The sequence below is a fragment of the Triticum aestivum genome, chromosome 6B (genome assembly GCF_018294505.1).
Source record: "Triticum aestivum cultivar Chinese Spring chromosome 6B, IWGSC CS RefSeq v2.1, whole genome shotgun sequence".
Lineage (NCBI taxonomy): Eukaryota > Viridiplantae > Streptophyta > Magnoliopsida > Poales > Poaceae > Triticum > Triticum aestivum.
In genome coordinates, this window is record NC_057810.1 from 359,984,692 (window position 1) to 360,056,780 (window position 72,089).

Consider the following 72,089-nt stretch of genomic DNA (forward strand, 5'->3'; position numbering starts at 1 on the left):
CACTCGTGGTAAGTCTTCAGGCGATTTCCAAACCTTCACAGACTTCGGTCACTCGGCGATCCACAATTCCTATTGGATGCTCTAGACCATGACGGCTAACTGTCTCGAAGAAGCACAGTCTTCAAAGGTAACAAGCGTCGGATCCACGCAGAATCAATCTCTTCAGTGATGCTCAATCACTTTGGGTTTGGATTTTCCTCACTCGATGATTTTCGCTCAAAGTCCTCGGAGGATGGGTTGCTCTCAAATGACAAGTGTCAGTTTCTCTCGGAGCAGCCAACCAGCTAGTGGTTGCAGGGGGCGGCTATTTATAGCCTAGGGAGTAGCCCGACATGATAAGACATAAATGCCTTTCAATGATATGATCGTTATGTGGATAAGATATTTTGGGACAGCTAGCGCGTAGCACAGCAACGGTCGGAAATTTGACTCTCAAATTCCTCGGGGCTATCATGTTCCTCACTGTGTAGGCAATCCGCACTGGCAAATTCCTAACTCCTCAGCCAGAACAAATTCCTCAGCGACCAGAGGAACTTCGTCTCTGTCACTGAAGAAATTGACTGAACTGTATGAGATTTCCAATGGCTTCACTCGAAGGGATTGGTAGGTGTAGGATTTTGAGTTGAGCATAACTTGGAAATTTTTCCTTAGTTTTTCCTCGACCCCTTTAACAGTACGGTGTTTCCTATGACTCAAGAAGCAGAAAAACAAAACTATGAAAACGAAAGTCTTCAAGCTTCATATTCCTTGCATGAATATCAAGTCTTCACGAACACACAAATTTCTTCACTTTCAAAGTCTTCATGAAAGTCTTCAGGAATACCAAAATCTTCAGTCGAAGATATTCATTTTTAGGGGTCAACTTTTACTGTAAATATCAAACTCCTCATAGACTTATAGACCTGTGTACACTCATAAACACATTAGTCCCTTAACCTATAAGTCTTCAATACACCAAAATCACTAAGAGGCACTAGATGCACTTAGAATTTCCCCCTTTTTGGTGATTGATGACAATATAGGTTAAGTTTTCAACGGGGATAAACATATGAAGTGTAAGTATTGATATTGAGGAATTTGATTGCAAGATATAGAAGAACTCCCCCTCAAGATGTGCATAGTGAGGAATTTGCTTTTGAAGCAATGCACACTTGAAGAGTTGAATCATGGAGATCTCCCCCTATATCTTGTAATTCATACATGCATTTGACATATAATATGAAGAATTTGAAATGCATGATGAAATATGGTGCCTGAAGAGATTCAGCATGCGTGAAATAATATTAACGAGGAACAATCATGCAGAATCAGAGTACAGTGCATCAAAAGTATCAGAGCACCATCGGGTTTAAGATTACAACTTGATCCAATAAAAGTTTCAGAAGAGCGAGATTTGTAACTTAGCAAAAAAAACGCCCATATAATAGACCCGCTTGAAGACTAACTCAGATTTCTCCCCCTTTGTCATCGAATGACCAAAAGGATCAAAACTGAGGACTAACGCCCCTGAAGAATATCAAGTTGATGGAGGAGCGCCAGTGTTGTCGGGGTTGGTTGTCGTAGTAGGGCCTGCCGCAGTGTCGTCCAAGTCTTTATTTTCATCAGTGTCGCGCGATGAAGAATAGGAGCTGGCCACCAAGGAAGGAACCTTGACCTTCTTGAATTTCTTCGGTGGAGATGCAGACCAGTCAAATTCTTCCTTGAGACCCATGCTCTTCAGATCTTCGGCGTTGTAGATATGAGATAGAACAGTCCAGGTACGGTTGAAGGTTTCATTGAGGTAGTATAGGTTTTTCTTCACAACATTGTGGGTTGAGGTCATGTTGTAAAGAATGGAACCAAACTAACGCTTGACCCATTTATGATTGCGATCAACTTTCTGATGAAGACTGAGGAGTAACTCATGATCAGTTATCACCCTGGGTGCAGTGGCTTGAGGAATTTGCTTGGCAAGGTGTTGGCGGCAGAATCATGTGTGGTGGAGTCATCATTGGTGGAGTAAGATGCAGCCTTGCGAAATTGACCATCCAATGGACGAATGCCTTCATCTATCACAGTAGTTGCCTTGCCTTTGTCATCAGCTGAGGAAAATGTCCGTCTGAGGACTTCAATTGGAGGCAAGAAACTGCCATGGTTCAGAGTATCAGCCTTGTAGTTGAGTGAAGACCTTGTCCTAATGAATTTCATAATCCATGGTGCATAAGGCTTCAGCTCAAATGGTGACACAGCAATATTTGCCAGAGTCCTCATGAAGAAATCATGGAAGTTGACGGGAACGCCATGAATGATATTGAAAAGCATATTCTTCATGATGCCAATGACTTCTTCATCATTTGAGTCATGGCCTTTGATAGGACTCATTGTCTTCGTCAGAATGCGATAGACAGTCCGAGGCACATACAGTAATTCCTTGACAAGGAATTTGGTTCGTGGGGCCTGCCCTGGCTTCAAAGGCTTCATCAACACTTGCATGTAATGATTTGTAAGCTCAGGTTCATTGTAGATGCAACGAGCACCATCAAGGGGAGGACTGAGTGGAAGGGCACGAAGCAATTCAGTTGCTGGTGCCTTGTAGTGAGTATTTTCTGACATCCAGTCCAGCACCCAAGTGTTCACATCTTTAGAATTTCCTGTGATGTGCAGCATCGCATATAATTGAAGAATGAGTTCTTCATTCCAATCACAGATGTCAGTGCAGAAATTTAGTAATCCAGCATCGTGAAGAACACTGAGAACTGGCTCGAAGCACGACAGAGACTCCATGTCCACGTGAGGAATGTGTGCATGATCGAAGACTTTGTCTTTGTCAAATAGCACAGAGGAATAGAAATTTGCTTGACTAACAGTCCAGAAACGCCTCTTCCTTAAGCGAGCAGAATCATAGGGATTATAGTCAGTGAAGAACACATGCTCGTTGAAGAGATCAGCAGCCTTGAACTTTTGCTTCTTTGAGAATGGATCCTTTGGCTTGGGCACAGGAGTGTCAGTGAGTTGCATCACAACCTCAGGAATCACAATCTCAGGTTCTTCAGGCTGAGGAATTTCTGGTTCCTCTTTAGTGACAGTCTGCATGTTCAAGGTATCAGCAGCAGCAGTTTCTTCAGCACTAGTGGCTGGAATTTCTTCATTCACAGACGAGGTGGGATGAGTTTCTTCAGAGCCCATTTGAACAGTTGGTGCAGAGGACTGAGGTATTTGCTGTAAAGGGGTGAAGTGTGGAGAATTGGGATGCTCACTTTCCCAAAAGTCATCATTCATCACAGGCGTGGTGCATCCAATATCCACGTCTTCATCTTCAAGTTCTTCAATGCCAGCCTCTTCAGCTGTGAACTGAGGCATGGGCGAGGAAGCAACATGTGTTGAAGGGATCGCATCCACTTCAATTTCTTCATCAATCTGCTCTGATGAAGCAGCAGAATGATTTTCTTCATCAGATCCGCTAGGGATCACATATTCTTCACCATAAGGAACAAGCTCCTTTCATGGCATGGTGGAAATCGGAACAGCATCAATTGGATTCTCAAGTGAGCTGGTCATAGTCTTCATTTTCTTCGGAGCTGAAGAATCTGAAGCAGATGATGCTTTCCTTTTCTTCACGGCAGCTTTCTCTGCAGCCTTGGTCTTCCTCACATCTGATGCAGATGGAAGGATAGGAGTTGGGGTAGGCGCAGGAGGAGCTGAGGAATCTGTTTGTATTTCCTCAGGCGCAACTGATGCAGTTGCCCTGACTTCTTCATTTTCTTCAGGCGCACCACTACTGGATGCCCTGGCGGTTTCTTCAGCAGCTAGAATGGAGTCATCAGCCCTGAAACTAGCATTTTCTTTAGCAGGCTGAAAATATCAGCGGTGCTGGCATGATCTTCTGTTTGCTGAACAGAGGCTTCAACTTGAGGAATTTCTTGCTATGATGGGGCTGCAACATTGGTGAACTTCTCAGTTAGTTTAACGAAGCTGACTTTGGCTCCTTGCCAATCAGCATAATAAGAATTGAAATTATCGCTGAGGGTTTTGATTTCAGACTGGATCTTGAGGAGTTCATCAGCTGTCATTTTGACAACGTTGTTCCTTAGGAACTTCTCTTTCCTGAACTGAGCCTTCTTGATTTGCCTGACCTTCTCAAATTTCCATTTTTCTTCATTGATGAAACGGGCAGCACATGACTTTGGCCAGGAGTCAAATTAAAATCAGGCATAGGAGTGTTTGAGTCCTTGTGCCAGAGATCAATGTAGTCGAGGATCACCTTTGGATCCAAAAGCAGTGGCACATTTGTGCCTTTGGCTCTAGTGGCCCTTTCTTGCCTGTCTCTGATGATTTCTGCAAGTTCATCATCATCAGCTTCATCGTCAGATGGCACATGGAAGGCAACTTGTTTCTTCTTCGGACTAGGCCGAGGACCTCATCCAGCAGTGGCCTTGGTCTTCAGCAGAGTGGGGCCTGATGAAGAATTTGGCGCAGCTGAGGAACTTGCTGAGACACCAGAGGCAATTGAGATGCCTGCAGTCCTTTGGCAGGTGGCCAGATGTACAGGTGTTGAGGACTTTGCCGGAGCAACTAAGGACTTTGGAGGAGCAGGAGCAGCGTGAGGAATTTGCCGTGAGGGCTTTGAAGAAATTGGCCGTGAGGGCTTTGAAGATTCTGGCCGTGAGGGCATTGCTGAGGAACTTGGCCATGAGGGCACAATTAATGAAGCACTTGGCTTGTGAGCGGGCTTCTTTGCCATTGATTATCTAGGCTTGTCAGAGGCCTTTGTGGCAGCAGTAGTAGCAGAGTCTTCATTAAATTTCCTCACTGCTTCTTTGAATTGTCTAGCCAACTTGGCTTGGTGCTTGGCCCATTCTTCAGGAAAATCCTCACCACGCTTGATGCTGGTGGGGTCAGCTTCTTGACCAGGTGCCAATGGAGCTCTTGGGCATGGAGGATTTAGAGCGAATTTCTTCATATACTTTGGAGTTACATATCTGTACTCCCTCCATTCTCTTGCCCATCTCCTTTCAATCCTCTATATGCGCACCTTGCGCTGATTTTTGTTCTCCTTTCCGAACTTGGCCTCATCAGGTGTGCAATAGTCCTTATAAATGTCATCAGGGATCTCAAAAGCAGTCATGATCTCAGGCTTCTTTCCTCCTTTCTGTGGTTTCTTACCTTCTGCCATATTCTTCAGATGAGGAATTTGAACAATCGAATTCTCTGAAGAAGTATGCAACTTTTCTTCAAGGAACGCTACAAATGAGTTAAGTTGATGAGAACCTAGTGATTCAGCAGCGGACATGAGTACCTGTGAACAGAGTATAGTTGCGAGGAATTTGAAGAGGTCATATGCGTTCTCAGAAGGTTTTCAAAATGAACAAATTTGAGGAATTTGACCAGATGAGTCTTGAAGAATTTCACTAAGCGTACTTTGTCTTAGGTTCCAGAGTTGTATAGATCGACGATCCACATAACTGAGGAATCTTGAAGAAAAATGATGCTTAGGGAAACAAATCAAGAAAAGATGACTTGTGAGGTGTTTCGTGTGTGAGGATTTGAAGAATAAAACACCTTTGAAGATTTTGTGGAGAAAATTTGAATCAAAGAGGGCAGTAAAAGTAACTTTTAATTACCCTGGTTGAAGAACACGACGAACTGAGAAGAGTAGATTTGAAGCTCGTCAGTTTAGATCTTCCACGCCCTAACTTGGCGGAGGAAGACAGCTACAGCGGCGGCGGAGTGAAGATTTCTGCGGCCGACGCGAGTACGACGGCGACGAGGTCGAGGCAGTGAAGCTCTTCCTCACCGGCGACGATGGAGTAGCGGCGGCGCTAGGGTTTGAGAAGCTCGAGCGAGAGAGAGAGAGAGCAGTCGAGCGGAGTAAAGGAATTGAGGAAGGGTGAGGGGGGTATTTATAGTCGCAGTGAAAAACTGTTCGCCCGAAGATTTAGGACGAACGTGCCCCTGGCCCTTCTCATTCGCTTGACATGTGTCACCCACGTACTGAAAAGTGGAGATCGTGTTAGACCGTGGGTGAATAGAGAAGTCCATCGTGGGATACGGGACGGTTTGAGCGGCAAAACCGAAAATTTGGATAAGATTAGTTTTAAAGTTCCATTCGCAATTTCTTCAGCTGACAGGACACAGTGAAGATTTTGAACGAGTTTCAAATGGAACGCACATGAAGAATTTGTGAATAGATTGGGTTGAGTATAGCATAGAGGGGGAAGGGTCCGATCACATTCACTTAGCAGAAAATGCAACTTGAAGAAATAGCCATAAGTGAATGTTGTAGAGGACATAAACCCATATATATATAGCTAATGAAGAAAAACGATGGAAATAGTGAAGATTTTGCAAAGTTGAAGAATTTGAAAAGCCGAAGAATTTCAAAACTGAGGAAAAACTCAAATTGAAGATTTTCAACTTTGGTGGTGGCGACCCACTGTATAAGAATGATGATTACAGACACCGCGTACAATTGTCATAGGGTTCTGAGAATCAAATTCTTCATTAATTTCTTCACACTTAGAGTGTTATTTTTCATTGATTTGAAGAAAAACGTTTCTTCATGTGTTGCACATCTAAGTCATCAATTTTGCATAAGTGTTAGGATGTGTGTCCTTTTCAAAGAACATTCGAAGACTCTAAGATATTTAGCTCACACCGCAACTTGCTAAATTTCTTCTCATCCAAGGGCTTTGTGAAGATATCGGCTAGCTGTTCTTCAGTCTTCACATGTTCAATAGAAATGTCGCCATTCAACACATGATCACGAAGAAAATGATGACAAATCTGAATGTGCTTTGTCTTCGAGTGCTGAACTGGGTTGTGAGCAATCTTGATGGCACTCTCATTGTCACAGTAGAGAGGCACATTCTTCATGTTGATGCCGTAGTCCTTGAGAGTTTGCTTCATCCTCAGCAATTGAGCACAGCAAGAACCAGCAGCAATATACTCAGCTTCAGCAGTAGACAGTGATACGCAGTTCTGTTTCTTCGAGGACCAACAGTCCAAAGATCGTCCAAGGAAATGACAAGTATCAGATGTTGACTTGCGATCCACACGATCACCAGCATAGTCAGAGTCAGAATATCCAATGAGATCAAAGGTAGAGCCCTTGGGGTACCATAGTCCTAGTGTTGGTGTGTGAGCTAGATATCGAAGAATATGCTTCACAGCCTTATGGTGTGATTCCTTCGGTGTAGCTTGAAATCGGGCACACATGCAAACACTAAGCATTATATCTGGCCTAGATGCACATAAGTACAATAAAGAACCAATCATGGAGCGGTATACCTTGTGATTGAAGTCAATACCATTTTCATCAGTGCATAGATGGCCATTTGTGGGCATAGGAATTTTGACTCCTTTGCAATCTTGCATGCCGAATTTCCTCAGAACATCCTTGAGGTATTTCTCCTGAGATATGAATATGCCATTGTGCTGTTGACGAATTTGAAGACCTAAGAAGAATTTCAACTCTCCCATCATAGCCATTTGATATTCTTCACTCATCATATAGGCAAATTCATCACTATAACATTGGTCAATACAGCCAAAGATAATATCATCAACTTATATTTGACACACAAACAGTTCACCATCATAAGATTTAGTAAAGAGAGTAGGGTCGAGTGAACCGGGTGTGAAGCCATTCTTCACGAAGAATTCCTTCAAAGTATCATACCACGCCCGAGGGGCCTGCTTGAGGCCATAGAGGGCCTTGTTGAGTCTGAAGACTTTGTCAGGATTCTTTGGATCTTCAAAACCTGGGGGTTGAGCAACATATACTTCTTCCTCAAGCTTACTATTGAGGAATGCAATTTTCACATCCATTTGATATAAAGTGATATTATGATGGTTAGCATAAGCAAGTAATATGCGAATAGCCTCAAGTCTAGCAACAGGTGCAAAAGTTTCATCGAAATCAATTCCTTCAACCTGTGTGTAGCCTTGAGCTACAAGTCGTGTGCCTTATTCCTCACCACAAGGCCATTTTCATCTTGCTTGTTGTGGTAGATCCACTTTGTGCCAATGATATTATGCTTGCGAGGATCTGGACGTTTGACCAGTTCCCAGACATTGTTGAGCTCGAACTGATATAATTCTTCTTGCATGGCCTGAATCCACTCAGGCTCCAGAAATGCTTCATCTACCTTAGTGGGCTTTGTGATAGAGACAAAATCATAGTGCCCACAAAAGTTAGATAAATGTGAAGCTTTTGAGCGTGTGAGAGGACCTGGTGCTTCAATGTCATCGATGATCTTTTCAACTTGCACTTCTTTTGCAACGCGAGGATGAGCTGGTTGTCATCGAGGAATTTGATCAGCATTTTCTTCAGCACCATTTTCTTCAACATTTTCCTCAGGTACATCAGCTCGATGATCTTCGTGTTCTGGAATGAATTCTTCAGCAGATTCTTCAGTAGGAATGACATCCTCAGTAGCCTTGAACTTGATAGAATCTTCAGGTGCTGGTTCATCTATCACAGAAGGTAGGTGCTCTCTTTGCGAGCCATTAGTTTCATCGAACCGCACATCTACAGTTTCAACAATCTTGTGAAGAGCGATGTTGAAGACTCTGTAGGTGTGCGAGTCCTTTCCGTAACCAAGCATAAAACCTTCATGTGCTTTCTGGTTCAAATTTAGCATTGTGATGAGGATCTCTAATCCAACATTTAGCACCGAAGACTTTGAAATAACTCACATTGGGTTTCTTGTCAGTGAGGAGTTCATAGGCAGTCTTCTTGAAGAATTTGTGAAGATATACTTTGTTGATGATGTGGCACGCGGTATCAATTGCATCAATCCAAAAACGATGAGGCATTTTGTATTCATCAAGCATAGTGCAAGCCATCTCAACAAGAGTTCTGTTCTTGCGCTCCACGACACCATTTTGCTGAGGAGTATAAGGAGCAGATAACTCATGAGTAATACCAAGTTCATCAAGATAGTCATTAAGACCGGAATTCTTGAAATCAGTTCCATTGTCACTCCTGATGTGCTTGATCTTCACACCAAAGTTGGTTGAAGCCCTCAAGGAAAATCGTTTGAAGACTTCTTGCACTTCATGTTTGTAAGTAACAATGTGTACCCATGTGTAACGAGAGTAATCATCAACAATAACAAAGCCATATAGAGATGCATCATTAGTCACAGTAGAATAATGATTAGGACCGAAGAGATCCATGTGAAGCAATTCAAATGGTCAAGTGGTGGTCATGATAGTCTTCGCTGGATGCTTGGCCTTAGTCATCTTCCCAGCTTCACAGGCACCACACAAGTGATCCTTGAGGAATTTGACATTCTCAATGCCAATGACATGCTTCTTCTTCGCGAGCGTGTGCAGATTCCTCATGCCAGCATGACCAAGTCGTCGATGCCATAGCCAGCCTTCTGAAGCTTTTGCAAGTAAGCACATGGCCGGTTGTGGTCCTGTAGAGAAATCAACGATGTACAAGTCTCCTCTCCTAAAGTCTTCGAAGACTTTGGAATTGTCAGCTTCCATGATCACAACACAACGATACTTGCCAAAGACAACAACCATATCAAGATCACAAAGCATTGAGACAGACATGAGGTTGTATCCTAAGGACTCGACAAGCATGACTTTGTCCATGTGTCGATCCTTAGAGATCGCAACCTTACCTAGACCCAATACCTGACTTTTGCCTTTGTCAGCGAAGATGATATGCTTCAGATGTGACGGTGTTAAGGGAGCATCCATCAATAGATTCTTGTCACCAGTCATGTGATTTGTACATCCACTATCGAGGACCCACTCATTTGCTTTGGGTTGATCATCCTGCAGATGAATTAGTGCAGCTTACGAACTCATATACTTCATCAGTGAAGAATATGACATCAGTATCATCAGTTCAATTTCATCAAGTAATAGCACAGATAAGCAGCGTGAGGACGTGTGAAATGAAAGTTCATTTCATCATGATTCACCTGCGTCCTTTCAGGCATTTTGTCAGGCCCCCAGCAAATTCTTCAGACGTTAAAGCACGTCTGGAGACCTGACCCTGCATAAGAGATTAGTTCTTTTTCTTCACCACCCACATCTGGAGGGGTGGCAAAGAGTTCATCACTCTGCGAGCACCATATGAGAAAGGTGGCAAAGATGGCAAACCATTTCGTTTCACATAAGAGGGGTTAGGGTAAGCATATGAATAAGCAGAGAAATTCTTCGAGGACTTATGAACATAATGATTTGAAGAATAATGCACATATTCATAGCCCTTAGCTCTACCCTGCGAAACAGAGTTGTTAGCACGATGATGTTCATATGAGGACTTTGATCCTTTTGAGGAATTTGATCCATGTGAGGAATTTGGTCCGTATGAGGACTTGGATCCATATGAAGAATTTGGTCCATGTGAAGAGTTTGATCTGGGGTTCCTGTTCTTCACTGGTGGTGTCATGAGGACATTCACCTGAATACTTTCAACATAACTTTTGGGAACCCAGATTTTCTTCATAGGGGAACCGTTCCTGCAGTTAGTGCCAACATATCTAGCAAATACTTCACCATTCTGATTTTTGAACAGTTTATAGTTGGAGTCAAATGACTCATCAGAAGAATGAGAAGATTCACATGTAAAGCCAGATCAGTTAGATGGATCAACTAGAGGTCCCTTTGCAGCAACCCATGAGGTTTTGGGGTACTGCTCAGGCTTCCAATATGTTCCATCAGCATTGAGTTTCCTCTCAAAGGCAATACCCTCTTTCCTAGGGTTTCTGTTGAGGATCTGCTTTTTAAGCACATCACAAAGAGTCTGATGCCCTTTGAGGCTTTTGTACATGCCTGTCATATACAATTCCTTCAGCCCTGCATCGTTAGTGATACTAGCAATGTCCTCAGATGAGGAATTAGTGATAGCAGAGCCAGGTGAAGAATTTGTAACATTTGAAGCATTTGAACATTCAGATGAAGAATTAGCAGATTCACGTTCAATACACTTTAAGCATGGAGGATCAAATTCTTCCTGAGTGGCGCTGATTTGTTGAGCAAGTAATGAATCCCGCTCTTTCTGAAGATCTTCATAACTCACTCTTAGCTTCTCAAGATCTTGCTTTCTTTGAAGGAATTCATAAGAAAGCTTCTCGTGATCAGTTAAGAGAGTTTTATGATGACTTTGAAGGTTGTCAAACTTAGACTGAAGTCTCTGAAGATTTTCAGTTAAGTCTTTAGTGCGGTCCATTTCATCACCCAACATATCATCACTTTTGTCTAGCATGTTTTGAAGTTTTTCAATAGCCTTTTGTTGTTTCACAGCAATCTTAGCAAGTTTAGAGTAGCTAGGCTTAAGATTTTCATCAGATTCATCCTCACTTGATTCAGAGGAGGGGTATTTAGTTACCTTAGCAGCCTTTGCCATGAAGCAATAGGTGGGAGCGTAGTCATCATTGCCTTCATCAGCGTCGTTGCTGTTGCCATTTTCTTCAGAGTTGAAGATAGACTTACTGACAAATGCAGTATCAAGAGCTAGACTTGCCACACCTGACTCAGACTCCTCGGATGCCTCCTCTTCCTCATTATCCTCAGATTCAGCCTCATAATCCATTTCCTTGCCAATGAATGCCCGAGCCTTTTTGGAGCTGCTCTTCTTGTGGGATGAAGACTTCGAGGATTTTGATGATGAAGACTTTGAAGATTTCTTCTTCTTCTTGGCATCATCAGAACTGTAATCCTTGTATTTCTTCTTCTTTAGTTCCTTGTCCCACCGAGGACAATCTTGAATGTAGTGACCAGGCTTCTTGCATTTGTGGCATAGCCTTCTCTTATAGTCACTTGATGAGGAATCACTCCTCCTTGAGGATTTTCTAAAGCGACCACGTCTTGAGAATTTCTGGAACTTCTTCACGAGCAGTGCCAGCTCCTGGCTCAATTCTTCGGGATTACCAAGGCTACTACCAGAATCTTCACATTCAGAATCAGACACAGCCTTGGCCTTCAGGGCACGTGTTTTGCCATAGCTTGAACCATAGAGATCTCTCTTTTCAGAAAGCTGGAACTCATGAGTATTTAGCCTCTCAAGGATATCAGTGAGATCTAGTGACTTGTAATCAGCACGCTCTTGAATCATCAGTGCCAAAGTGTCAAATGACGAATCGAGTGATCTCAGCAATTTCTTCACCACCTCATGATCGGTGATGTCAGTGGCACCGAGCGCTTGAAGCTCATTTGAGATATCAGTGAGGCGGTCGAAGGTTTGCTGAACATTTTCATTATCGAGTCTTTTGAAGCGGTTGAAGAGACTGCGAAGAACGTCAACACGAGAGTCACGTTGAGTTGAGACTACTTCGTTTACTTTGGAGAGCCTATCCTAGATAAGCTTAGCAGTTTCCAAAGCACTCACTCTACCATACTGCCCTTTACTTAGATGACCACATATGATATTCTTCACTTGAGAATCGAGTTGCTTGAATCTCTTCACATCAGCAGCATTCAGGGAAGGTGTGACTGAGGGAACACCATTTTCCACAACGTACCAGAGATCATTGTCAATTGCTTCAAGATGCATTCGCATCTTATTCTTCCAGTAGGGGTAGTCCGTGCCATCGAAGGTAGGACACCCAGCAGAGACCTTGATCATACCTGCGGTCGACATAACTAAAACTCCAAGCGGTTAAACCAAAATCACACAGAACAAGGGAGTACCTTGCTCTGATACCAATTGAAAGTGCGTTATATCGACTAGAGGGGGGTGAATAGGCGATTTTTATGAATTCTTCACTGAGGAATTTGCCGGTGAGGAAATTCCTTAGCGAAGAACTACTTGTAGCGGAATAAGTACTCAGAAGTAAGCATAACAGAATACACACATAGTCATCATGATGAAATGAAGACAAACACAGAGTACAGAAAGCGTAAACACAGGATAACACAAGATGAAGACAAACAGACTGAAGAAATTGAACTGAGGAAATTGAGTAAGTCTTCAGTCAAAGTCTTCAAACACAGATATGAACAATCACTCAATACAATAATGAGGAAATGAAAGAGTTGAGGAAATAGAACCAGTAAGGTTGGTGAAGACAATGATTTGGTAGACCAGTTCCAACTGCTGTCTCAGTTGTACGTCTGGTTGGAGCGGCTGAGTATTTAAACTCGAGGACACACAGTCCCAGACACCCAGTCGCTGAGCACGCAGCTCAGGACACCAAGTCCTCACCGTATTCCCCTTGAACTAAGGTCACATAGACCTCGTCCAATCACTCGTGGTAAGTCTTCAGGCGACTTCCAAACCGTCACAGACTTCGGTCACTCGGTGATCCACAATTCCTCTTGGATGCTCTAGACCATGACGCCTAACCGTCTGGAAGAAGCACAGTCTTCAAAGGTAACAAGCGTCGGATCCACGCAGGATCAATCTCTTCAGTGATGCTCAATCACTTTGGGTTTGTGGGTGTTTGGGTTTGGATTTTCCTCACTCGATGATTTTCGCTCAAAGTCCTTGGAGGATGGGTTGCTCTCAAATGACAAGTGTCAGTTTCTCTCGGAGCAGCCAACCAGCTAGTGGTTGTAGGGGGCAGCTATTTATTGCCTAGGGAGCAGCCTGACATGATAAGACATAAATGCCCTTCAATAATATGACCGTTATGTGGATAAGATATTTTGGGACAGATGTCGCGTAGCACGGCAACGGTCAGAAATTTGACTCTCAAATTCCTCGGGGCTATCATGTTCCTCACTATGTAGGCAATCCGCACTGGCGAATTCCTAACTCCTCAGTCAGAACAAATTCCTCAGCGACCAGAGGAACTTCGTCTCTATCACTGAAGAAATTGACTGAACTGTATGAGATTTCCAATGGCTTCACTCGAAGGGATTGGTAGGTGTAGTATTTTGAGTTGAGCATCACTTGGAAATTTTTCCTTAGTATTTCCTCGACCCCCTTTAACAGTACGGTGTTTCCTATGACTCAAGAAGGAGAAAAACAAAACTATGAAAATGAAAGTCTTCAAGCTTCATATTCCTTGCATGAATATCAAGTCTTCACGGACACACCGATTTCTTCTCTTTCAAAGTCTTCATGAAAGTCTTCAGGAATACCAAAATCTCCAGTCAAAGATATTCATTTTTAGGGGTCGACTTTTACTGTAAATATCAAACTCCTCATAGACTTATAGACCTGTGTACACTCATAAACACATTAGTCCCTTAACCTATAAGTCTTCAAGACACCAAAATCACTAAGGGGCATTAGATGCACTTACACAAGATCCAAACTCGTTGGTACGAGGAAGAAGCGTCTAGTATGCTCCATGGATGCTGCGCCCGTCGCTGCTGTAGGCTGTAGCGACGGCCTCCTCATTCTTGTTCTCTTGCGAGCGTATCATCCGACGCTATCTCTATGGCTGCCGCTACTCATCGAGCACATTGTGCTCTGGATATACCATGGTGACATCGCTTTCCTCGCTATGTGAGAAGGCCGTCGAGATGAGGAAGACGGTTGGTCACGGAGGGAGAGGGAGGCAAATGGTTTGCCCATGGCCGCTGAAGGAGTGGCAGTATCTTGGAGACCAGGGCGCACACGACATTGATGGATCTTTTGGCCGCCGCGCAAGGAGTCTGAAGGAGGAGTCTGCGGGGGCAAGTGATGTTGCAAGAGGAGGCTGCATCAGGGAGATCATGGGGATTAGGGTAGGATGGCATCCTCGTGGAATCAGGGATCGTGATATGTGCGTGTGTGGGGCCTTCTAAATTAGGAGGGAAGGAAACTTACACAAAACATGCAAGGCGGACAAACGAAAGAAGCGATACGAACGGCAAGATGAACAAACGAAGCAACGAACAACCAGAGGAACGAACGAAGCGACGTTCGAGGCCTAACATCACGAACGCATACCCCCCCCCCCTTTAAAGCATCTCCAACAGACGCGCCAAAAGACATGCGCGCGCGGTAAACTGGGGTTTTAGCACGCGTGGCAACTTTTCATGCGCTCCAGCGGGGGCGGGAAACTACAGCGCGCGGGAAGCGATAACGCGCGCGCGGGAGATAGCGGCAGCTCGCACGGTAGATTTGGTGCGCCGCTTCGCGTGCGCCTATAAAATGCGGCGCTCGCCACGCGCTCCACCACACTGCCACATGCCCTTCCCCTCGCCACCTTGCCGCTTGCACACTTTCTCGCTGCTTCCAGCGCCCCGCCACCATCGCGCCACCATGCCGCCGCGCCGTCGGGGATCTTCGGGCTACCGCGGCGTCCGCGAGCGCCCCAACGGCTGATACTCTGCCAAGATCCAATCCGGCGATGTCTGGCTCGGCCTCGGCTCGTTCCGGACCACGCACGAGGCGGCCTCCGCGTATGACGCGGCAGCGTGGCACTTGGAGAGGCCCCCGTCGCGGATGAACTTTCGGGACATCCACACGTGCGAGCAGGCGCAGGCCTCGCCCCTCCGCCTCGTCTGATCACGGACCAGGACCGTGCGGACCATGTTCGGCTGCAGCGCCGCCTCCTCGTCACCGAGGAGGACGAGCGAGCCATGGCGGAGTGGCACCGGCGCCACCCGGAGGACATCGCCAATGAGCGCGCCTACTGGACGGAGAGGACGGCAAGGTGCCGCGTGGAGCGGGTGGACCGGCATCGGCGGAAGGCATTGGCGATATCACAGTGCGATATCATTGAAGCAGGTGGGAGGTCCATCTTCACGTCAGACGATGAACGTTGGGACGATATATGGCTCGATACCTTGGACAAAACCTCCGAGGATGAGGATGATGATGAGGACTCGGAGTAGTTCTAGCTGCACCGTAGTTTTATCTAGTTGCACCGTAGTTTATTTTATGTAGTTCGGTTTTATCTATCTATGCTATGAACTTGTTTTACCTATTTGTATCGTCTATGCTATGAACTATGTAAAATATATTTGTATCGTTTTTTAGTGTCTATGTCAAATTTATTTTCTGTCCAAAATGCAACAAATATGAATGTGTGCGCGCTTCATTTTAGTGCGCTGCTGGAGCTGCACGCGTGTTGTATTTTAGCGCGGCTGCTGGAGCCAGTGCTGTGCGCCGCGCCAAAGCTGGCAATGGGCGCGCGACAAACTACTTTTTAGCGCGCCGCGCGTGGCACCCAAAAAACGGGTTTACAACGCGCAAGTAATTCTTTTAAGGCGCTAGAAGTCGTTTGCTCCAACAAGCGCCGTAAAATATGCTGCGCGCGTGAGTCCAACGATCCCATTTGCAGCAGCCCAGAGTTTGCAGCGCGCGCGACCAGACACACTAAATATGCTGCACGCGATGCCTTTGTAATGCGCGCGCTGCATTAGTTATAGCGCGCGCTTTTTGTGTGGCTGCTGGAGACTCCAAATCGGGTTCGCGCGCGCTAAAAGCAGGTTTTATACCGCATGTCGCTTATATAGCGCTTCTGTTGAAGATGCTGTTATGAGTAGTAGAGAAATACATATGAGTTGTGTGCATCATTTCGATACGAGGCCAGGCTGTTTCTTCCCTTTTCGAGAAAAGAATGAGGCGCCTCATTTTCTCTCATTTAGCTATTTATAACGCTTAGCGCAGGCCTTATAACTTTTCCTAAATACTTAAACGCGCAGCTGCGCTATCTAGACGCTGCGAGTGCATGCGCTAGACAACAAAAATAGTTCGTTGTATGTAACAAAAGCGTTATCCAGTAGGTAGTGTAAAGAATACCTATGCGCATGCATGTGTCGATGTCATTTATTTATTCTGTTTTAGTTTTTCAAAAAGTTACAACTTTTGAACTGAGTGTTAGAACGCAGAACCGTTTTCACCAGTGGGTTTCTCGTGACGAGGTCTTCAAAACTAGACCCCATATGAATATGTTTTGATGATTTTTTTCAAAAGCAACTTTGATGCTGGATGAAGCAACTTTAGTGCTAAACATGAGCAACTCTGATGCTAGATGAATTGCACCGTGTGTATAACTAACTTCGCCTAGTAGCCACCTAGTTAGTTGTGTGGACAGTGTAATAGGTGATCACCATGATTTCTAAGTTGCATACATTGAAAAATAAGTTATGGATTGTTTAGTTGCCTATCATACTATGAAAGTTTCTTACCGTAGGGTGGAAACTTGTCTAACATGGCTTCTAAGTTGTCTACCTCAGAAACCAGGTTGCCCTTTCACTACGAAGTTGCGTATGAGTGATCCTCAATTTCTTACAATACTATGAAAGTTGTCCATCAAGGGATCTAAGTTGCCTACAATATTAAAAAGTTTTTGTGGGATCTAAGTCATCTATCATGATTTCAAATTTTGAACTATGTGGGTATGGATGGTATCAGATCTATGTGCTTTCCTTTTCTTGGGGAGTCTACCTGCCAACGCTACTGAGCACACGGGTGTTGGCTAGCCAGGTCGTAACGAGCTCTTCAAAACTAAACCCACATGGATATGTTTTGATGATTTTTGTTTCTTCCAGAAAGCAACTCAGATGGTAGATGAGACAACTTTATTGCTAACAGAAGCAAGTCCACTCTAATTTAAAGTAACTAATTACCAATAATGAGCAACTAACTAGTAATAGAGAATAACTTTGAATAGAGGTAGACAACATCATATCACCTTTATAAGCAACTTTCTTTCTACGAGAGACAACTTTAGTGCTAAAAATAGGCAACTTCACTACACTTTATCCTAATTATTATTTTCCTAACATTCTCCTAACTTCCTCACCGGTACTTCTAAGTTGCATATTCTCCTAACTTCCTCACCGGTACTTCTAAGATGCATATTGTTCATGCTTGTATGTTGTTGTTTCTAAACTGCCTATAATACTATGAAGTCATCTACCATTGATACTCTTGTGTCTGCTATTGCTAACTATGATAGGCAACTTGGTGGTCAATTTTGGGAACTTTTAGAGTGTTTGCAGGCAACTTACAAAAACAATGATAAACCACTTTGCAACATTGTAGGCAACTATTTTTGCAAAGTTAGGCAACTGAGCAGCAATGATAGGCAACTAATTACCAATAGTAGGCAACTAGGCATCAATGGTAGGCAATTTACAATATTTATAGGCAACTGCACATCAATCGTAGGCAACTGACTATCAAACAATAGGCAAATGAGTAACCATGATAAGCAAGTTGGGATAATGTTAGTAAAATTCATGGGTACACAGCGCAGTGAAGTTGTTTTGTATGTAGCACTAAAGGGGCCTTCTGTTTTGTGTGAGTTTTCTTGTTTTTACACAAACAAACCTAATAGGAAGTCCTACTAGGCCAAAGAGAAGAAGTTGCTCCCCTGTAGCATGATAGTTGCCTCCTTCGCACCCAAAGTTGCCCTCAAAAAAAGTATCCCGTTGCCCACAATCAATCATATAGTTGCCTAAAACAAAGTATCCAGTTGCCCACAATCAACAAAAGTTTGCCTAAAACCATATATCCAGTTGCCCAATCCTCGCGAATAGAAATATTTAACAAGACCATTATTTGGTAAATATCTAAATGTTTTAGATACCTGTAATTAAGTTTGGGTCATAGAGGGGGAGTCAAGATATTCCTCTCCTCGGGTGGGATCCCTTGGTGCGATAGTAGAGGGGAGCGGGTGGAAATGGTTAGGTTTCCTAGCTGCAGATATGAGGCACATGACTGTGGGTGTGTGCGCGCACGCTCTTGTGTCTTTTCCCCCTGTTACTACCTAGTTGCGTAAGGAAAACTGTGGAGTTGTTCAGGCTTGGACTGCACACAAGTTTCCTGGTGAACTTAGTCTTTTCTATATGTGACCGCTTTATCTAGATACCAAGTCAGATTGGGACCACACACGAGTTGTCTAGTGAATGCATTGGAGTTGCACAAAAACACCCCAAAAGATGCTGCCTTTTTGAAGTACAACCCTAGTGCATATAAGTCACATAGTTGTTTTTTTCTACACCCAGCGGGCTCTGTTGGGTGAACTTAGTCTTTTTTATATGTGGTTGTGTTTATCAATATTCAAAGTTATTGTTGCCACCACCTTGTTACAACAGAAATTGTGCAGTGGGGATGATGTCTCCTCCTTTACGCGGCATCTAGTTTTGGACATCGTGTTTGCTCGGGAGCGGTGTAGAGGGCATCATTAGACAGCGGTCGGAGGTTGGCCGTTGGGTTGGCATCTCAATTTGTAGTGCGGACACTTTGTCCGTCGCGGGGCCTCATCTAGAAGGGGCGGATTTTGCTCCTCTTGTCGTCCGCGGAGATAGGATCTAACTTGTGTCGAAGGGAGCAATCAACGCTGAGAGGCCCTGAGAATGCCCCCTCCTCGTTCGTCTTCGATTTCAGACGTATGAACTTGTTCAAACAAATTCGGGTCATTGGATGGTTAAAAGTGTCTAGAGAGGTCGATCCCATAGTGCAATAAAGTTGCTTGTTAACAACACTATAGATGCCTCATGCTTTTTTGTTTTTTTTCTTATTTTTACATAGGCCAACCTAATAGATAGTCCTATTAGGCCAGAAAGAAGAAGTTGCTTTCTCTAGTACTAAAGTTGTCTCCATTGCACCCAAAGCTGCTCAAGAAAAAAATCATCGAAACCTGTCCTTATGGGATCTAGTTTTGAAGAACTCGTCGCGGTAAATCCAATGTCGAAAGCGGATCTAAATTCCGATGCTCAAATAAAAAATTATGGCTTTTTAAATTTTTCGAAACCCTAAATAAATGCACGCGTTCTCTTAGATGATGTAGCGTGAGGGTGTGGAGCAATGTTGGAGCTGCTTCGATTCGTGCTTGCGTGGGTGAAGGGTGCGCTCGGAACAGCAAACGAGCGCAACGGCGCTAGCTAGCCGCGTCCATGACTTTTTTTGTGAAATTACTTTCTCCGGACTTGTTTTAGTCCTTTGCTTTATCCTTTCTATATTTCTATAATTAAACAAAGACAAAATAATAGAAGTTGCACATCGGTGTGTAGTCGGGAAAGGAGCGCGCACCGGCGTAAGGTAGGAAAAAATGGATCGACATGTATTCGGATTCGTGTCCAAGTGACTTCCTCAACCCGTACGTGTCATGCCTATACTACTCCGAATATATTAGATTAGATCCGCCAATCTCCTACGCCGTCCGGCCGGGCACTAACATATACTCCCCCCGTCCCAAAATAAGTGTCTTGTACTAGAGCTTATTTTGGGACGGAGGGAGTATGAACCTCACCAGCTCTTGATGAGAGCACCGTCTGTCCTCGAAGCCCATTTGACTCCGACTTCAACTAGCTAGCCTACGTTTCACGATCTTATATGTGCGAAACAATAATCAACGATCAATGGCTGCCAAGCGACGGCGATGCCCCGTCCTCCCCGACCATCTCATCGAGGAAATCTTTCCGCGCCTGCCGCCCAAGTTGGTCTTTCGATGTTGCTGCCTCTCTCGCGCCTGGGTCGCCACACTCTCCTGCAGCGATTTCGTGGACTGCTACCTCCATGTCGCCAATCTCCACGGCAGGCCGAGGATCATGGGCATGGAGGACATGTTAGACGGCGACGTGCCCAAGGTACTCCCGCCGCTCACCAGCACCCTGCGCGTCATCCCAATCGATAGCTTCCCGCGCCTTGCCATAGCGTTGCCGTCCATGGAAGGATATGATGACCACCCGCCGATCCACTCCATTGCAGCGATGCCCGTCACGTCGCAGTGCCGCGGACTCGTCGTACTGAGAGCCATCGCTAGGGGGTGGCCTTTCCGCCCGACATGTACTTCGTTTGCAACCCGAGTACCGGCCAGATAAAGGCTCTCCCGGAGGGACAGACAATGGGCCGCCGTCGTGGTTATAGAGAAAACTATCAGAGCCTAGGGCTCGGCTGCGATGTCGAGCTAGGAAACACGAAGTTGTGCGCATCTACTACAACGGCCGCCACATGTCGCCGTCCAGTGGGGGCGAAGTCTTGGAGATAAACGGCCCCACGGGGATGTGGCGGCCAACCGACGAGAAGCCAACAGGCTGGATAAAGAGCCTCGGTGCCTTCGCGTAAGAGCAAGTATAATAGTCCTATTCATCAGGTTACAAGCGTTTCCACGTCAGCAAAATTCTGAGCTGGAGGATAGTAAATGCATGAAAGAGAAGAGAGCGAGCGCTTCCTCAGTCGCCCGGCTGCAGCACGGGACGTGAGAAATAGCAGCTCGCTTGCAGCCCAAAGCCAGCGCTAGCTCTGCTGTTCACAGTCTCCTATGTCTCACAATCCAATCAATTGTATTTTACTTTCTCCCCATGCATGCAAGCATTGATTATTCTGGTCATGCAATAGCTGGTATAGGGCCGGCCTATTACACGAGCCTACTTTTACAAAGGCTATTGTTGACATGGCACATGTATACAGCCGGTAGCCGGCGTTTCTATTAACCATGCTCTAAGGGCATGTGTACTAGTTAGCCTACCGGGAGCTGTATGCTTGACGTGGAGGCAAGTTCATCATATTCTTCTCGCTCGAAGACGAGAAGCTTGGGACCATACAACTACCACCGTTGGATATGGATGGCACATGTCCTAATGATCTGACAGTTCTTGGCGGACGACTCTGTGTTTTCACCTCCGACAAGTACATATACCACATATAGTTGCTGGATCAGTATGGATCAGGAGGAGCTACATGGGATCTGCGATACCAAATCAATGTAGCAGTAGAGGTCACGCCATTCGGGGCCAGCCCGCTTGCTATCATCGACGACTATCGCCGCATACTCTTCACGAAACCTGATTGCCCTAGCCAAATATACGCATACGACCCTCTCACCAAGAAGACCGAGAACCTCCTTGAGTGGTCCATCCCTAACTCCGCCTTGGGCATAAGTTGTGCTGCTGTATACGGGCAAGTATCGCCTCCCCGGGACGGCAGCCTTGCAAAGACACCATCTTGAGCTCCTCACCATTTACGCAGGCTCTATGGCTGGTGCTGCAGTTACATTGCGTGCCACCACGCATCATTGGAAGACTTATGTGCGTGTGCCGGAGCTGGCGCTCCATGATATGTCGTCTCTGCTAGTACTAGCTAGATACCACTCTCCCATAATATAAGAGAGAGAAAACAGGGCAGAAAAAATAGTTATTATTTTTTACATTTATTATGTACTCCCTCCGTTCGGAATTACTTGTCACAAAAATGAATAAAAATGGATGTATCTACAACTAAAATACATCTAAATACATTCATTTTTTAGACGAGTAATTCCGAACGGAAAAAATAGAAGAGATCTTCTTGATATTATGAATACACAGAATGGAATGGCTATATAAGTTTCCAGTCTCATACTGAAACTGGATGTTTTGTTGATACTTTGTACATAGAGTTCTACGGTTCTACCATCTTATTTTCACCTAAGTTGATCAGAATTCTGTACATAAGATGATAGAGGCCATTCAGGAAGCAAAACCTGGTCTCATTCGCCTTCACCTACAAAAAGAATTCACTAACCTGAGTTCAAGCTTAACACGCCTTCCTCTAAACCTACATCTTCCATGTTGCCGTGTCATCCATTAGTGAGCACTGCTTCGTGCATGTGCAGTTTGCAAGCTCCACACTGCGTGCTTGCGACCTGGGGTGACCTCTGTGTGCTCCACCCGCGAGCATCGTGATTTTTTTTCTGAGGCAAGCGAGCATCATGATTCATGGACACGGTAGTGCCCCAGGTCCACTCTGTTTGCTCGCTCTAGTGTGAAAATCGCAAAATATAATTTGCAACCCAAGCATCCCAACCCAAGTAGCCAGCCCGGCCAGCTCTACCATGACAGAATTTTTTTTTGACCCAACATCGTAGAACAATTGTTCTACGATTAATATATTAAAATAAATATAGTACAAATATATTACAAATCCCCTAAGGGAGGAACGTCAGCAAGGTAGCTAGCCAATGCCTGTTGTTGGTATGAAACTCATGATTACAGGTTATGTTCTATCCATTGAGCCAGCCGAGCTTTAAACTTTTGCTTGATCTTGTGTTTGAGGAGTTTGAGGTCTTACTTAAGGTAAAATCTCCAAGACTGAATGGACTGTGGAATTGCTCTGAAGATCTTGCTATTTCTCTATAGCCATATATTCCAGCAACCCAAAATGATGATCTCTACTACAAATTGCTTTGGTAAGAGATTTAAGGCCAGAGTGGTATCCTCATAAACTGATCCTCTTTTCCTATGCGAAAGCAAGGAATTCCAACAGTCCCGTGCGAAGTTACCGTCCCAAAGAAAATGCATAGTGGTTTCTTCTGCTTGCTGATTGCAGTTAGGACAATGAATGTCCTCTAGCTGCATACCTTTTCTGAGAAGGAGAGCTCTAGTGTTGATTCTGCAATGGGCCACTAACCAAAAGAAGATTTTGTGCTTTAGTCTACTCGAGCTTCTCCAAATAAGATTGAAAAAGGGATGCTCTTCCTGTTGTTCCAAAAGTAGATTATAAATTTGGATTGCAGATGTCTTGCCAGTAGCCCCAATGATAGTCCACTTATCCTCTCTGTTTGGGAGTAAAGTGGGTTCTAGATCTTGGAGTTGATTAAATTCCTCCTATGCTTCCAAAGAGAGAGGCAGGTGGAAATGTTCAGTCCAATCATTCTCCCCAAAAAAGTCTTGAACAGACTGCTCATCATTCAGTGCAAAGGAGTGGAGATGTGGAAGGATAGATTGCAGGTTGTGCTCATTCCAAGTATCTTTCCAAAAAAGAACAGTTTGTCCATTGCCAATTGTGCATCTGCTAATCTACTTAAACCTTGATAGGAGACTTATGTGTGATTTCCACCAGAAAGATCCCACAACATTTCCTGCTGGTGTTTCTGAATGACAATACTTTTCCTAGACCAGCTTAATCCAAGGTACATCTTCTTTGTTTATAAATTTGAGGAGGTTTTTCATGAGGAGAGCCTTATTGTGGAGAGCAATATCAAGAATACCAAGACCACCTTGATTTTTTGGCAAACACACCTTGGACCAAGCAATGAGTGATGTCCCTCTATCTTGCATGCCAAATTTTCTCGAGAGAAAGTTTCTCAAGTACTTATTGATCTGCTCAATCACACCTATAGGAAGTGCCAAGGTACACATAAAGAATATTGGCAATGCTGCAAAACCGATTTGATGAGCAATAATCTTCCATCATATGACAGGATGGTAGAACAACCAGAGAGCCTTCTCTCAATTCTTTGCAACACTGGACTATAATCTTCAATTTTTGGCTTAGAAGTTCCAAGTGGAAGGCCCAGATAAGTGAAGGGGAAGTGGCCTTGTTGACACCCCATAATATTGAGCAGGGTTTGGAGTTGATTTTCAGAAACATTGATTGGCACCATGAAAAATTTATCATAATTGACTTTAAGCCCAGTAAAAGCAGTGTAATGCAGGATGAGGTTTTTGACTTGAGCAAGTTGTCTTGCTTCAGCAGGCAATACTAGGATTGTATCGTCAGCATATTGGATCTTTGGAAAACCAGGGCAAGCTTGACAGCTAATGGGAGCATGAATTATTCTGGTGCATAGCTTCATTGAGCATTGACTGAAGAAGATCAGCTGCAAGCACAAAGAGTAAAGGGGAAACATAATCCCCTTGCCTGACTCCTTGTCTGCAGTGAAAAAGTTTCCCCGGCACTCCATTGAGCAGTACAGAGGAAGTACCTGAGGAAAGCAACATTGTGATCCAGTTAATCCGTCTACTTCCAAAACCTCTAGCTTTCAGAATAGCAAGAATGGCTTGATGGTTAAGCAGATCAAAAGCTTTCTCATAGTCCAGTTTGAGGAGAACAATAGGCTATTTAGATTGTTGACATTGATGCAGATATTCAAGAGCCCATCCTAGACAGTCATGACTAGTTCTACTCTTGATGAAGCCATATTGATTAGTGTGCACAATCTTGAGAATCACAGTCTCTAATCTATTGGCCAAGAGTTTGGTAATGATTTTGATAGTGCAGTTGAGAAGAGAAATTGGCCTGAAGTCACTGGCTGTCATTGGTTGTCCTTCTTTGGGATCAAAGTGATAAAAGAGGCATTGATACTCTAAAGTGAGATCTTCCGATGATAGAAATCATCAATCAACTTGTAGAAATCTGGAGCAATTATATTCCAACCTTAATAAAATCTCCATTAAAACCATCAGGCCCAGGTGCTTTGTCAGAAGGCAGGTGCTTGAAAACTGAGTCAATTTCTTGCTTGGTGAAGGGGGCATCCAGCTCCTGCAAGTCCTCAACCCTGGTAATGAGATTGATCAGGTTTAGAGGGTGTGAGATCTCTCCAGTCTGGCCCAGTCTTTCTTTAAAAGCAGTCCAAAGAATTGCAGCTTTTTCATGATGGTCTGACATTTCTACTCCTTGATCATTGCATAAACATTGAATGTAGTTATTTCTGTATTTGATGGTTGCCTTAGCTTGAAAGAATTTAGAGTTTTCATCACCAAATTTAACCCATCGAATTGTTGCTCTTTGTCTCCAATAAATCCTTTGAAAAGACATCAATTTTAACAATGCTCTTTTAGCATATCCCTACCATTCTGTTCTATATCTGTGAGCATGTTATATTCCTCAAAAAGATCCCACATGAAGATGACATTATATGTGGCCTGAATGCTGCTAGCTAGGTTGGAGAGACTTTTACTCCAAATTTTTAGTCCTTTCTGAGTCTTTTGAATTTTGAAGTGATGAGATTAGCACTGTCACTTGCCAAAATGGGCTGTTGCCAAAAAGATTGGACAACATCTTGAAAATCATGATGCTGAACCAGAAGTTTTCAAATCTGAAGACTTGAGCTCTAGGAATGCTTGTACCAATTTTTATGACAAAAGGACAGTGATCAGAAATAGGTTTAGCCAGAGGAATAGCCATAGTATTGGGATAGTTGGAAGACCAATTTTTAGAGGTGAACACCCAATCAATTTTCTCCAGCAGTGGAATTTGCTGCATATTGCTCCATGTAAAACTTCTACCTTTCAAAGGGATCTCAACTAGAGCCAGTTGACTAATTGCAGCATTGAAATCCATCATGCAATTAAAGTCACCAGTGCCAACATTCCTGTTAGAGGGATACCTGATATAATTGAAATCTCATGTGATGATCCAATCAGTTTCAACAGGCATCTGAATGTTTCTGAACCACTCCAGAAAGTTGTGTCTCCCTTCAGTATCACAAGGCCCATAAATATTTGTTAGGATCCAAGAATCTCCAGTGTGGACTGAAATAAATCTAATGGAGATGGAAAAATCATTTTTGAACAGACACTCTCCATGAAACATATTATCATTCCATGCCACAAGCAATCCCCCAGAGGCTCCCACAGAAGGCAAGTAATCAAATTTGTTAATTCTTTTGGGGTAAAATTTTCTTATATAAGAACTGTCAAAGACTTCTCTTTTGGTCTCTTGCAGACAAATGACTGAACATTGAGCCTCATCAATCTTATTTGAAATGGCAAGCCACTTATCACTTGTATTAATGCCTCTCACATTCCAATTCAAGAGACTCCATGATTTATTCATTTCAGATTAAGCAAACATAGATCAAGAGAAAAAAGATCATTGTTCAAGAACTTAAAGCAAAGCAGACAATCAATATTGAAATAGTCCCAGAACATGTAGCATCTCTGACAAGCCAATAGTGCATAGAGGAGTTTCATTACAAAAGTGTTCAGAAGCAAAGAACTTTTGTACAGATTGCAAATCATTGCCAAAATTGGACCTACTACTAGGTCAACCCTCCTTGAGCTCAGCATCTTCACTCATTTCCTGCTGGTGGCTTTCCTCCTCTCTTGACCTTCTTCCGCAGGATGTTCTCTTCCGTGCAGACTTTTGGGTCCACCTTGCAGTAAGAGGAATTAAGGTTCTTAATTGCTTTGGAGTTTCAGATAGGAGGTTTAGCAGAGCAGGCCATACAGTTCTTACCATGACTGCAATCTTTCACTTCTTCTTACCTGAGATTCAACTAGGGGCATTCTGCCTTTTCTTTTTTCCTTTGGCAGCAGCAGGACTGCAGAAACTAGCATCTCCAGCCATAGTTGGAGGTTAGACTTCCTCCAAGCCAAGATTCTGCAACTGAGAGCATGAAGGAGCCACAATTACAGGACAAGAAGAAGGAATGAAGAATACAAGATGTTGAGATTGCTGAAACTCTTCACAAATGATATGCCACATAGTTGATTGCAAGAACCATTTTCCCCAATCAAATTTATTAGGTGATAATAAACTAGAGCAAATGAAATCCACCCAATCGAAGGGTACCTGTTGGGGATATAACTGCTAGGTATGAACCGCCCAGGAGGGGCCGGGTTATACCTATGGCAATTCATAATATGAAGCCCAAGACGACACTTGAAGATGGCGGTTCAGTTAAGGGCCCAAGGCCCAAAGGCGGCTTAAGGCCCGTAGAGATAAACCGCCATATGTATATCACTTGTATTGTAAGGCAAGAATAGATAGACACCGAGCTGGACACTGTTTATGAGCCGTTCGGGACTCTGTGAGCCGCCGGGCGTCAACCTCTGTATATAAAGGGACGACCCGGCAGCGGTTCAGGACAAGTAACATCAGATCGAAAGCTAAGTCAAGCGAATTCGCTCCCTGGTAATCGAGACATAAGCAATCCCACCTCAAACTGGATTAAGCCATTACCTTCACTGCAAGGGGCCAAACCAGTATAAACTCCCGTGTCCTTTGTCCCGTTTTAACCTCTTTAAGCTTCCTAGTGGCGATGGCTCCACGACTAAGTCCTTTGGCTAGGATATCCGCCGTGACGTTTCAAGGACAGTTGGTGCCCACCGTGGGGCCAGCGCACGGTGGATTTGAGTTCTTGAAGGGTAACTTCGAAGGGCTCAAGGGATACGCTGTGGGCCGAATGGCCAAGAGTCATCGCGGCAAGCTCTACATCGACGACACGGGCTAGGGCCCCGAGGGCGGCTCAATTGAGTACGGGTACCGGGTCGCCTTCGGCGGAATCCACGTCTTCATTGGTAAGATCGGCGAGCCGGGCCCTGAGCCGGACATCTGCACCGACATCATCGAGACGACTCAGCGTGCGAGACCCACCCGAGCTCAGCCCGCCGTGAAGCGTGCCTTTGTGGGATGCGTCCATGGAGGGGAATTTTTTGAAGGATTTGTGTCTAGCGGTGAGACGGCCATCTACTATGATGGTGAGCCCTCCACGGGTGAGATGGATTCGTTGTATCAACTGCAAGATGGCGGGCTTGGGGGCTGTTCTGATGGCAACAGTATTCCAGACCCCTTTGAGCCGCCGAACAGAGTCGGGATCTTCATGGCTGGCACGCGACCTGGGAAGAACTCTACGGCTGCGGCAGCAATGACTTCTGGGTCAGCGGCGGTGACGACAGCCAGGGCAGGAGGCCCTGTGCGCCCGCCGGCTCAGGTCCTGATGGCTTTAATGGATAAGATGACAACTCTATTAACCGCCGTGGTCAATCCGGCGGATCAAGCTCAACATGATGCGGAAGTGGCACAGTTACGTGAGGAGGTAGCACAAGCCAAGGAGAACCTGGCGGTAGAGGACGTCAAGATGGCCGCAGAGCGGGCGACTTTGGATGCTTGGGCCCAACAGATTCAATCAGAGGCTTCTCAGCTTATGATGGATCAGAACGCATCAAATGAGATCATGAGGAGAAGGCACCAGAAGGCTCAGTCCCGTCTGCCTACGGTTTATGAGGCTAGAAACCTCTTCCGCACGCCTGGTGCAGGGCCCAGTAACCCGCCGGAGGTAAACCGGGATGCAGTGCCCGGAGCTGGGACGTCGGTTCAGCCGTGTCTGACGGAACCCCCTCGTTTGAATGCCGCTCCACCTCACCATGTACCGACACTAGCGGGTCATTATTCTAACCCTTTGGAGAACATGATCGCTGCGGCGTCACGATTGGCGGCTCTCCCGGTGGATGGCGACTCTCCAACGACGGTTGAAACATGAAGGGTCAGAGATCTTCTTCAGACAGCTCTGGCACAGCAGGAGGCGTATTCTTATAGTCGAGACAGGATTCATTCCACCCCTCGCCCAAGCCGGATCTATAGCAGGTACATGGAGTCACCAGCCGTTTCAAGCAACACCCGGCGCCATGACCAGCCGCGCGGATATGACCCGGCATGTGATGGAGTTCCTAACGTGGTTGATCAAGACAAATTGCGTCAGGAAGCCGAGCGGGCAGCTCAGTAGGCGGCTTATCAGCCCCTTCCGGGTTATCCGACGACTTCAATTGAGGCGAGCGTGACCTCTAGGACCGCGGGCGTACCTTGTTTGGTACCGGCTCTGCATAATGAGCGTTTGCCCAAGGACTTCAAGGGACCTCAATAGGTGCCTAATTACACGACCGACTTACCCCCTAGGGCGTGGATTGAAAGCTACGAGATGGCTATGGAGCTACTAGAAGTCAGTGACGCTGCAATGGCCAAGTACTTCACCTTGATGCTGGATGGAACGACACGTACTTGGTTGAAGGGGTTGCCACCTAATCCCATCGGTTCATGGGCAGAGTTAAAGGCCCGGTTTATTCAGAACTTTAAAGACACATGCAAGCAGCCCATGTTGATTGTGGACTTGACTAATTGCAAGCAAGAGGAGGGTGAATCCACGACCCATTGGGTGCGCCGGGTCAAAGCAATCATACACTCATCCGATAAGATGGGCACCGGCTCTGCAGTCTTAATGTTGGAGAAAACTTGCCGTTTTGTGCCTCTGAAACAGAAGCTGGGGCGGCTCAAGCGCGATTGTAATGACATGGGCCAGCTGATGGCGGCTCTAGTCAAATATGCCGACTCTGATAATACCAAGGATCTTGAGTCTGACGATGAGAAGATAGGGAAGGGAAAGAAGAATGGCAACGCTAAGGGCCCTCAGCATAACCCGGCGAATCAAGGGGGCAATAACAAACGCAAGGCTGATGATAGCTCGGAGTTTGTGGCTAACACCAATGCGCAGGGCAACAATCAACGATGTAAGGGGAGTCCGCCTCCTCGGTCTGGCGGGTCAGGTCCCACTCTTGAGCAGTTGCTAAATGAGCCCTGTCCAAGGCATGTCACTCAGGAGAAACCGACCACTCACCTGTGGAAGGATTGTATGATCATGAAGGCTTTCAAGAATTCTAACATGTTTGACAACAATCATGGACCGGGCGGCAGCTCATGCGGCGACGGTTTTCATGGCCCGGGTTATGGAGGTGGCGGCTCTAATTCCGGTTTTCAGGGCCACCAAAATAATCAGGGTGGATATAATCAAGGCAACCAAGGTGGTTATAACCAGCAATCCGGCTAAGGGGGTCAGCAGCAGCAGCAATCCGGATATCAGAGTAATCCAAAGCAGCTGAATAGTGGACAGTATCATGTGTTTACCACCAGTTTGTGCAAGCGGGACCAGAAGCTTCATAAGAGGGCTGTGAACGCTGTTGAGCCGGTAGTTCCTTGTTACTTGTGGTGGTCTGAGCAGCCTATTCTGTGGAGTAGAGAGGATCACCCTCCCCGGGTTGACAATCCGGGTCACTTAGCCTTGGTGGTGGCGCCTCAAGTTGGTGGATATAAATTCACTAAAGTGCTCATGGATGGAGGCAGTAGCATCAACATCCTTTATTATGAGACTTTCCGTCGCATGGGGTTGACTGATAAAAATCTTAAGACGTCCAACACTGTTTTCCATGGAGTGGTGCCTGGTAAGTCGGCGTACCCAGTGGGTAAGATTGAGCTGGAGGTGGAATTTGGAGATGAGCATGATTCCAGGGCTAAGAAGTTAACTTTTGAAGTGGTTAAAATCAAAAGCCCGTATCACGCTCTGTTTGGACGGCCGGCTTATGCAAAGTTCATGGCACGACCGTGTTATGTTTATCTGCAGCTCAAGATGCGGGTCATAAGGGAACCATCACAGTGCATGGGAGTCGGAAGATAGCCCTGGAATGTGAGGAAGGCGATGCTGCTTACGCTGAGTCTGTCTGTGTAACAGAGGAGTTGAAGTTTTACAAGGACGATGTTGACCCGGCGGACATGATGTCTTTGAAAAAGCCAACCACAGAGCATGAGCCGGTGATGAAGTTTAAATCGGCTGACGACACCAAGCTGGTTGATTTTGTTCCTAGAGACTCATCTAAGCAGTTTAGTATTAGTGCTAACCTGGATGCCAAATAGGAAAGCACGCTCATCGAGTTCATCCGTGAGAACCAGGGCATCTTTGCATGGAAACCTTCTAACATGACGGGTGTACCGAGAGAACTCGCTGAGCACGCTCTCAATATTGATCCAAAATTTAAGCCGGTCAAGCAGTTTCTTCGGCGGTTCAATGAGGAGAGGCGTAAGGCCATTGGTGAGGAAGTGGCCCGACTCTTGGCGGCCGGGTTCATTGTTGAAGTTTTTCATCTAGAGTGGTTGGCTAACCCGGTGCTAGTGCTTAAGAAGAACGGCACCTAGCGTATGTGTGTGGATTACACGGACTTAAACAAGGCTTGTCCGGCTGATCCTTTTGCTCTCCCTCGTATTGATCAAATCATTGATGCTACGACGTGTTGTGAGCGTTTGAGTTTTTTGGATGCTTATTCTGGTTATCATCAGATCAAGATGGCAGTCAAGGACCAGGAGAAGACGGCTTTTATTACTCCTTTTGGAGCCTTCTGCTATATGTCTATGCTTTTTGGGCTCAAGAGTGCCTAGGCGACTTATCATCGCTGTGTGCAGAACTGTCTTCATAATCAGATTGGACGCAATGTTCATGCTTATGTGGACGACATTGTGGTGAAGTCCAAACAGAAGGAGACCTTGATAAATGATTTGAAGGAAACCTTTGATAATCTCTGGGTCTACAAGATGATGCTTAACCCGGCCAAATGTGTTTTTGGTGTGCCAGCAGGCAAGCTTTTGGGTTTTCTGGTTTCTAACAGAGGCATTGAAGCTAACCCGAAGAAGATCAAGGCCATCACCTCCTTGGCTAAGCCGGCGTGTATCAATGATGTTCAATGTTTGGCGGGTCGTATTGCTGCTTTAAGCCGGTTCATAAGCCGGTTAGGCGAGAAGGCTATACCACTGTATCAGATGATGAAGAAAGCAGACGACTTTGTCTGGAGTGATGCTGCTAATGATGCATTTGAAGATTTGAAGAGGCAGCTAGCCGAGCCGCTGGTTCTTGCTGCTCCCATTAATAAGGAGCCATTATTGTTATATGTGGCTGCTAACACACGCGCTGTCAGTGTGGCCATTGTGGTGGAGTGCAAGGAGTCTGGCAAAGAATATCCGGTTCAACGGCCGGTTTACTACATCAGTGAGGTGCTTATTGAGTCCAATCAGAGATATCCACATTGACAAAAGCTTGTTTATGGGGTGTTCCAGGCCAGCCGGAAGCTTAAACAATATTTTCTGGGTCATCCCATCACTATGGTCAGTTCTGCTCCTTTAGCAGATATCATTCAAAATAGGGAAGCCACAGGACGAGTCACCAAGTGGGCCATTGATCTTGGGCCTCATGGTTTAAAGTATGTCCCACACATTGCTATCAAGTCTCAAGCACTAGTGGATTTCATCAACGATTGGACAGAGCCGCAGATGCCTAAAGAGAAGCCGGACAACACATATTGGACTATTCACTTTGATGGGTCCAGGCAATTGGATGGCTCGGGGGCTGGAGTTGTTTTAGCTTCCCCTCGAGGTGACAAATTTTGTTATGTGCTAAGGTTGATGTTTCCCTGTACTAACAATGCAGCTGAGTATGAGGACTTGCTCCATGGTCTTCGGATGGCCAAGGAGATGAGCTTAAGCCGGGTGAGGTGTTTTGGCGACTCAGATTTGGTGGCTCAACAAGTCTCAGGCAAATGGGATTCCAAGGATCCCCTCATGGCGGCTTATCACCGTGAAGTTGATGTTGTTGCTGGGCACTTCAAGGGTTATCAAGTGGAGCACATTGATCGCAGAAAGAATGAGGCGGTTGATGCTTTAAGCCGGTTGGCGTCTTAGCGTAAGCCGGTGCCACCTAACACTTTCTTGGATATTCTGCATAACCCTTCTGTCAAGTTGCCTACAGAGGAAGCCTTGGCTGTTGCTGACCCGGAAGCACAATTGGTGGCGGCTCTTCACGTCATCCCAGATTGGACAGTGCCATATTTGGCTTACATGACATGGGGCGAGTTGCCTGAGGATGAAACCTTGGCTAGACAGATAACACGACGGTCTAAGTCAATGACAATTGCCAATGGCGAGTTGCATCATCGCAGTGTCACTGGGGCGTTTCAGCATTGTGTCTCTCCTGAGGAAGGTCAAGAGATTCTTTGTGAGATTCATGAAGGAGATTGTGGCCATCATGCCGGTTCAAATTCCCTTGTGTCCAAAGCTTTTCGTCATGGATTTTATTGGCTGATGGCTCACGCTGATGCAGAGAATCTGGTCAGTAAATGTGATGGTTAGAAATTCTCACGGTGAGCTCACGTGCCGGCTCAAAAATTGAGGATGATTCCAATTACTTGGCCGTTTGCGGTGTGGGGACTTGACATGGTTGGGCCTTTTAAAAGGTCCAAGGATAAAAAGACCCACCTTTTGGTGGCGGTTGACAAATTCACAAAGTGGGTTGAAGTAGAGCCGGTCAGTGGTCAGTAAGTGTGACGTGGCAATGACGGTTCAATTCCTGAAAAAGGTGATTTTATGTTTTGGTTTTCCCCACAGTATCATAACTGATAATGGCACTAACTTGTCCAAGGGTGCCATGAAGGAGTTTTGTCAATGTGAGCATATTCGGCTTGACGTTTCATCAATAGCTCACCCCCAATCCAATGGTCAAGCAGAAAGAGCCAATCAGGAAATTTTGAAAGGCACCAAGCCCCGGCTTCTGGTTCCCTTGCAATGGACGCCCGGTTGTTGGGTGGAGGAGTTACCATCAGTGTTCTGGAGTATCAATACTACCCCCAACAGATCTACGAGTTACACCCCTTTCTTCATGGTTTATGGAGCAGAGGCGGTTCTTCCTAGTGACATCCGTCATGACTCGCCCCGCGGGGTGACTTACGTTGAAGCTGATAATGAACAAGCGCGTCCGGATGCACTTGACCTGTTAGATGAAAAGCGTGACTTGGCAGCAGCCCACTCGGCGATTTATCAACAGGACCTGCACCATTATCACAGCCGCCGGGTTAAGTCGAGAACCTTTCAAGAAGGTGATTTGGTGCTCTGGCTCATCCAGGATCAAATTGATGCATACAAGTTATCCCCACCTTGGGAAGGGCCCTTTGTGGTTAGCAAGAACTTGAACAACGGGTCATACTACCTTATCGATGTTCGAGAGAATAAAGACTCCCATAAGTCGGAGGAGGAGACCCGCCGACCGTGGCAAATTGCTCATCTTCGGCCTTACTACATTTGAGCCACCGGCTCTTATGATGTACATATTTTTGACGATGTATATATTATGATAAGTAATAAAGTAGGACCTCTGTCCTTTTCATCCTCAATAATCATATGTCTTCATCATCATAATTCCAAAGACCAATTAGGGGCTGATCGTATTCGAATCTAGCTTAACTCCTTCAGCACAGCTTCCTGATCGTATCCGAATCATAGCTGATAAAAAAACAATTGATCATTTGGGGGCTGGATCGTATTTGAATCATAGATTAACCCCTTTTTTGGTCCGACTTTGATCATACTCGAATCAGAGTCGATAAAAAATCTCAAGGTCATTTGGGGGCTTCCTGTTCAAACATAGGTCGTATTCGAACCAAAGACAACATAGCTGTGGGTACCCACTTGATCGGTGCAATGCCAAACCCACTAGGGGGCTTCTTGATTGTATTCAAATCATAGCTTAACCCCTTTTGGGTCCGACTTTGATCGTATTCAAATCAGAGTCATTAAAAAAGTCTCAAGGTCATTTGAGGGCTTCCTGTTCAAACATAGGTCGTATTCGAACCAAAGGGAACATAGCTGTCGGTACCCTCTTGATCGGCGCAATGCCAAAACCACTAGGGGGCTTCCTGATCGTATTCGAATCCTAGCTTAACCCCTTTTGGTCCGGCTTACTGATCGTATTCGAATCAGAAGCCTCGTTTTTTCTCTCTGTTTGGCATAAGCTTTTTTGAAAACAATCTTTGGGTTTGTCTTGAGACTTTTTTGTTCATATCTGATGCATATATATAAGTGTGGTCTCTCTTTAACCCGGCTTGACTTTGGATGATAAGTCGCTAGCATATGACAATCATCAAACATTTGGAAGTTTTGGCTTCTAAAGATTGGGTTATCACCCTTACTGTGCAGGTCACATAAATCGACAGTGCAAATTCCATATCAAAGATATGCTATTATAGTCATGTTTCAAAGTTATGATTCATAACAGGCTTATCTGTGACTCCTTTTTTACACATCAGTGGTCATATGTAAGTTATTATGACCTGCCCTGCGGTAAACCGCCAAGGGTTATTGTGATCTATTTCTGTGTGCATAATAGTTCAAGGACTTTCTTATGCATAAGGACAACAGATGATAAGTATAATAAGGGCAAATATAAGACGACGGCTTAACAGTGTTGAGCACCAAAATGTGTACGATGGCACGACAGAGCAAAGTCATTTCTACCCTATTACATGACTCCCCGAGTCCAAATGATTAAACTGTTTTTTCAGAAGACTACAAATATGAGCCGCCCGGTGGATCAGTTCTCTTGTTGGCTTGAAGCTTCTGGATCAACCCTCTCTACTTCTTTGTCCCGTTCCTCGTCCTAGAAGGTTGATGACGACCAGTCAATGCCATTCAAAGCTTCAAATTCAGCTTCATCATCAATTAGCCTGGACGGGTCAACTTCAGGGGCGAAGGTATGCTTACGGATTGGGGGGATCAGGCCTATCACTTTATAACGCGGCATCTGCATCCTCTGATTTCCTGCGTCATAAGCCGGATGGTACTTGGTGAGGTCGGTCTCATCGATAATCAAGGTGGCCATAGGGCGTATTTCCTTCACACAAGCAGCGAAGTCCTCCTGTTCAAATGAAGTGCCATCTTCCTTAAGGCTTGGACACCCAATGGCGATGTCGGCCGGGTCTAATTCCGGTAGCCATGCTTTGGCCTGGCTTAAGGCAGCCACGGCTCCGGCTCTCGCAGATGACCGCTTTAATTCATTGAACTGCTGGGGCAGCATAGAAAGCTTCTTCCGCACATCAACCAGGAGTGTGGGGGCTTCATTTGACAGGGCAACTATGGCTAAGGCACGCTGAGCTCCAGTATAAAGTTGTTCCACGAGTGTGTAAACCGCCTTCAGCTTCACCAGCATGTCCTGGTTGAGGTTGGTGCTCCTAGGGCCTGCATAGCAATAACAGATGAGTTAACAATAGTTCATATGATCACCAAAAAGATTCAACACTTGACACTAGGGCGGCTTACCAAAGATTGTCGAGACCATCTGAGAAACATGGCGTTTTAAGTCGGACAATTCAGTGGTCACCTCTTGAAGAGCCGCCTCTGCTTTTTCAGCTCGATGGGTCAAGGCAATCTTTTCTTCAACCCAGGCCTTTTTCTCAACTTCAAACTCGACCCTCAATTTTTCTTTTTCAGACACGCTGAATTCAAATTTGGAGTTTGCTCTTTGAGTCTCCGTCTCTTGCAGCTCCAAGCAGTTCTTCAATTCAGACAGCTCTGATTGAAGTTGAGCAGTGGTGGTCTGTACATGTACCAGATCACAATCATAAACATTAGTATGCAATATTAAGTCCCAAGCCTTTTGCAAGCAACAACACTTGGCACTTGGGGGCTAATGTCTACCGAAAGTTTTTGTCTAAGTGGCGGCTTATGAGAGTAAAAGTCCCAAGCACTTTGCAAGCAAGAGTACTTGGCACTTGGGGACTAATGCATATTGCTGTTAAAAGTTACACAAATATTATCTTCTACACAAGCATATGAAGGACCGGCACATTCATGCTGATTAAACCAGCCCTTGGGGATTACGGTTTAAGCCAGATTTTTAAAGGTTTTACCAAAGTATATTACTGATGTTCTTAAGTTCGTTCTAAGTCTACATCATATTCATCATATGCAGTAGACTTGGGGGCTAGCATAGTAAGGAGAATTCAATAAAGGAAAAAAATTAGTACCTCAAATTTCTGGTGCATTTGTTTCACCATGTCAACTTCAAGATCGCGACTATTGTGCACTTGGCTAAGATAACTAGAAAAAACTTTGCCAATGCTCAATTGAGTATAGTCAACAACATCAAATCTGACTTTACGTCATTCAATGTGCTCCTCCTTGCCAGAACACTTGGCTAGCACAGTAGATCTCCCCGGCTCAGTATAGCTGGTCTTGGTGATTTCCACATCAACATCTTGTGGGTTGGCTGTCTTTGCTGGGCTTGAAGCTTCAGGGTTTACAGAGTTGTCGGCGGCTTGATCGACAGGTGGGTCAACAGTCATTGTTGGCATGTCGTGAACCGGCTCTACTGGCGGCTCAGGAACAGAGGCCTTAGGCGCTGTGGGTTGAAGCTTCGGCTCATTGACGGTCAGCTCTTCGACCGTCTTGTTTTTCTTCACCCTCTTGCTGGGCTTTGCTTTTCCACTGCATAAATCAAAAAGGTCAGTACAAATATAAAGGATTGTAATGAGTACAGGTTAAGTAAATCGTCATTACCCTGGAGTGGTCTTAAAAGTTGGCATGTTGGACTAAACTGAGTCACCGGAAGAATGTGAAGTTTCCTGATAATTTCAATCAGAAGAGTTGAGTGGTTGACGAGTGAGACCCGCCAAAGGATAAAAAGGGTTTAAGTCGGAGGTGACCTTGTTCCGGCGCTTCCTTGGCGTGTTCGGTAAGCCGGATGAGAGTTCCGCGTCCTTGCTGGTCCGGGCCTGCCTTCGACTCTCATGAATCTGTCGCTTCAAAAGAAAGTGAGGATCCTGATAAGCTAAGGGATGTGAAAATCTTACTTTCCGGGTTACTCTTCGGATTTTTTGTCTCGACAAAGGCTCAGAGTCGGAGGAAATAATAGTTACCTCTTCATCCACTCCCTGACTCATTCCCATGTCAGCCTGATGATAATCAGTGTCAATAAGGTGCTTAAAAAAGGAGCCAAGAGAGTCAAGGGCTACCTCCGACTCAGAGGTGTCTTCTAGTCGAATCAAGTCAGAACTATTGGGCTTCCTTCCTCTTTTCTTGGCTGTGACACCCCTAATTCAATCATACACTAATCATACACGCAAACGTGTACGATCAAGATCAGGGACTCACGAGAAGATATCACAACACAACTCTAAAATAAAATAAGTCATACAAGCATCATAATACAAGCCAGGGGCCTCGAGGGCTCGAATACAAGTGCTCGATCATAGACGAGTCAGCGGAAGCAACAATATCTGAGTACAGACATAAGTTAAAAGAGTTTGCCTTAAGAAGGCTAGCACAAACTGGGATACAGATCGAAAGAGGTGCAGGCCTCCTGCCTGGGATCCTCCTAAACTACTCCTGGTCGTTGTCAGCAGCCTGCACGTAGTAGTAGGCACCTCCGGTGTAGTAGGAGTCGTCATCGATGGTGGCATCTGGCTCCTGGGCTCCAGCATCTGGTTGCGACAACCAGGTAGAAAGGAAAGGGGGAAAAAGGGGGAGGAAAGCAACCGTGAGTACTCATCCAAAGTACTCGCAAGCAAGGATCCACACTACATATGCATGGGTTGATGTGTAAAGAAGCAATATCGGTGGAATGAACTGCAGAATGCCAGAATAAGAGGGAGATAGCTAGTCCTATCAAAGACTACGCTTCTGGCAGCCTCCATCTTGCAGCATGTAGAAGAGATTAGATTGAAGTCCTCCAAGTAGCATCACATAGCATAATCCGACCCGGTGATCCTCCCCTCGTCGCCCTGTGGAGAAGCGATCACCGGGTTGTCTATGGAACTTGTCTGGGTGTGTTTTATTAAGTATCCAGTTCTAGTTGTCATAAGGTCAAGGTACAACTCCGGGTCGTCCTTTTACCGAGGGACACGACTATTCAAATAGATCAACTTCCCTGCAGGGGTGCACCACATAACCCAACACGCTCGATCCCCTTTGGCCGGACACACTTTCCTGGGTCATGCACAGCCTCGGAAGATCAACACGTCACAGCCCTACCTAGGCACAACAAAGAGGTCAGCACGCCGGTCTAAATCCTATGGCGCAGGGGTCTGGGCCCATCGCCCATTGCACACCTGCATGTTGCGAGGGCGGCTGGAAGAAGACCTAGCCTCCCTAATACAAGAGCAGGCGTTCCATTCCAATCTGGCGCGCGCCACTCAGTCGCTGACGTCACGAAGGCTTCGGCTGATACCATGACGTCGAATGCCCATAACTGTTCCCGCGTAGTTGGTTAGTGCGTATAGGCCAGTGGCCAGACTCAGATCAAATACCAAGATCTCGTTAAGCGTGTTAATTAAAGTATCCGCGAACGCCGACCAGGGTCAGGCCCACCTCTCTCCTAGGTTGTCTCAACCTGCCCTGTCGCTCTGCCACAAAGTAACAGTCGGGGGCCGTCGGGAACCCAGGCCCACCTCTACCAGGATGGAGCCACCTGCCCCTTCAGCGCCCATCTCCGAACAGTATCATAAGTAATGTAAGAGTATAAAGTATAAAACATATGCCCGTGATCACCTCCCGAAGTGATCACGGCCGAGTAGTATAGCATGGCAGACGGATAAGAGTGTAGGGCCACTGATGGAATACTAGCATCCTATACTAAGCATTTAGGATTGCAGGTAAGGGTAACAACTATAACAACAATGACATGCTATGCAGTAGAATAGGATTAACCGAAAGCAGTAACATGCTACACTACTCTAATGCAAGCAGTAGAGAGAAGGAATAGGAGATATCTGGTGATCAGGGGGGGCTTGTCTGGTTGCTCTGGCAAGGAAGGATCATCAACACCATAGTCGATCACAGGGGTATCGGCAGCAGTCTTGGGGTCTACCAGAAAGAAGTAACGGAGGGGAAAACAATAAATAACAGAGCAATCAAAGCATCACAAAGCATAACATGACAATATGCGGTGCTAGGTGTGCCCTAACACGGTAGTAGGTGATACCGACGAAGGGGGGGAAATATCCGGGAAAGTATTCCCGGTGTTTCGTGTTTTCGAATAGATGAACCGGAGGGGGAAAGTTGCGAGTTTGCTATGCTAGGGATGTGCGGTGGACGAACGGGTTGCGTATCCGGATTCGTCTCGTCGTTTTGAGCCACTTTCATGTACAAAGTTTTTCCATCTGAGTTACAGATTATTTTATATTAATTTTCTAAAGTTTTAAACATTTTCTGACATTGTTGTATTTAATTAAATTTGAGTTATTAAATAGCTATTTCATTAAGTGCACCAAGTATGACACCTAGTCAGAGACTGACTGGTGGGTCTAGTCAACTGCTGACTCAGCAGTCAAAGCGGACCAAGCCAACAGTGAACAGTGCAGGTGGGGGCCATCTGTCATTGGCTAGGGGATACACAGCCAGCACTTTGACTGGTCAAACCGGTCAAGGTGGGGCCACATGTCATAGACAGTGGCAATATCAACATAGTTTATTTAAACAAATTAACTTAATTAGGCAGGGTGGGGCCTAGTGGTCAGTGGGTCAATTTGCTAACAGATTTTGTTAGAGTTAAACCTAATCGCTACAGTTGCATGGCTCACCGTCAGTGGCCATCAAGATTAGTTTAATTAGCCTGCTAATTATGTCCATGATTAATTAGGTGTGGGTCCCGTTTGTCATTTACACATGGGTGGTGGATTAGAGTCCAGTTTGCGGCTAATCCCGTGGGGTCCACCTATCGGTGGCCCACGTGACGGTTCGAATAGCCGGCCATGCCAGTGAGGCAGAACACGGCGGCGCCACACGGGACCTCACCGGAATCGCCCCTCCAGCCATGAACAACACAAGGTTGGGCGTATCCGACAATGCAGGAGCTGGCACGTCGGATGGTGGTCGTGACAGTCGCAAGAGAGGTCGGGAATGCTGTCGGCGTTGACGGCAGACGGCGGCCGGAGTTCGGCCTCGTGGCAAACGACGCTAGGGACGGCCAAAACAAGCAAGGGGAGGGGGGAAACGGACGGCGGCTCATAGTGGAGCTGTAGGGATGGCAGTGGGCTCGTGGTGGTGCTTGAGGCAGCGAGGTCAGGGCGGAGATGGCGATAGTGACACGAATCGCGACGAGGTCGAGGAGGCGGCAGAAACGAGCTTCAGGACGGAGCTCCAGGCGGCGGCTTGGTGCTCCTCGGGAAGCGAGGCGGCAAAGGAGGATGAACTTGGCACCGGGGACGACGTGGATGCAGCCGGATCCGTCCTGGAATGGGAAGGGGCAGCGAAGGCCGGCCGGATTTGCTCGTTGGTGCAGCGGAGGTCGGGGCCGAAGGACGTGGAGGCGTGAATCCGGCCAAGTCCGGGGCAGGGACGGTGGCGTAAGGATGGTGGGGAGTAGTTGTGGGCGGAGGCGGCCGTTCCTCGGGGCGGGCGCACCGGCGGGGGTAGGGCTCCCGTGCGGGGAGCGTGGCGGCGCTGGAGAAACGAGAGGGAGTGGGGAGGGGATCATGCGGGAGGAGTGGGGGTCGGTTAGGGTTCCAGGGGTTGGGAGGGCCATATTGGCCAGGGGCGACTGGGCCGGCTTTGGCCAGCTGGGCCGAATGGCCCAATGGAGGGGGGGGGGCTTTTCAAACTTTGTTTTGTTTTGTTTTAATTCTGTTGAGTCGTTTCTTTTTATTTATTTTTCCCTTTACTGGTTTATTTTTAGGCCCATCTTATCTAAGTTTAAAAAAACATAAAAGTTGTACAAAAAATTGGTATTACTAATTATACCTCTGACACTAGAGTTTAAACCCCTAAATAAAATATTTTAACATTTTATAATAACAAAAGGCATTTATTAAATTGGTTAAGCTGTTGTTTCATTCCCATTTGAGCATTTAAACATTTTATGAAAGTGTGGTTTCTCCACCATAATTACCAATGCATTATTTGGCTCACTCCGAACATTTTAGTTTTAATATTTGAAAACTTTCATTGTTTGCATTGATTTTGAATTTTGAATTCGAACGGGATTTGAATCAGAGTGAGCTTAGTAACAGCAACCGTCGTGACGTGGCATCATCAGTAGAGGGTTACTGTAGCTTAATTATCTGGGCGTCACATTGGCGGCGGCTCTCCTGGCGACTTTCTTGGCATTCTTGGCTCTCTTTGCACCTTCATGATCATACGTTTTCTTCAAAAAAAATTCATCAGCCTGTGAAAATTAGCAAAGGTTTGAGTAAAAGACAAAACATCAAGGAAGAAGGTAAATTAACTCAGTTTGGCAGCTTACCCCTGGAGCCGAGTTAGCTTTGCAGAAAGGGCTTAAGCCCACCTTGCCACAATCTGCTAGGCTTTCATTCAAAAGGGACTTCGTCATATCATTGACAACATCATCGGGTAAATCGTCAGGGCTATGGCGCAGTGGATCCTTCTTCTCGCCCGTGTAGGTGCACATTAAACCAGAGCGACGGCTTAACAGGATGATCCGCCATGCGACCCAGCACCAAACCAAGTCAATACCATTTAAGCCGTTCCCTAAAAGAGCCTTGACTTTAGCCATGGTAGGAGCGAGCTTCTGGCGGTCAGCAGCTGACAACTTGTCTGGAAGAGGATGATTGGAATCGAGGCGCAGGGCGTGAAGGCCGGGCAGAGGGTTCTCATCAGCTGGAGAAGTGTCTTGGCAGTAGAACCATGTCTGGTTCCAGTCTTTGGGGTGACTCGGTGGTTGCGCATAAGGGAAGATGGCGTCTCCTCGTCGTTGGATTGAGACCCCACCGAGTTCCAAACTAGGTCCGTTGGAGTATTCATTCTGGCTGTTCAAATAAAACAACTCTCTGAAAAGTAGCAAGCTGGGCTCTTCTTCAAGATACACCTCACAGAATACTTGAAAGTTGCATATATTAGACACGGAGTTGGGTCCGATGTCTTGTGGATGGAGGTCAAAAAAGTGTGGAACATCTCTGAAGAACTTTGAGCCGGGTGGCGAAAGCTCCGGTTCATGTGATCAGTGAAAATGATGACTTCCCCCTCTTTGGGCTGAGGCTTTTCTTCTGTTGGATCAGGAGCATGGTACGACATCACATCCTTTTTGGGCAGATAGCCAGCTTTCACAAAATCGTCAAGTGTACTCTCCTTGACGATGGATTTGACCCAGTTAGATGAAGTGGTTGTTTTGGGCGGCATTGTGAAGAAGGAAGCCTAACAAAGAGTAACATTGCCGGTTCAATTTAAGCCGGAGAAAAAGATATTATGGCACATATTCAGACTGGCAGCTTACAAAGGGGCCTAATGGTATATGGCTAATTATGTCAGGATATTTAAGCCGTCATGAGCAGTCGGATTATTTAAGCCGCCATGAGTAGTTGGACGTTATCTATTGAGCGTTGTAATTTGAGCCGCGATGGCTAGGTGGATCTATCAAGGTGCAGGTTTTGGCTAAGTGTCACACAAACAAGTTTCACAGATTGCAATTGCTATTTTGGATCAGCGCCTGTTCAGGAAAAGGAAATAAATCAAGACCTAAAAAACCAATACAGATGAGTTCATAAGTTCTGAAGGGGTCTTTCCTTCAAAGAAAGGGGGTCCGATAGTATTGAAAGAAAAGGCAAAACAACTACCACATCAGTTATGTGCCATTTTCAGATCAAAAGAGGCTCATGGTGCAAGCACTGAAGATGAACTACGATGAACTATGACGAACACAGAGAAGTTCAGAAACCCTAATGCGGATCTGGTGTATGGGAAAGCAAATACTTACAGGTGCAGATCTACTGCGGAGAGGCACCGCCTTCTCTGATTCGTTCAAGGTGATGCAGTGGCCAAGATGAGGACGATGGTGCACTTTGCGACAGTGGCGGAGCTCGAGCGGCAGAAGGTCACGAGAGCAGGAAGACGATGGAAAAGGGGAGAATGAGGAAATATCGGTCGTGCCTATTTATAAAGAAGGACTCATAAGTGGGCACGAAAAACAAGGAGACCAAAACATGGTTATCCAGCTGCCCAAATGCCTCGATTCTCAGGATGATTATTAAGATAAGGATCCGTTGAGATATGTTGAACAAAGTGTGAATTAATGGCAGGTGATGTCATGGTGGGTTATCACAGATCCATAAGATGATGTCATGGCGAGTTATAAATTCTCGTGCAATGAGGAACAAAAGATTTTTTTCTAAGTGTTAAGATTGACATGAACCAGTTCAAATCAATCTGGGGCCTAATGTTGGGGATATAACTACTAGGTATGACCCTCCCAGGAGGGGTCAGGTTATACCTATGGCGATTCATAATATGAAGCCCAAGACGGCACTTGAAGATGGCGGTTCAGTTAAGGGCCCAAGGCCCAAAGGCGGCTTAAGGCCCGTAGAGATAAACCGCCATATGTATATGACTTGTATTGTAAGGCAAGAATAGATAGACACCGAGCCGGACACTATTTATGAGCCGGCCGGGATTCTGTGAGCCGCAGGGCGCCGACCTCTGTATATAAAGGGACGACCCAGCGGCGGTTCAGGACAAGTAACATCAGATCGAAAGCTAGGTCAAGCGAATTCGCTCCCTAGTAATCGAGACATAAGCAATCCCACCTCAAACTTGATTAAGCCATTACCTTCACCACAAGGGGCCAAACCAGTATAAACTCCTGTGTCCTTTGTCCCTTTTAACGCCTTTAAGATTCCTAGTTGCGATGCCTCCATGACTAAGTCCTTTTGCTAGGATATCTTTCGTGACGTTTCCATGACAGTACCTTGACTTCTGTGGAGCCTTCTGTGCTGATACAAAAATGTTGCTCCCAAGCAGAGTAAAAAGCCATTGCATGAATGTCGGAATCTGCAGTAGAGCCGGCAGGGACATAATTAGCTAGATACTTTCCTTTGATATTAAAACCTGGGGGTGCTGAACAAGTTGAAGATGAGGTGCAAGTGACATTAATACTTTCTGAGGCTGAATCTGGCTTGGATGAAACATCTAAAGAACCGTCAAGTATTTCAATTTCCTCTTTAACATAGGAGCTCTGATCATTTTCTTTGAGCATAGCAGCCAGGATTTCAGAAGGAGAATCTAGCTGAATCACAAGATCTTCCCCTTCAGCAGGATTAAGGTTGAAAAGAGATCCATCCTCTTCCACCAAATTCATGTCAACTGTGATGTCATTGCTTACCCTGGGAGAAAAAACTTGGTCTTGGATGTGAAGACCAGCAGGTGAAGACTGAGGTAACACTTGGTTAAGATCAAGATCAATCCTAACATTTGTTCCCACAAGAGGGAGCAGGTTTATGAAATTCAGGGGAGCAGCCAGGCAGGATGAGCAAGAGCAGGCTGAGCAACAGCAGGCTGAGCAACAACTTGTTGGGCTTGTGGCTGAAATTCTTCCTGTGGCAAAGTTGGCATGGGCCCCAGGGGAAAATTGAGGTTTGGAATACCAACTTGGGCCTGGCCCATTAAATTCAAAATCACATTTCCCTCCATATTTAGTTGTGCATTGCCTTCAAGCATGTCAATGTCCACCCCATTGGATCCCACAGAGAGATTTAAGTCACTATTCATATCCATATCAGGAAGATTGTTTTGTTGCTGCTCATCCAACGGCTGAAACAGATCAACAAGCTCCATGAACTCTCCCTCTTCCAGCTCCTAGTCAATGAGATCATCATTGTCTACTAGCATTGCCTGATGCCCCCAGCCAGGAAGCTCCTCCTCATCCTCTTCATGATTTACTTCTTCTGCATCATGTTGCATAGCCTGGTGATGGAAGTTCTGAGGATCCCCACCCATAACACCTTGAGCCTGGTGTTGCAGAATAGGCCCAATAAAATGATTGAGCTGATTGGGATGGTAAAAATTGTTAACAGGCTGAGGATGAGGATTGCCATCAACTAGAACTGGATCCTCATTAGGTGGGCCACCACCCAATGGCTCTTGCTGGATAATGACAACTGGTATAGTCCAAGATTCTGCATTGTGATCATCAGATTCACACACAACAATACTTATAGAAACATCCACTCATGTTTTTAACTCTAATCTTGACCATTAGGGCTGCTCGAGTTCTCCTAGCCCTGTCTCATAGCAGCATTTTACCAAAACTTCTAATAGAGTTAGCTAGTTCATGCATTTCCCTCTTATCAAATGGGAATCCAACCAACAAAGCCCAAATATATCTATTCAACTCAAGATTTCTCCAGTTAAGGTCCTGATTATGACTCTGAAAGATAATATGAATATCACCATGCACATGAGGGCTTTGCAGAACCAGAGCATCACGACCAAAAGGAGAACTTAATCTCTAACATATGCTTGACCAAAAGGGCACTGGCAGATCTCATGAAACCCTAGGTGCTTGACTTGAGTAATAAACTCACCAAGAATCTGCCGCACATTAGGAAAATGAACTTGCTGGTTGGGCATAGGAACAATGGTAGCTATAGCCCAATCTTCATGCCGAGGCAGAGCAGGGTCAGAAATTACCCTCACTCTAGCAGGTCGTCCCTCCACTTGGATTGCTTGATGATGCGGAGGAAGAAACGGAGTCGGATCAAACAGGAAGTTGGCCATGACACCCAGAACGAGCTCTCCCTCCTGCTCCGAAGATTGCAGTAGCATGCTGACGGTTAGCGGCGGTGGAGGTGGAAGAGGGAAGGAGCGAGCAAGATGAGGCTCGGGAGCAGAAAAAATGGTAGGTGGGGGAATAATACTGGGATCTTGATTGCCAGGGCGATCGATAGCATTCCTCGATTGAGGCACTGGAATCGGACCATTAACGGGGCTGCAGCGGTAGTAGCAGATACTGAGGCAGTCAATTGATTTGACAAAGCGAGGGACCGGAAGATACAGAGATGGTTGGGCCGGGCCTCGCCAGAAGAATGGGCCGCCAAAGAACCCGAGGCAACTGCCGGGCCAGTTTGAATACGCTGAATAGCCGCCTCATTATTGCCTTTTTCCGGAAATTGAAGCCGATCAAAGACTGTAGTAACTGCCACCATTGATTGAGCGGGGCGAGATCTACGATTCTGAGGTTGAATTGCAGTTTGGTTGAAGAATCTTGGTGCACAAACTGCATCAGCAAAATAATTCACATTTCTTGATCTCGATACTAATGTCCACCCATTCTCTTGATCAGGATCAACAAGGGTATGGAATTTAGGACCATTAGAACCCCAAAGAAGAAACCCAAGATTGAATTTAGGCAAAGAAACATTTCCTCCATTGGAGATTGCAAAGCCCACATTGATCGAAGATACAGAGAACTTGAAAAGATGCTCACACAGCTTGCAGACCTTGAACAGAGAAGCTCGACCACCAAAGCATGAAAGAAGAATGGTACCTACCGAATCCTCTGTGAGACGAATCTTTGATCAAGTAAATTCCGCCACCAGAAAAAATTCCCTCTGTCCAGGCTCCACCTTGAAGTTGATCGGCAGATTCATGGAGGAGCAGATACGGTCCTCAAAGGCATGCGCTCGCTCAAAGCGAAGGTCAAAAAGTGACATGATTGTGGTGGCCGTCGACAGCAGGGTGGAGAAACGACGGGAGATGATGTGGTGGCTGTCGTGACCGGAGTGGCCAACGATGGGAGGGCTAGGCGGTGGCTGCCGTGGCCGGAGTGGCCGACAGCAGAGCTAGGTCAGCGGGGGCTCAGTGCTTCTTCTTCTTCTTCTTCCAAGAACATCCGGGCAGCTTCTTTCAAAATTTCAGAGCATGCGGTGGTACAGGATTATCTTCAAAGAGTAGACATGATCGATAGACACTACTAGAATCGCCCTCTTTGGTGAGTTTCCAGGGAACTCAGTAGAGCCCAGAAGCAACTCAGCGAGACCTTCGCCGAGTCCCAAACTCGGCGAACTGGACTCGGCTGGACACACCATGACAGAATTCGGCCCAGCATGCCGACGATATCTGCCAATCATCTCACCATGGAAATGTGGTTGCCTCTGAACTCGGTAGACTAATCTGCTCGTGCACCAGCAGGTCAAGGGATGACCAAGCTAAGATAGAGCCAAGAGAATATGGGTGAGTTTGGTTGGCGTCCACACCACTATATGCCTGGCCTGGATGGTGCCTGGAATTGGACTGATAGTTGTTTGGTTTGTGCCCTGAGAGAAAAACTGCTTGCCTAGCTTGGCTGCCACACCCGTATGACTAGCCTGGTGAGGATAAATAAAATACGATGCATAGCTCAGGCAAGGTTATTAGCCTGGACCAGGCGTCCAGTTTGTTGCGCCTGGATGTGTTGCATGCTAGCCTGGCACATAAGAAAAGGGAGGTACAATTTGCTTTTTAAATAAAATATTCTTCTAATCACTAAATGGCAGAGTAGCAGGCCAGGGTATGAAGCAAACACCCCATGCGAGGCTTGCCTGGCCAAGCAAAAAACTTGAACTTTCCAGGCATTGATCAGGCAGCAAAAAAGTTCAGGCATGGAGCCCACGGTGGCAACCAAACTAGCCCTATATGCATTCTGACTTGTCGATCGGTGCACCGCAAGTAAATTAAACATTAAGCAATATAGCAATATTAAAGACGTAACTAATTACAAACAAAACAAAACAAGATGCTCCAAGTGCGATACACATAAAAAAGAACAAAAAAAATCCAAATGGAAGTGTGAAATTGTTTTTTATTGTATTAGAAGTGAAAAAGCATGGCTTTGTCAAACCTAGAGTTTTCACCCACTTCTTTACCTACCTCCAAAGTAAATTTCCCATGTTGACTATTGATGAGGATGCGTATCTAATTGAGACAAATACAGATGTTAAGCAAAGCCTAATCGGAACATTGGCAGACGAAATGGGTAACGACACATTTTTTGTGCCTGTGCTTTATGGAAGAAATTATCGTGCAGGATTTTTAAAAATTGAATTGAGTACTACAAGGGTTCGACGGTGCTTATGTCCATCATATCATGCAGTTGGTCTCGGGTGGCCATACTGCTGTTGCTGTGAATGGCGTTATTAGTAACTTCTTTGCGAATGGCAGGGGCCTTCGCCAAGGGGATCCAGCCTCCCCGGCTCTCTTTAACTTTGTGGCCGACGCCTTCTCTTGCATGCTCTCCAAGGCGGCCCGTTGTGGGCACATTTCCCCCGTGATCTCCCATCTTCTGCCGGAAGGTGTCTCCCATCTGCAATACGCTGATGATACAATCATATTGGTGGAGTTGGATAATGCCTGTATTGTCAATCTTAAATTCATCTTGCTGTGTTTCAAAGCTGTTTCGGGTCTGAAGATCAATTTCGCCAAGAGTGAGGTTCTGGTGACGGGTGTGGACGGGGCGGAAGCCTTGTGGGTTACCAGGCTCCTTAATTGCGCTTTAGGTTCTTTCCCTTTCAAGTATTTAGGACTTCCTATCTCTCCTGGTATCCTTCATGTGAAGGACTTCGCTCCGGTGGTGGCTAAAGTAGGAAACAGGGTGCTCCCGTGGAGGGGTAGATATAATACCAATGCAGGCAAAGTGACTTTAATCAATTCTTGCCTGTCTTCTCTCCCTATGTTTCTTATGGGCTTCTATCTTCTCACGAATGGCGTGCATTCTGGCTTCGACAAACATAGAGGTGGCTTCTACTGGAATTCAGCTGATAACAAAAGAAAATATAGGCTGGTTAAGTGGCAACTGATGTGTAGGCCTAAAAACCTTGGGGGGTTAGGCATTATTAACACTCGGGTGATGAACATGTGTTTGCTCATCAAGTGGTGGTGGAAAATTATGACTGTGGGGGCCGGGTCGCTGTGGTTTTCGATTCTTAAGGCCAAATATTTTCCCCACTCCGATCCTATGTTTGCTCCCGGGCGGCGTGGTTCTCAGTTCTGGAAAGCTCTTGTTAAAGTTAGGCCGATTTTTTTGGAGCATGTCAAGTTTTCTGTGGGGAATGGGTCTGCTGTTCGCTTTTGGTTGGATTGGTGGTCTGGGGATGCCCCACTTGCCGTGAGCTTTCCGATTCTGTTTTCTTATTGTCCCAATCCGCAGATCTCCATCGTGGAGCTGGCTGCTAATAATTGGGATTTGGCTTTCCGTCGGGCTCTGTCCCCTGAAGAGTTGGAAGATTGGCAAAGCCTCTCTGCCCTCTTCCCCGTGCTCTTGGAGTCAGCTGACTCGGTGTTTTGGCCACTTTCGGCCTCTGGTAAATTTTCTGTTAATTCGTTGTATTCTAGACTCATTGGTGGTACCCCCTCGGCTAGATTCTCTTGTGTCTGGAAATCAAGGGTTCCTCCGAAAATTAAGATTTTTCTCTGGCAGGCCTTTCGTGGTCGCCTCCCTACTGCTGATCAGATCAAAAAACGCAATGGGCCGGGCTCTGAATTCTGTAACCTGTGTGGGGCCTTGGAAAATTCCGACCACATATTTTTCAACTGTGTACTTGCCAAATTAGTTTGGTCTTGCGTCAGATCTTGGCTTCGGGTCTCTTGGAATCCCTCCTCTTTTTCTGATATTAGAACTCTAGCTAAAACTTTGGTCGGGGTCACCAAGAGGGTATTTTGGGTTGGCTTGGGAGCCTTATGCTGGGCCTTATGGAATATTAGAAACAAATTTACTATTGAGCTTACCTTCCCATCTAAACCTGCTGATGTTCTATTCAAATCATGTATATTCTTGCAGCAGTGGAGATCATTGACTAAGGAGCCTGATCGGGACGCCCTGGACCTGCTCATCAACAAAATTCGGGCTTCGGCTTCTCAGATAACCGGGACGAACCCTGCCGTATAATTTGGTGCTGTCGTTTGCGGACATTTGGTCTTTCTCCTCCCCGGCCTGCGCGCTGTGTATGGCAGTTGCCTGTATCATGCTTGCTTAGGTTTCTCTTAAACTCCTCTGTGTGGTTATGATTTCCTGTGAACCTGTGGTATCCGTGATGCTGCCTGGTGGATTTATCTATAAATTCGGGCCTTGGCCTTTTCTCTAAATACTACACGGACAACCGTCAGTGATTCTGAGTAGTGTTTGTGTTATCAAACTTCAATGTAAAAGTAACATTGCCTAACAATTGAGGTTAGCTCCTGCAAAGAGAACAAGTAATCACCATACATGAAAGAATTAGTTGACCAAGATAAGAATGTCCATTGAGGATATGCTACAAATTTTCGTTGCAGTTTAGGAATACTATATGGACATTCATTGGGGTGGGCGGCTGGCATATTGTCAACATTCAGTATTTCACCAATAAGAAAATTAGTTAAACAGACCATAAAGAATATTATAAATGCTAGTTTATTTATTTTGAACCCTAAACCATAGAACTTTGTTAATTTCTGAACCTCACATCACTAATATTTTGTAACTGTTACCTCAATTATAAGCTTGACTTCCTATTTCATGTATCCACGACACCTAAACAACCAGTACATACTTAGTAAAAGGAGCAAAGGAAAACAAACCTATAAAATAGCACAAAATATTTATATCAAACAAATAGGAGAATATATAACAGATTAAAATAAAAGCAAATTCAAGAGTAGCATAAGTATTGTATCACATGAATAAAGACATGGATTCTTATCTAGGCACTCCCAAGTTCCAAAATTTTGAGCTTGGGATTAGAAATTTGAGCTCATGTCCACATGCGACCAACAAATGTTTTTGAAACTGGACACCATGCCACCATCTACAAACTTGTCCCAAGGAAGTAATTACAAAATACTACGGCAAAGAACATCAATGAGAAAAAGAAGAAGCCATTTCAGTTCAACAAAATAGGACTTCATAGGTATGCACACCATAGTTTCAAATCTTATTGGCTGATCCTAGTGGCTGTGGGTGCTGGGTTGTAGTTCCCGACTTCCCAGTCAAAGTGTTCCTCTCTACATGATGGTGGGGAAGGCCCCCACTTGAAATAGAATATTCATTCACAGAGCCGGAATTACATAGCATGGTACAACCATGAATAACACGAAGGGGGTCAATGCACAAACGGAATTACACAGAGGTTCCACGCAGCCATGGATACGCGCCAGAGGGCTCGGATCTTCCGAATAAGCCAGGTTGGAGATCAACAGCTGGACACGCATGGTGAGCGTTCTGCAGAGGATTTTCATAGTAGTGCCCTAGATATGGAAGGCCGGAAGCCATCACCAGTGATGACATCCTCCTTTGGCAGCAGGGCAATATATGCCTGGTTTACTGGTTGGAGTGCAGCATGGCTAGCATGGAAAGGACGTAGGCCGTCCATGAGGTCCCGAAGCACAACGTCCGAGAAGCATTTATAGAACTAGTAAGTGTGCACGTGCAATGCACGTCAAACCATGCAAAAAACTTAGTGGGATATTTAAGTGATGAGTTCATAGTTCAACCGTGAGCAATGGTTATGTGGGTGTCAGGTTTGGCAAATTAGTGTCTAAAAAATGGTTTGGCAAACAGGGAGTGATATATCCTAGTCTTTTATAACCATCAGGAAAAATAAGAAACGAATGAAAAAAGAATTTCATATTAATAGGTATTTCATTATTGAGAATATACATAATATAGATTACATCAACCATAGAGTTAAGAATTCACATTTCATATGATATATTTCCATAGAATTTACATATATACATGAATCAAAGGTTGACAATAACAGACGTGCAGCATGTCAAAAACACAAGCGCTCGTCAGCGTCGCCATGCAGCAACAAATAAGAGTAAAATAACCAAAGCACCATTCCGATATTTGATTTTGAAACAGTGGGGATAGGTACCTCTTCATTCAGAAGAATATGATACAATTTATTGCCTTGATTGATCACCTCAACTTCTTATTTCAACCTCTCTGTTGTAGTGATGATGTCCCTTATATTTGCCATGTGACTGCTTAATGCTTGTAAAATCCCAACACGATGAAGAGAATGAGACCAAAAGCTATGGACAAAAATTCGTAGAGAACAAATATGAATAAGACAACAAAATTTAGGAGGTCAGGTTTTAGAAAACATTTTGAGATTGAATATCGTTTTGGCAACCTTGGTCATATGTCTTAATCAATACAGAGTATGTACCTGAAACATATTGCCTTTCACCACACTTTTTTTCTCAATCGGTGTGCTTCTCTGTAAATGAAAGCCTCTGGACAAAACAACACCCAGATTTGAGAAGCATGGAGGCTACTTTCTATAGAAAACACAAAAGGGGCAATCTTATTATCATGCTTTCTATTTGGAGTATTGTGACTAGCTAAAATAACCAATAGAAAATCATTTCATTTGCGGCGTACTACAGTAAGAAAAACTTGGGGGCAAGGCCACGAGCTGGGAGATGACATTCGCTGGAGGCAATGGAAAGCTCCAAGATGACCGCTTGTAGGCGGGCTGAATCACAACACTTAAACACTCCTTAGATGAATTACACATTAGAAGCATTTTCAGATAACAAAAGAACCCCTGTGGTTCTCTAGGAAGTTGGAACAACAACTTACTAATACCAATTCATCAACTACAATCAGTTCATTCTCTTGAAATATCCTCCCTTGTGGTTAGCTCATACTGCCTAGCCCTATATTTAGAAAAATGGTGACAAGTTCTGAAATTAGCTACCACATATGGAAATGACATCTTATGGACTCTTGGGGTACAATCCAATTTCAAATTAACCAACAACAACTTAGGCATTGAGTGACCAATAACAATTCATGCAAGTTTTTTTATTTCAATATAACAATGACAGTGGAAAAGGTTCAGTTAAACAACTCTAAAGATTTATTTTTCTGCAAGGAATCAACTCACCCCTCTGAAAAGCAACCATGCCTTCCTTTCCTCCTTGAAGTCCTCGAACTGCAGCCTCCACTTTGCCGATAGAAGGAGCAACAACAACAACAACAACATCCGAGAAGCAGAATGCGGGGCTGAAACTGTCACACCCGGGAGCAGCGTCCGAACGCATGGGAACAACATGGCAAGCTTCCACAGAGAGGGCACATCAAGCTTGTGGAGGGCAAGAGGGGCATAGAATTCATGCAGATTAAAATCAAAGGAGACATCAGAACCTGAGCCTAGCAGATGCTTATAGAAGGATGACGGCACCACATCCTTGTCAATTCCAACTCTCTATTTTCTTCTTCTTTGTTTATTTTGTACTCTAATTGCCATCAGTCTATTATAAGAACATACTGAAACTTACATAATTCTGACATATAGAAAGAAGAATAAAGCTTCATGACTGTTATATTTTAACCTGATTCGTTCGCCTGCATGTTTGTTGTTCATTTGCATGTAGTATTAGTATCAACTTGATTTTGATCAAGTCAAAAGCTGGTAATTCTCTTGCGAAAGTTTGTTAGAAACCCTTGACTTTAATGGTACTATGCTCTTATGTGTTCGATAACTCAGGTTCACCTCTCGGAAAAAATTCAAGAATCATGTTTGCTCCTTTATTGGATTACTAAAGGGACTAATCACCAAGGCCCCACAAGCCTTGGTGGCACGACCGGGGGGTGGCCGCACCCCTGCCCTTGTGGGAGCCTGGTGGCCCCACTCTAGTCCATTTTTGCTACATTTTTTTTACATATTCCAAATTAATTCTCCAAAAATTATCGTTGCATTTTGAGTTCCGTATAATTGCTATCTCTACATTAGCCTTTTCAAGTCAGAATTCCAACTGTCGGTAATCCCTCTCTCTTGATGGATCTTGCATTTTAAGAGAGAAAATGCATTAGAATTGCATCATAATGTAAAATATAACATTGAAATAAGATAAATTGCAGTAGGAAATAATGATGCAAAATGAACGTATGATGCAACGACCAACATCCTCCACTGGATTTACTTCATGGCATTTTTCAGATAACGGTTATCGATGTAGTGATGAACATCCTCAGCTGGATTTACTTCAGGAAATTGTTCGGATAGTAGGTTGTCGGTGCAGCGACCAACAATCGTATGCTCATTACCATCTGCATTAGAATCATCAGCCAAGTTCGATATCAGGGTGGGTTCACCTGGTGCTTCGGTATGTAAAGCTGGTTCAATACCCGAAACCACCTGTGTTAATGCCGAATTGTCACAACACACCTAACAACCCATAATAACAAACAAATGAACCGAGCATAGCGACGTCAACGCTCACAACATGTTAGTAATTTCCTACAACAAGGCAATAATTGGTGTGGCTGGATGCATTTAGACTGATGACAGTTAGTTGAGGCCATGATAGACTCCTCATCTACCTGGCTTGACAGTGACCATGTTGAAGTTTTGCTTGACACAGTTTGAGTTTCAGGCACACCATACGCATTATCATCTAAAAATTAAAGTTTGTTACCAAAAACACCAAATGGTGATGGACCAGGTGTTTGACGCAAGCAATCTGTCTGCATAGGATGTATCGGGGTTACCATCTTCCTCCAAAAAGGATGTTATTGTTTCCAACACATGGACGACCGGATCCGCAAGTTGGCTACCACATGTGAATGGATTTGGGTATGTATTCTATGCAGGAACACGATGAACTACTGTTAGTGTTCAATACAATAGGCACGAAATAGAAACCTTCTCAGTCTAATATACTTAAGATGGGAACAAGATCTAAAAGAACTTGTTACCTATCTAAACACAACGCAGATTGAAATAAAACAAGGTTCTACTGGCCCTGCTCCATAACCAAACTAATTCCACACTAGACAAGACACATTCAAAAGCTTTGGCGATTACGGCCACTTAGATCCTCCCATGATTGAATGTGCTTGGAAAGTGCATCCTCTGTACACATTTCATGCCACCTTGATTGCTTACCATGCTGACGGCGGGTTGAGGCCAGCTTAGGGTGGCGGAAACAACAGAAGCTGCAGCTGTACCACCTACTCCCGCCTCCCGTGGCCGGTTATGCTGCTGCGTAGGCCTTACTGCCCCACCATACTCCCACCGTTGGCCAGGCCACCCTTGTACTTATCCACACCTCTTGTTATTCTCCGGCGAAGGCAACTTCACGCCGCAGCCGAACCAGTCAACCCTCGTACTCCCCTCCGCGTGCTAGCCAACAAGGCCTAAGTTGTCATGGAAACCAAGGTCAAGAGGTGCCTAATAGGGTTTCAGCGTGATAGATTTGGTGAAAGAAGGGCATGGAGGAGCCCTCCTACGCACCCCGGACAGAACACAAGGAAAAACGAGGACTAAGGCCAGCCCACCAAAGCCCTGTATGCCCGACCACCGGCCTGTTAGACACAACCCGGTAAAGTTAGAGCGTCGAACTAGAATATTGTAACGCCCCGAGTGTCAAGCTACAGTAATATCCCCCTAATGATTCCATGTCATCAAATTAAACCAAGACAAATTATCACTTGATAAAAATCAAAGCTTTTTTCAAATTCAGAATAAAGTCAAAATAATATTTCTTCTAAAATGAAATCTAAAATGTTCATCTTGTGGCAAATAATCACTAGTAATATTGGTGGTGACCCAACATTTTTGCAAAATGTTTAAATGGCCTAAACTATTTGAAACAGTGGCTAAAATAATTTTTTAAATGCCTTTTTACTTTATAAAAACACTAAAGTAAATTATTTAACTACTACACTTAATGTGACATTAACCTAAATTATAATGGTATTTTAGTGCAGTTGTTTTAATTTATAAAACAAATTTGGTTATAAAGGATATTGGACAAACAGATGCTTTAAAAGAAAAACAAAAACAAAAAGGTAAAAGTAAAGGAAAAGAGAGAGAGATAGATAGATAGATAGATAGAGATAGAGAGAGAGAGAACACCCCCACTGCCCCTCGGCCTTAGCCTACCCCAGCGAGCCGGCCCACCTTTTTCCCCCGTGGTCGATCGCCTTCCTCACTGCTCTTCCGACCGGGGCGCGTCCCCGCCCGACCGGGCGTGCCGTCCCATACTGCTACGTCGCCGGCGAGGAGATAAGGGCAGCCCCGACGCCCCGGGCTCCCTCCCCACTCACCCACTCCTCTCTCCCCATCGCTCTCCCCTCTCATCTCGCTCGCTCCGTCCCTCCTCTCCTCCAAATCCGTGACCCGAGCGCCATCGCCGCCCTCCGTCGTTGCCGTGGCCACCGGCGGCCCGTGCCCGCCAACCATGTCGGCCAGCTCCGCCACGGTCCACCACGCCTCTTGGTGGCCCTAGGTGGAGCCGGAGAGCCCCGGTGCTGGTGGATTCATCCTCGTCACCATCTCCAGCCCCGCGGCAAACTCCGGCGACCCTAAGCTCCTTTGTGCTCCTAATATTTCAAGGGCCTCCTTGTGAGCCGCTAGGTGAGCCGCCTCCCTCCTCCGCCATCTAGACCTTCTACCTTGCGCCTTAGCCGTCGCTCCGCTAGCACCCACACGCATCGCCGCCGATGAGCTCGCCGCAGTGGCCATCGCCACTGTCACGTGCAGCTGAGCCTCACATCGGGCTCCTGGAGCTCGTGCGAGTCCGACACCACCACTAGTGCGCCTCCCCGTGTTGTGCAGCTCCGGTTCCACCGACGCCTGACTCCATCATCTACCGGCGACGACCTAGCGCTTGGCAGCGGCCATTTTAGCTCGCGCTTGTGCCATAGATCAACGTGGAAAGTTGTTCCCGTTCGAACATGACCAACCGCCATCGAGTTGGTCGCCAGACGACGAAACCCGAGCCCCTCCCGCCTGCGCCGCTGCGTGAAATGGAAGCCAGAGTAACTCCGGTGCCGTCGCCGACATGGCATGACAGGTGGGCCCCCTGAGACACGGACGCTGGGCCACACGAGTCCCCGTTGACTGGTTTGACCAGTCAACGTGCTGATTGGGCGTCTCTGTGACGCTCACGTGCGGGCCCTACCGCTTAATCCTCTAATTAAGACATTTTAATAATTAAAACTAATTAGTTTAGTTAATTAGTCGATGACAGGTGGGGCCTACCTGCTAAATAACTCTGTTTAGTTAGTTTTAAAACTCAGCTCTCTGTCTATGACATGTGGTTCCTACTGGACCCACAGGTCATGTTTGACCTGGTCAGCGAGTCTGTTGACTGCTAATGTCATCTACACGCAATGTTGATGTCATAAATCATTTTTGTAAATAAAAAATAGTTTCAGAAAATGTTTAAATCTTTAAAATTACGTAGAAAATAAACCGTAACTCGGATGAAAATATTTTCTACATGAAATTTGGTCAAAAAAATCCAATGAATCCGAATACGTGGTCCGTTCATCTGTCACATGCCCCTAGCATGCTGAACATGGAATATTCTCCCTCCGGTCATCTGTCTGACACAGGTCCGAAACCGGGAAAACTTTCCCGGTTAAATTCCCCTTCACCTATATCGTGCAACACTTCGTTAGGTTGACCCTAGTTCTGCTTTTTATCATGTCATGCTTTATGATGCTTTGTTTCCTTTATATTTATTGTTTCTTCCCCCTCTTCTCTCCGGTAGACCCCGAGACCGATGTTGGCCCCATGATCGACTACGTCTCCAACGACCCTTCTTCCTTTGCAGCAGAGCTTCCAGGCAAGCCCCCTTTTTTGACCACCCCGATATCACCCATTCCATTCTCTCTTGCTTGCATTAGATTTTTCTACTGTCATTGATTGCTCCCATTCTGATGCATAGCCTGCTTTTGTACCTGCTGTTGTACCTTACCTGCTTATCCTAAACTACTTAGTATAGGTTGGTTAGTGATCCATCAGAGACCCCCTCCTTGTCCCGACTGCCCCGCTGGATATCAGAAGACCCGATCAACGGGATCGGAGTGAAGGAAATATGCCCTAGATGCAATAATAAAGTTATTATTTATTTCCTTAATTCATGATAAATGTTTATTATTCATGCTAGAATCGTATTAACCGGGAACTTAGTACATGTGTGAATACATAATAGACAAAACCTATAGTCCCTAGTATGCCTCTACTTGACTAGCTCGTTAACCAAAGATGGTTATGTTTCCTAACCATAGACATGTGTTGTCATTTGATGAACGGGATCACATCATTAGGAGAATGATGTGATGGACATGACCCATTCGTTAGCTTAGCATTATGATCGTGTTAGTTTCATTGCTACTACTTTCTTCATGACTTATACAAGTTCCTCATACTATGAGATTATGCAACTCCCGAATACCGGAGGAACACTTTATGTGCTGACAAACGTCACAATGTAAAAGGGTGATTATAAAGGTGCTCTACAAGTGTCTCTGAAGGTGTTTGTTGTGTTAGCATATATCGAGATTAGAATTTGTCACTCCATGTTTTAGAGAGGTATCTCTGGGCCCTCTCGGTAATACTCATCACTATAAGCCTTGCAAGCATTGTAACTAATGAGTTAGTTGCAGGATGAAGTATTACGGAATGAGTAAAGAGACTTGCCGGTAACGAGATTGAACTAGGTATGATGATACCGATGATCGAATCTCGGGCAAGTAACATACCGATGACAAAGGGAACAACATATGTTGTTATGCGGTTTGACCGATAAAGATCTTCGTAGAATATGTAGGAAACAATATGAGCATCCAGGTTCCGCTATTGGTTATTGACCGAAGACATAGTTCTCGAACCCGTAGGGTCCGCACGCTTAACGTTTGATGACGATTGGTATTATGAGTTTAAGTGATATGATGTGCCGAAGTTTGTGAAGAGTCCCGGATGAGATCATGGACGTGATGAGGAGTCTCGAAATGGTTGAGACATAAAGATTCATATATTGGTAGGTTGCATTTGGACATCGGAATGGTTCCGAGTGGTTCGACCATTTTTCTGGAGTACCGGGATGTTATCAGAACCCCCCGGGAGAAGTCATGGGCCTTATGGGCCATAAGAGGGAAGCACACCAGCCCACAAGGGGCTGGTGCGCCCCCCTTTGGGAAGAAGGCCGAATTGGACTTGGGAAGGGAGCGACACCTCCCTTTCCTTCTCCTACTCCCTCTCTTTCCCCCTTTCCCCCTCCGGTGGAAGGAAAAAAGGGTGGGGCCGAATCCTACTAGGACTGGAGTCCTAGTAGGACTCCCCTCTCCCTGGCGCACCGCTTGTTGGCTGATCTCCTCCTCCCCTCCTTTATATACGGGGGCAGGGGTACCCCAAAGGCACAACAGACAATCCCTTAGCCGTGTGCGGTGCCCTCCTCCATAGTTTTATACCTCGGTCATATCGTCATAGTGCTTAGGCGAAGCCCTGCGCCAGTAACTTCATCATCACCGTCACCACGCCATCATGCTGATGGAACTCTCCCTCGGCCTCAGCTGGATTTAGAGTTCGAGGGACGTCACCAAGTTGAACATATGCAGATCACGGAGGTGCCGTGCATTTGGTACTTGATCGGTCGGATCGTGAAGACGTACGACTACATCAACCGTGTAACGCTTCCACTTTTGGTCTACGAGGGTACGTGGACACACTCTCCCCTCTTGTTGCTATGCATCACCTAGATAGATCTTGCGTGATCATAGGAAAATTTTGAAATTACCACGTTCCCCAATAGTGACATCCGAGCCAGGTCTATGCATAGATGTTATATGCACGAGTAGAACACAAAGAGTTGTGGGCGATAATAGTCATACTACTTACCAACATGTCATACTTTGATTAGGCGGTATTGTTGGATGAAGTGGCTCAGACCGACATTACGTGTACGCTTACGCGAGACTCGTTCTACCGACGTGCTTTGCACATAGGTGGCTGGTGAGTGTCTGTTTCTCCAACTTTAGTTGAATCGAGTGTGGCTACGCCCGGTCCTTGTTGAAGGTTAAAACAACACACTTGATGAAAAGTCGTTGTGGTTTTGATGCGTAGGTAAGAACGGTTCTTGCTAGAAGCCCGTAGTAGCCACGTAAAACTTGCAACAACAAAGAAGAGGACGTCTAACTTGTTTTTGCAGGGCTTGCTGTGATGTGATATGGTTAAGGCATGATGTGATATAAGTTGTTGGATGAGATGATCATGTTTTGTAACAAAGTTATCGGCAAGGCATGATGTTTTTGCAGGACGTCTAACTACAAAAAAAATACACTTCCGTGATGATACGTGTTTGTCACAGTAGGTCACGTTTTCTGTCATGCATGTACATCCACGACGATTTTATGACAGAATCAAGATAGTCATACCTGTGCTGTCGTAGAAGTGTTCCATGACGTTACCAAAATTATCATCACGGAAGTGTCCACTTCCATGACGATAAATGGCGCGTCATAGAAGTGCTTTCGTCAAGGGTGACCGACACATGGCATCCACCATAACGGAACGCCGTTAAGCTATCGGGTCTAGTTTTGGATCCAATAACCCGTTAACAACCTCGACTAATGGGGATTTTCCACGTGTAAAATCATCATTGGCTAGAGGAAACACATGTCGTCTCACTGTTGGGACAGATGTCATCCACTCATTGGACCAAAGGCGCCTATGATACGTCGACATGTGGCATGGCCCAACAGAGGCCCATTCCTGTGAAAAGGCCGCCCCGTTTGACTTGGTCCAAAGGTGGTGGGCCGGCCCAAGGAAAGCGTGTTAACGGCCTGTTCGCATATAGCCCATTTACAGCCCGCTAACACAGGGCCCATTACAGCCTATCCAAATTAGGCCCAGTAGCGTCATCTGGGCTGTCCAATATGATTCCAGCCCGTTTTAACTTCCGGCCCATGTATGGCCCATGACGTCTTTCGGCCCATATGAGGCCCTTTGTAACTCTTGGCCCATTAACGGCCCATGGTGAAACTGGCCCGTAATGAACAGTGTATCACTTTATACCCATTAACGGCCCATTATTCCATTGGGCCGTTTCCAGTCCATGTTATCTTTCGGCCTTCTCAGGGCCCATTTATTCTTGGGCTCATTTCCAACATTTGGTTACTTACGGCCCGTTACTGTCATTTTCTGCTTGTGGGCCAATTTCAGCCCGTTGTTACAGTCAACCCGTTTGTGGCCCGTTAATACGCTGGGCCGTTTTCATAGCATCGTCAAATATGGCCTATTAACGATGACCCGTTATGGTCGGCCCATGAACGGATGATTCCAACTCTAGCCCATTTACGGCCATAATGTGGTTTGTTATTGGCCCATGTTTGGCCAATCGATCATACGGCCCATATAAGGCCCATTGATGATACAGCCCATAGAAGTCCCATTGTGTCTACGACCCGTAGAAGGCCCATTGTTTCTATGGCCCGTAGAAGGCCCATTGTTTCTACGGCCCGTAGAAGGCCCATTGTTTCTACGGCCCGTAGAAGGCCCATTGTTTCTACGGCCGGTAGGAGGCCCGGTGTCACTATAGTAAATATGTAGCCCATGGTTATTGTCGCCTAGTTTTAAAAAATAGGTTATTGCGGCCACTAGCAAACCGCGGAAAAAGAACTACACTGACTACAAGCAAACAAATAAATAAGACAACAAGGAAATAAATAAGCAAGCAACTTACGCTAGGCTATCACGGCTATTACACATATTACATCCACTGGGCATCAAAGTTCGCCACTAGTGCAAATATAGGGAACAAAGCAGCATATAAACGCCGCAGCAAAACAAGTCCAGAACTGAAACCACTTTAGAAGAGCTCAAGAAACAATATCCTGGGTATCCATAATGCTGGAAAGATGCTTAGCAAGCTTATTACCTTTCTCTTGTTTGGCACTTAAATCCTCCAGCGCTTGCTGTTGCACAAGAAAGTACGCATTTGAATTCTGCAGGGACTTCCTCAGTCCTTTGGCTTCTTGCCGCAGCATAGCTGACGGATGCCTTTCAGCTTGTAGCTGAGACTGAAGAAGCCGAAGTGATTCAGGCAGTGAGTTCGAAGAGCTTGTGCCAGCGGTACTGGCCAGTAACTCGAACACTACATAAACGTAGGACTGTGGGGTTTTCTCACTGTCTAGAAGATCGTTTTTTATCACCTTTCTTGGAGACCAACAGGGTTGTCTCACTATCTTGAACCTTATCTGCATTACTTTCTCTTCCATTGCATAGTGGGGTGCTCTTCTCCAATATTTTGTTTGCATACTACAAGAGAAACAAGCAGACACATCGCAGGTTTAGCATGTAGTATACGAAACTCATTTTGGTAAAGCGGTTCAGTAGTAAGGTGGACAGGATAACAACATGAAACAAACATATATCTATGTACTATGGTCACTGTATTGTCCATATCATTCTAGTTTATGTTGCCTAATCAAGATAGAGACATAGTTCAACTCATATATTTTTAAAACACAGCAGTATAGACAGAATATAAGTGTGAGAAACTACACAGCATTGGCAACACTTGTAATGTGCATCACATGAGAACATAACTATTTATACAACTTAAACTGAAATCAACATAGAGCAATAAGTTAGAACAACAATCTAGTTGAAGAAATAGGTTTAAAACATATCTGTTGTGCCATTGGAGTTTCAATTGGATCCTTCAAATTCGGAAGTAGGTGGTATGAGTAAATACAGTGATGCAACAACAAAGGAGTATCGACCATAGCTACGGAATCTGACCTGAGAACAGTTGCTCTTCTGCTTTAAACATGGAGTTTGGGTTAGCTGTGGTGGTCTTCGTGCTTTGGGCACTGCAGTTGCTTTACAAACTGTTCGTGTGGGGGTACTCTATGGTGGACATGGTGCTTTGTCAACTAGAAGTGGGTTACTATCCGCTGGGGTTGCGGTTAGATGGTTGTAGCTGGTTCTCTGCCCAACTGTGTAAGTGTGCAATCTGAAAGAGTCTCGATTATGTGTGGTGGGGCTAGTTTGTGGGCCAGTACAACCATGGTTCTATCTGCATCGACGGGTAGCACTGTCTTTTGTGAATAACAGGTTTTTGCTCCCTTAGATGCTGCCGTCACCCCCTCCAATTCAAATGGCTGATAAACAAGAAAAGAAATTCAACGTTCAGACATTGTATGATAGACAGATGTGGTAATTCACATATATGTTGTCTAACCAAACAGGACAGCATGACACAATTTCACATATATGATGCCTAACTAAACAGGATAGCATGACACAATTTCAGATATATATGGATAACTTAACAGGATATAATGGAATAATTCAACATATGATGAGTATCTAAACAGGATGACATGACAAAACTATATGATGTCTTTCTAAAATAGGTAGGGATGAAATAATTCACATACATGTTGTCTAAGTATACATGATGGCATGATATAATTGACATAATTGATTCATATACTAAGCAGCTGACACTCGCATGTATGATCTCTAAACTAAGCAGATGTAATTCAATATTGTGCATATGATGTCTAAACTAAGCAATGCAAGACACCATATGCATGATATGAGAAATATAAACATTGCAACTTAGAGCATACACCTCAGGTGGGATATAGGACTGGTCATCTGTCTCTAAATCTTCCTTTGAGGAGCTCCCTGTAACCATCGAGATATATGCTTCAACAGGTACCATTTCCTGCTCCGAAGACCTTGTTTCACTCCGGATTTTTCCATAACCGGCTCAAATGGCTGATACACATGAAGAGTAGTTCAATATACACAGATTGTCGACAAATGGAATACGTAATGAAAAAAAAGATGGCATGAGATAATTCACATATATGATGCCTGGCTACATGGCGGTGCATAATTCACACATATGATAACTGGCTGAAAAACATGGCATTGCATAATTCACATATCTGATATGTTGGGGAACGTTGCAGAAAACAAAAATTTTCCTACTCGTTTCACCAAGATCATCTAGGAGTTCATCTAGCAACGAGTGATTAGATGCATCTACATACCTTTGTAGATCGCGAGCGGAAGTGTTCAAAAGAACGGTGATGATGTAGTCGTACTCGACGTGATCCAAATCACCGATGACCAGCGCCGAACGGACGGCACCTCCGCGTTCAACACACGTACGGAACAGCCACGTCTCCTCCTTCTTGATCCAGCAAGGGAGGGAGGAGAGGTTGAGGGAGATGGCACCAGCAGCAGCACGACGGCGTGGTGTTGATGGAGCTGCAGTACTCCGGCAGAGCTTCGCTAAGCACTATGGAGGTTGAGGAGGTGTTGGGGAGGGAGAAGGAGGCAACCAAAGGCCGAGGCGTTCAGGTAAGAAGTCCCTCCTCTCCCCCACTATATATAGGGGTGCCAAGGGGGGTGGCCGGCCCTAGGAGATCCAATCTCCTAGGGGGTGCGGCGGCCTAGGGGGGTTTCCCTCCCCCCAAGGCACCTAGGAGGTGCCTTACCCTCCTAGGACTCTTCCCCTTCTAAACCCTAGGCGCATGAGCCTATGTGGGGCTGGTGCCCTTGGCCCATTAGGCCAAGGCGCACCCCCTTACAGCCCATGTGCCCCCCCGGGACAGGTGGACCCACCCGGTGGACCCCCGGGACCCTTCCGGTGGTCCCGGTACAATACAGATAACCCTGAAACTTGTCCCGATGCCCGAAACAAGACTTCCCATATATAAATCTTTACCTCCGGACCATTCCGGAACTCCTCGCGACGTCCGGGATCTCATCCGGGACTCCGAACAACATTCGGGTTACTGCATATACATATCCCTACAACCCTAGCGTAACTGAACCTTAAGTGTGTAGACCCTACGGGTTCGAGAGACAAGCAGACATGACCGAGACGACTCTCCGGTCAATAACCAACAACGGGATCTGGATACCCATGTTGGCTCCCACATGCTCCACGATGATCTCATCGGATGAACCACGATGTCGAGGATTCAATCAACCCCGTACGCTATTCCCTTTGTCTATCGATATGTTACTTGCCCGAGATTCGATCGTCGGTATCCCAATACCTCGTTCAATCTCGTTACCGGCAAGTCACTTTACTCGTACCGTAATGCATGATCCCGTGACCAGACACTTGGTCACTCTGAGCTCATTATGATGATGCATTACCGAGTGGGCCCAGTGATACCTCTCCGTCATACGGAGTGACAAATCCCAGTCTTGATCCATGTCACCCAACAGACACTTTCAGAGATACCCGTAGTCTACCTTTATAGTCACCCAGTTACGTTGTGACGTTTGGCATACCCAAAGCACTCCTACGGTATCCGGGAGTTACACGATCTCATGGTCTAAGCAAAAGATACTTTGACATTGCAAAACTCTAGCAAACGAACTATACGATCTTGTGCTATGTTTAGGATTGGGTCTCGTCCATCACATCATTCTCCCAACGATGTGATCTCGTTATCAATGACATCCAGTGTCCATAGTCAGGAAACCATGACTATCTGTTGATCAACGAGCTAGTCAACTAGAGGCTCACTAGGGACATGTTGGTGTCTGTTATTCACACATGCATTACGATTTCCGGATAACACAATTATAGCATGAATAAAGACAATTATCATGAACAAGGAAATATAATAATAATGCTTTTATTATTGCCTCTAGGGCATATTTCCAACAGTCTCCCACTTGCACTAGAGTCAATAATCTAGTTACATTGTGATGAATCGAACACCCATGGAATTCTGGTGTTGATCATGTTTTGCTCTAGGGAGAGGTTTAGTCAACGGATCTGCTACATTCAGGTCTGTATGTACTTTACAAATCTCTATGTCTCCATCTTGAACATTTTCACGAATGGAGTTGAAGCGACGCTTGATGTGCCTTGTCTTCTTGTGAAACCTGGGCTCCTTGGCAAGTGCAATAGCTCCAGAGTTGTCACAGAAGAGCTTGATCGGCCCCGACGCATTGGGTATGACTCCTAGGTCGGTGATGAACTCCTTCACCCATATTGCTTCATGTGCTGCCTCCGAGGCTGCCATGTACTCCGCTTCACATGTAGATCCCGCCACAACGCTTTGCTTGCAACTGCACCAGCTCACTGCCCCACCATTCAAAATATACACGTATCCGGTTTGTGACTTAGAGTCATCCAGATCTGTGTCGAAGCTAGCGTCGACGTAACCCTTTACGACGAGCTCTTCGTCACCTCCATAAACGAGAAACATTTCCTTAGTCCTTTTCAGGTACTTCAGGATATTCTTGACCGCTGTCCAGTGTTCCTTGCCGGGATTACTTTGGTACCTTCCTACCAAACTTACGGCAAGGTTTACATCAGGTCTGGTACACAGCATGGCATACATAATAGAACCTATGGCTGAGGCATAGGGGATGACGCTCATCTCTTCTATATCTTCTGCCGTGGTCGGACATTGAGCTGAGTTCAATTTCATACCTTGCAACACAGGCAAGAACCCCTTCTTGGATTGATCCATATTGAACTTCTTCAATATCTTATCAAGGTATGTGCTTTGTGAAAGACCTATGAGGCGTCTTGATCTATCTCTATAGATTTTGATGCCTAATATATAAGCAGCTTCTCCAAGGTCCTTCATTGAAAAACTTTTATTCAAGTAGGCCTTGATGCTGTCCAAGAGTTCTATATCATTTCCCATCAAAAGTATGTCATCTACATATAATATGAGAAATGCTACAGAGCTCCCACTCACTTTCTTGTAAACGCAGGCTTCTCCATAAGTCTGTGTAAACCCAAACGCTTTGATCATCTCATCAAAGCGAATGTTCCAACTCCGAGATGCTTGCACCAGCCCATAAATCGAGCGTTGGAGCTTGCACACTTTGTCAGCATTCTTAGGATCGACAAAACCTTCCGGCTGCATCATATACAATTCTTCCGTAAGGAAACCATTAAGGAATGCCGTTTTGACGTCCATTTGCCATATTTCGTAATCATAGAATGTGGCAATTGCTAACATGATTCGGACGGACTTCAGCTTCGCTACCGGTGAGAAAGTCTCATCGTAGTCAACCCCTTGAACTTGTCGATAACCCTTAGCGACAAGCCGAGCTTTATAGATGGTCACATTACCATCCGCGTCTGTCTTCCTCTTAAAGATCCATTTATTTTCTATGGCTCGCCGCTCAACGGGCAAGTCAGTCAAAGTCCATACTTTGTTTTCATACATGGATCCTATCTCGGATTTCATGGTTTCCAGCCATTTGTCGGAATCCGGTCCCGCCATCGCTTCTTCATAGTTCGAAGGTTCACCGTTGTCTAACAACATGATTTCCAAGACAGGGTTGCCGTACCACTCTGGTGCGGAACGTGTCCTTGTGGACCTTCGGATTTCAGTAGGGGCTTGATCAGAAGTATCTTGATCATTTTCATTAACTTCCTCTCTAGTCGGTGCAGGCACCTCAGGAACCTTTTCTTGAGTTGCGCCATTTTCCGGTTCAAGAGGCAATACTTCATCAAGCTCTACTTTCCTCCCACTTACTTCTTTCGAGAGAAACTCTTTCTCCAGAAAGGACCCATTCTTGGCAACAAAGATCTTGCCTTTGGATCTGAGGTAGAAGGTGTACCCAATAGTTTCTTTTGGGTACCCTATGAAGACGCATTTTTCCGATTTGGGTTCGAGCTTTTCAGGTTGAAGTTTCTTGACATAAGCATCGCATCCCCAAACTTTTAGAAACGACAGCTTAGGTTTCTTCCCAAACCATAATTCATACGGTGTCGTCTCAACGGATTTCGACGGAGCCCTATTTAAAGTGAATGCGACAGTCTCTAAAGCATAGCCCCAAAAAGAAAGCGGTAAATCGGCAAGAGACATCATAGATCGCACCATATCTAACAGAGTGCGATTACGACGTTCGGACACACCATTACGCTGAGGTGTTCCAGGCGGCGTGAGTTGTGAAACTATTCCACATTTTCTTAAGTGTGCCCCAAACTCGTGACTCAAGTATTCTCCTCCACGATCTGATCGTAGAAACTTGATTTTCCTGTCACGTTGATTTTCAACCTCACTCTGAAATTCCTTGAACTTTTCAAAGGTTTCAGACTTGTGTTTCATTAAGTAGATATACCCATACCTACTTAAATCATCAGTGAGGGTGAGAACATAACGATAGCCACCGCGAGCCTCAACACTCATCGGACCGCACACATCAGTATGTATGATTTCCAATAAGTCGGTTGCTCGCTCCATTGTTCCTGAGAACGGAGTCTTGGTCATTTTACCCATAAGGCATGGTTCGCACGTGTCAAATGATTCATAATCAAGAGACTCTAAAAGTCCATCAGCATGGAGCTTCTTCATGCGTTTAACACCTATGTGACCAAGGCGGCAGTGCCACAAGTATGTGGGACTATCATTATCAACCCTACTTCTTTTGGTACTCACATTATGAATATGTGTAGCATCACGTTCGAGATTCATAAGGAATAAACCATTCACCATAGGAGCATGACCATAAAACATATCTCTCATAAAAATGGAACAACCATTATTCTCAGATTTAAAAGAGTAGCCATCTCGAATTAAACGAGATCCCGATACAATGTTCATGCTCAAAGCTGGCACTAAATAACAATTATTAAGGTTTAAAACTAATCCCGAAGGGAGATGCAGAGGTAGCGTGCCGACGGCGATCACATTGACCTTGGAACCATTCCCGACGCGCATCGTCACCTCGTCCTTTGCCAGTTTCCGCTTATTCCGCAGCCCCTGCTTTGAGTTACAAATGTGAGCAACTGCACCGGTATCAAATACCCAGGAGCTACTACGGGCACTAGTAAGGTACACATCAATTACATGTATATCACATATACCTTTTGTTTTGCCGGCCTTCTTATCCGCTAAGTACTTAGGGCAGTTCCGCTTCCAGTGACCGCTTCCCTTGCAATAAAAGCACTCAGTCTCGGGCTTGGGTCCATTCTTTGGCTTCTTCCCGGCAGCTTGCTTGCCGGGCGCGGCAACCTCCTTGCCGTCCTTCTTGAAGTTCTTTTTACCTTTGCCTTTCTTGAACTTAGTGGTTTTATTGACCATCAACACTTGATGTTCCTTTCTGACTTCTACCTCTGCTGATTTCAGCATAGCAAATACTTCAGGAATGGTCTTTTCCATCCCCTGCATATTGAAGTTCATCACAAAGCTCTTGTAGCTTGGTGGAAGCGACTGGAGGATTCTGTCAATGACCGCATCATCCGGGAGATTAACTCCCAGCTGAGTCAAGCGGTTATGCAACCCAGACATAGTGAGTATGTGCTCACTGACAGAACTGTTTTCCTCCATCTTATAGCTAAAGAATTTGTCGGAGACTTCATATCTCTCGACCCGGGCATGAGCTTGGAAAACCATTTTCAGCTCTTCGAACATCTCATATGCTCCATGTCTCTCAAAACGCTTTTGGAGCCCCGGCTCTAGGCTGTAAAGCATGCCACACTGAACGAGGGAGTAGTCATCGAAACGTGCCTGCCAAGCGTTCATAACATCTTGTTCTGCAGGGAGAACGGGTGCGTCACCAAGCGGTGCTTGTAGGACATAATCTTTCTTGGCAGCTATGAGGATGATCCTCAGGTTCCGGACCCAGTCCGTATAGTTGCTGCCATCGTCTTTCAGCTTAGTTTTCTCTAGGAACGCGTTGAAGTTGAGGACTACGTTGGCCATTTGATCTACAAGACATATTGCAAAGATTTTAGACTAAGTTCATGATAATTAAGTTCAACTAATCAAATTATTAGCGAACTCCCACTTAGATTAGACATCCCTCTGGTCATCTAAGTATTACATGATCCGAGTTAAACTAGACCGTGTCCGATCATCACGTGAGACGAACTAGTCAACATCGGTGAACATCTTCATGTTGATCGTATCTTCTATACGACTCATGCTCGACCTTTCGGTCTTCTGTGTTCCGAGGCCATGTCTGTACATGCTAGGCTCGTCAAGTCAACCTAAGTGTTTGCATGTGTAAATCTGTCTTACACCCGTTGTATGTGAACGTCTGAATAAAACACCCGATCATCACGTGGTGTTTTGAAATAGCGAACTGTCGCAACGGTGCACAGTTAGGGGGAACACTTCTTGAAATTATTGTGAGGGATCATCTTATTTACTACCGTCGTTCTAAGTAAACAAGATGCAAAACATGATAAACATCACATGCAATCAAATAATAAACGTGACATGATATGGCCAATATCACATAGCTCCTTTGATCTCCATCTTGGGGCTCCATGATCATCTTGTCACCGGCTTGACACCATGATCTCCATCATCATGATCTCCATCATCGTGTCTCCATGAAGTTGCTCGCCAACTATTACTTCTACTACTATGGCTAACGCGTTTAGCAATAAAGTAAAGTAATTTACATGGCGTTTCTTGATGACACGCAGGTCATATAAAAGAATAAAGACAACTCCTATGGCTCCTGCCGGTTGTCATACTCATCGACATGCAAGTCGTGAATCCTATTACAATAGCGTGAACATCTCATACATCACATATAGATCATTCATCATTCATCACAACTTTGGCCATATCATATCACGAACCACTTGCTGCAAAAACAAGTTAGACGTCCTCTAATTGTTGTTGCAAGTTTTACGTGGCTGAATTAGGGTTCTAGCAAGAACGTTTTCTTACCTACGTTAAAGCCACAACGTGATTTGTCAACTTCTATTTACCCTTCATAAGGACCCTGTTCATCGATTCCGCTCCAACTAAAGTAGGAGAGACAGACACCCGCCAGCCACCTTATGCAACTAGTGCATGTTAGTCGGTGGAACCGGTCTCACATAAGCGTACGTGTAAGGTTGGTCCGGGCCGCTTCATCCCACAATACCGCTGAAGCAAGAAAGGACTAGTAACGGCAAGAAAGTTGACAAATCTACGCCCACAACAAATTGTGTTCTACTCGCGCAAGAAGAACTACGCATAGACCTAGCTCATGATGCCACTGTTGGGGAACGTTGCAGAAAACAAAAATTTTCCTACTCGTTTCACCAACATCATCTAGGAGTTCATCTAGCAACGAGTGATTAGATGCATCTACATACCTTTGTAGATCGCGAGCGGAAGCGTTCAAAACAACGGTGATGATGTAGTCGTACTCGACGTGATCCAAATCACCGATGACCAGCGCCGAACGGATGGCACCTCCGCGTTCAACACACGTATGGAACAGCCACGTCTCCTCCTTCTTGATCCAGCAAGGGAGGGAGGAGAGGTTGAGGGAGATGGCACCAGCAGCAGCACGACGGCGTGGTGTTGATGGAGCTGCAGTACTCCGGCAGAGCTTCGCTAAGCACTATGGAGGTTGAGGAGGTGTTGGGGAGGGAGAAGGAGGCAACCAAAGGCCGAGGCGTTCAGGTATGAAGTCCCTCCTCTCCCCCACTATATATAGGGGTGCCAAGGGGGGTGGCCGGCCCTAGGAGATCCAATCTCCTAGGGGGTGCGGCGGCCTAGGGGGGTTTCCCTCCCCCCCAAGGCACCTAGGAGGTGCCTTACCCTCCTAGGACTCTTCCCCTTCTAAACCCTAGGCGCATGGGCCTATGTGGGGCTGGTGCCCTTGGCCCATTAGGCCAAGGCGCACCCCCTTACAGCCCATGTGGCCCCCCGGGACAGGTGGACCCACCCGGTGGACCCCCGGGACCCTTC